Source organism: Microtus oregoni, unplaced genomic scaffold (genome assembly GCF_018167655.1).
Source record: "Microtus oregoni isolate MIOR12 unplaced genomic scaffold, Mior012 000050F_020, whole genome shotgun sequence".
NCBI classification, from domain to species: Eukaryota; Metazoa; Chordata; class Mammalia; order Rodentia; family Cricetidae; genus Microtus; species Microtus oregoni.
In genome coordinates, this window is record NW_024543244.1 from 1 (window position 1) to 62,105 (window position 62,105).

General features: G+C 42.4%; 3 long non-coding RNA genes and 1 other non-coding gene across 4 annotated transcripts; all 4 read right to left on the reverse strand.

Annotated features, from left to right (window-relative positions):
- Positions 1-40,800: 40,800 nt before the first annotated feature.
- On the reverse strand, positions 40,801-42,388 carry LOC121437005. The gene is made up of 3 exons (XR_005972910.1): positions 42,245-42,388; positions 41,353-41,489; positions 40,801-40,860 (listed from the first exon to the last, which is right to left on the reverse strand). It is a non-coding gene; the product is annotated as an uncharacterized LOC121437005 (long non-coding RNA).
- Positions 42,389-42,713: 325 nt separating this feature from the next.
- On the reverse strand, positions 42,714-44,427 carry LOC121437006. The gene is made up of 3 exons (XR_005972911.1): positions 44,368-44,427; positions 43,690-43,784; positions 42,714-42,774 (listed from the first exon to the last, which is right to left on the reverse strand). It is a non-coding gene; the product is annotated as an uncharacterized LOC121437006 (long non-coding RNA).
- Positions 44,428-44,433: 6 nt separating this feature from the next.
- Positions 44,434-51,108, reverse strand: LOC121437007. Its single transcript, XR_005972912.1, has 3 exons — positions 51,059-51,108; positions 47,178-47,284; positions 44,434-44,492 (listed from the first exon to the last, which is right to left on the reverse strand). It is a non-coding gene; the product is annotated as an uncharacterized LOC121437007 (long non-coding RNA).
- A 468-nt stretch (positions 51,109-51,576) lies between these two features.
- Trnaa-ugc lies at positions 51,577-51,648 on the reverse strand. Its single transcript has one exon. It is a non-coding gene; the product is annotated as a tRNA-Ala (tRNA).
- Between the last annotated feature and the right edge of the window lie 10,457 nt (positions 51,649-62,105).

The window sequence follows — 62,105 nt, forward strand, 5'->3', positions numbered from 1 at the left end:
GACCTTCCTCCATCATTTCCCCTTTTTCTGTTTAAACAAAAAAAAGGCTTTAACTTTAACATAGCAAAATTACATATAACAAAACAGTTATCAAGTAAAAGTTACAATAATCTTTATCATAACTAAGGAAAACTATAACTATAACTAACTATTCTTAACTCCATCAAAGACTCCAGAAAGATACAATACTACCTAAGCAAACAAGAAAAAAAGCAACTTTTAAAACTCTAGAAATGACAGAGACATCTTGCTGCCTGGATAGTCACCCAAGGTTCCTCTGTACCGTTGGGGCATCCATCTTCAGCCTTCAGGCCCATGGTATTCAGCAGACATTTCCATAAAGCAGGAAAATTCAAAGTCAGTTCAGTCACTATCTGTTTGTGTCCTGCAGAATGTCTCGCAGACTCTTTCATGAATCAGGAACCCCAAAAGATCATCTCACCTTAGGCAAGTTCAGTAGTCCTCTCTCTGTGGGTTCTCTGTGTCCAGTTTATGCAATAGTCCAGGCAAGAGCAGTTTCTTGCCCAAATGGCTATCAAACTCCATAAGGTGCCTCTTCGATGCCCATCTTCCTTTTAAAGTAGATTGGTGCTGCCAGGCGCAGAGTGTCTCATTGTCATAAAATGTCCTAAGTTATTAAAACATTTAAAATGCCATATTCTATAATCTTTGAAAGATATGAAGAATGCCTATCTAAAATATATCTATGTACATCTAGAAAATCTTAACTAACATGACTACAAACTTGACTATTATGATTATCAATTAACAATCTATATTTCTAATTATACATTATATTTTTAAATGAACTACACAATCACAATACCTTAATCAAGATCAAGAAATACATATACATATAACCAAATTGACCTTAAAATCCATACCAATGCAAATTATTCATACCTATATCATTTGCCCCTTTAAATGTAAAAGAACATTTATAAACAATATTTGGGAACATGGGCGCAGTTTTTTCTCTCCAAACTGCTTCCTGCTGAATGGGGGCGTCATTAATTAGGTCTTTCATGGTATAACCTGTGTGCTAGTTTCATCTCAGTTGGCAGTTGAGCGAAGCAATTTTCTGAAGATGTTCACAACAACCCTTCAGGAGGGCGTGGTCCATCATACCATATCGGGATAAATGCAATCCACAAGGTCTGATCCTCTGTGAAAACAAAAGAAGAATCTCTTTTCCAAAGTATCATATCCTTAGATCCAAATTCTAAATATCTATGTTGGATTAGTTCAGCAGCATTTATAAATAAATATCTTTTAGCAGCTGTTGCTCCTTCCTCAGCATTCAAATAATTCAAAGAGAGCATAATAGCATACAGTATCAAAATTCTCTGTGTATTTTCCATCTTTGTGCAGCTTTGTTTTAACCTCTATTTTGTTTATTTTTACTTTTTAACTCTTTGCTTTTTGAGACAGGTTCTCTGTATCTTTGACCTGTAGTAACTCTGTAGACCAGGCTGTCTTTGAACTCTCAGAGATCCGCCTGTCTCTGCCTCCCAGGCATTCGGGATTAAAGGTGTACACTACTACACCTTGAACTCACAGAGATCTGTTTGTCTCTGCCTTCTAGGCACTGGGATTAAAGGCGTGTGCTACCACACACAACAACTCTCTTCCTTTTTTTGTTTTTTACTTTAAGAACTTCAACTTTTAGTCTGCATATATTTTTAACACACTTTAAACCATTTAAAAATTTTCTTTGTCTTTTAATCTCTCTTTACTGTATATCTCTCTTTTTCTGACCACATGAGTCTTTAATTTACCAAGCAATATCAGTAGGATTAAAGGTGTGGCTTTGCCCACTGGATCCAGCCCATTCCTTAGCTTTCCAGCCTCATGGCTGAGGTACTGGCTGTAGCCATGTTTACTGCCACAACTCTATGGCATTTCAAGGTCCCTGCCAGCAAGCGAACTTCAGCAGCCTGTGCTTGCAAACCGCACGAACCGCCTGCGTAAAAGAGTCAGAGTTTGCCCTGGCAGGACAGCCCAGAAAGCGGCATTTTTATTTTATTTATTTATTTTTTTTCTTTTTTTTTTTTATTGAGAAAAGGAGAAAAAAAACAAGTTTCCACCTCCTCCCAGCCTCCCATTTCCCTCCCCCTCCTCCCACCCTATGCCCCCCTCCTCCCACCCTTCTCCCCCTCCCCCCACTCCTTTCCCCCCTCCCTCTCCAGTCCAAAGAGCAGTCAGAGTTTACTGCCCAGTGGAAAGTCCTAGGACCTCCCCCCTCCGTCCATATCTAGGAAGGTGAACATTTAAACTGGCTAGGCTCCCACAAAGCCATCACATTACGTAGGATCAAAACCCCGGTTGCCATTGTCCTTTGCATCTCATCAGCCCTCATTTTTCGCCATGTTCAGAGAGTCCAGTTTTATCCCATGCTTTTTCAGTCACAGTCCAGCTGGTCTAGGTGAGCTCCTAATAGATCAGCTCCACTGTCTCAGTGGGTGGGTGCATCCCTCGTGGTCCCGACTTCTTTGCTCATGTTCTCCCTCCTTCTGCTCCTCATTGGGACCTTGGGAGCTCAGTCCAGTGCTCCAGTGTGGGTCTCTGTCTCTATCTCCATCCATCACCAGATGAAGGTTCTATGATGATATGCAAGATATTCGTCAGTATTGCTCTAGGATAGGGTCATTTCAGGTTCCCTATCCTCAACTGCCCAAGGAACTAACTGGGGACCTCGGCTTGGGCACCTGGGGGCCCCTATAGAGTCAGGTCTCTTGCCAACCCTAAAGTGGCTCCTTTAACTAAGAATTGTGGTTCCGTGCTCCCCTGTCCAACCTTCCTTTATCCCAATCCTCCTGTTTTCCCAAGGCCCGACCTCCTTCCCTTCTAACTTTTCTCTCCCATCTCCCCTTACCCCCATCCCACCCCACCCCCAAGATCCCAATTTTTTCCCCGGCAATTTTGTCTACTTCCCTTAGCCAAGAGGATAACTATATGTTTTTCCTTGGGTTCCCCTTCTTACTTAGCTTCTTTAGATTCACCTATTGTAGACTCCGTGACCCCTTATTTATGGCTAGAAACCAATTATGAGTGAGTATATCCCATGTTCATCTTTTTGGGTCTGGGATACCTCACTCAGGATAGTGTTTTCTATTTCCATCCATTTGCATGCAAAATTAGAGAAGTCATTGTTTTTTTACCGCAGCGTAGTACTCTAATGTGTAGATATTCCATACTTTCTTCATCCATTCTTCCATTGAAGGGCATCTAGGTTGTTTCCAGGTTCTGGCTATTACAAATAAATACTGCTATGAACATAGTTGAACAAATGCTTTTGTCATATGATAGGGCATCTCTTGGGTATATTCCCAAGAGTGGTATTGCTGGGTCCAGGGGTAGGTTGATCCCGAATTTCCTGAGAAACCGAAACACTGACTTCCATAGTGGTTTGCACAAGATTGCATTCCCCGCATTTTTAAATGGCGCAGCTTTTTTTCTGGTACGGCTGAAAACTGAAAAGCATGCGTTCAGCTTTTCGTCAACACCATTTAAGTGTTTCGTGGCAGGACCTCTTAAGAGCTGCAGGGTTTTGCAGCTGAAGCTGAGTCAGGAAGCCTCTCTTAGATGAGGCGCTTGCTTGCCTCTAGCAAGCAGAGCAGACCCGAGAACACAGCGAGTCTAGTTGCCATCAAACAAATCGTAGCACTTTACTCCAAATGCTCTATTCAAAAGCTCTGTCTCCCTCAGGAGCCAGAAAGAGATCGCAATGGCGGCACAGCCCCAGGAAGTCGCACTTTAAAATGACACAGCGTTTTTTCTGCTACTGTTGCCGAATCAGGAAATCTCTCTACAGCATGCCACCAACGAACAGCAAAAATCTGTGTTAAACTCTCTCTCCCTTATTTGTAAGCCTTCTCAGGTTTTTTAAGTGGGTTTAGTCCATCACATCGGGCGCCAATCTGTAACGGCGTAAACAAATGCAGACAGATTGTAAAAAAATATATATCTATAGCTTTAATGTAGAAATAGACTTACAGAAGCACCGTTCCGTGGAGACCAGGAAAGCAGAAGTGATGGCTGGGAGCATGCTCGCCAAATTTATAGGCAGACATTAGCCCGAGGCGAACACGCCCCCCAAGGGGCGGACCTATCCCTACATATAGAGGAAACATAGAAATATCTGGAAGAAGGAAAAATAAAATCAATGCAGAAAATGATTAAACAAAACACAAATTTCATTTTCCTCTTAATATCTCTCAGTTCTGTGTGATGTTTTAAGCAGGAAGCATAGTGATGTGATGTGGTCCTCTATAGACATAGAGTAAATGTATTGTAGATTTTGTTCTTACAAGGGGTGATTGTGAAGGAGCTATAATTACAATAATATCAAATAGGGTTAGACTCGCAGGCAATCACAATGTTTGAGTTCCACTCTCTAGCTCTTATCAGGGAGATCTTGGATAGCTGCTGTAACATACTTACTCCAAAGTGCTTTGGTCTTTCTATCCAGCTGAGATGAGAAGGCATTTATGCACACAGGATCATGTTTAACCTCAGGATTGCTAATGAACAGAAGATGAGGTATTGTTATTATATTGAATGGATAAGGATGGGGGGAAGGGATCTAACTCACCCTTTTTGTCCCAATGTTTCTGTCCGGTCTGGCAGACATCACAGCACACTGGGTTCTTCCATACAAACTCCTGCTTCTGGGTTGCAGATATTTCCCTTTATGTTTACACTAGAAGGGTAGCAGAAGGGAAAAGGAAAACTCATGAAATAGAGGAAACCAGGATGAGGAAGCACATAAATCCCAGGGGATGGAATGATGGTGCCTTGTCTGTGCAGACGACATCAATGGAAGGTACACAATGATGTTTTTCCTCCTCCCAGGTCATCTCACCACCCTGGGCATATACAGTGATAACTGTGACTGCAGACACATACTGGGAATGTGAGCTTGTGCATTTCCCATTCCCATGGCAAGAACTCCCCTTCTCTGTGTGCACTCAGGCCCCTACTTTCATGCCACAGCCTTCCATGGGCAGCACAAAGGGGGCAAGGGAAATCGGCCAACCACAAAAATACACAGGTTTTGTTTCCTCTCCATTCAGGCCCTGAAAATGATTCTTTGAGGTAGGCATCATTACTTCCTTTCCATACAGGGGCTCAGAGAGTACAATGCGTAGACCCAGGAAATTCTCCAGAGGCACCAGATGAACACAGATGCCATCTTAAAAGGATTCCTCTAGCCATACTGGGACAAAGGGAGCATGGAAATAGAGAACAGCAATAGAGGAAAACAGTTTGGGAAAATGGGTGTTGAGCCATACTGATATAAGTCAGCACATGAGTAAAGAAATATGGAGATAAGTAAGCAGTATACTACACACCAGGTCATCATTGAAGAGGACCAGGAGAATTATAACACATAGCCTATCACAGCAGTAAGTGATTAACTAACTTTCACACATATATATCCAGGGACATATTTGCACAAGCATGAGTATATACACAACACACACTAACAAATGTCAATGTAAACACACAGCTCTCACCTCGAAGGAAGAAGAGAGTTCATTCTGGAGTCAAATATATGTGAGTAAACATGAGTGAGACAGGTTTATGTTAGTACAAATTGCAAGTTACAATGTGGAAACAGTTTCATGAAGTTTTTATAATCACAGAATGAAGAAACTATAGTCTCTCCTTAAGTACATGGGTGATAATATTAAGTAGACTGTTATGGTAAAGCAGAGAAACCTCAGCTACAGGCACTAGCTGCTATGTGATGAAAAGCAGTCCTTTGACTGGTAGAAACTTAAAGCTTTGATAAGGAGACATATTCTGATATTTTAAATGTCAGGTCCAACGTCATCTGTTAGTGACAAGGTGTTAAGTAAGTCCAACACAGGGGGCCCAAGGAGTGGCTACTCATGGGCTCAAGAGAACACAAAGGAAATTGTAATTAGGCCCTGGGGACTGCGACTTCCACCATCTCCATATCACTGCAGGTCTAAGAGTCAATCAACCAGGCTTTGCAGACCAGCCTCTGCCAAGGAATTCTTGTACACACACACACACACACACACACACACACACACACACACACACACACACACACGACACCTCTCATTCTCACTCTCCTAGCTCCCTGGTGTTTACTGAGAGCTCAAGGGGTACAACCACGTTAAAACAGATTCATCTCTGACCACACACAGGATAGTGAGAGCTACAAAATTATGTATGTCTTTTGCGTGTGATATCTGTGACGATGGCCATGGACTTGTCTCTGGGACATTTCTCTCATTTGTTTCTGACTGTCAATAATAACCTGTAAATGCTGATAAGGAAAGGGGGAGAAACTGCATTACACATCAAATGAAGTTCCCATCACGGAATAATCCATGCTTTCAACAAAAAAGATTATATCAGACTTAAGAGTTCCATATGTCTTCCCAGGGCATATGCCTTTGAGGTTAGGTTATGCAGGGCCTCTCATTTAATAAATTATTTTCCTATGATTGTGGTCACATTGAGAAAACTACTTTGCATTCATCTGCAATTATTAATCGGCTTTTATACTTTCTTGTAATTCTCCTTCAATCCATATTTTGCTGTGTGACTGAAATATAAGTATGAAAGATTTGCATTCTCCTAATGAATTTTACACATAACATTACTGCATGTTTTAAAATTGTTTTATTCCACTTTAGTTTTAGTTCTTTCTTAAACGTTAAGATTATAACTCTAGATTTCTAATAACTCGTTCCTGGATGGTATGTGTTTACTTCTTTTTAAGTGTTCAAGTTAACATTTTAATGCCTTTGTTTCAGATATATGTCTTGAAAAAAGCAATCATTTTAGAGTCTATTTCAGTCAGCAATAAGAACATCGGTTATTTTTGGCTTTTTGTTTTGTGTTTGGTAAGTTATGTCCATTTACATTTTTTACATTTATTTGTTTGCCTATTTTGTGTGTCTGGCAAGGCCATACATGATCTACAGTGTACTTGTAGAGGTCAGAGGACAACTTGCAGGAGTCATTTCTCTGCTTCCACAATGTGAGTCCTGGGGATCCAACTGAAGTCATCAGAAGCAGTACTCGGGCTTCTATTACACTTTAATACGATCTACATATAAGGTGAGTCACACAGTATACCTTTTTGTCCAACATATTTACTTGTAAACTTTCATTGCAATGAGTCATTGAACTTGTTCATGGCCTCTAGTTTCTGGTACACTATCATCATGGGACCCTCAACAAAACTCCTCTAGGATATCCTGCAGTCACCCCACGTAACAGAGATTCTGCAGGTATTGTTCCCCAGGACCAGTCAATTCCAGCATTCCAGTAGGCCTTAGATGGTGTAGATGTTAGGATGGGCCAAGCCAAGAACCCCAATATGGACCTGGGTGGTAGCTGAGCTGATCAGCTGCCTGCCTAAGGATAGGGCCGAAGCCAGCTCACCTATGCCCATGGCACCAGGCCCAGTTTTCCAATGCCCATGGTGAGGTGTGGGACTAGCTCTCCTGTGAAAGTCAGGGCCAGCTCTTGACACAATATCCACCAAAGGGCAGAACCAGCTCACTCTGGCCCTTGGATATCATCATTCATGGCTCTTAAGGCCCCCTGTAGTAACATGGGCCACAAACATCAGCACATACCCTAGCTCTGGTAGGACCATAGACCCAACATGATCCTGGCAGCAACTCGTCCTTGATGTCACCATTTCCCGGGTGGTTTCACAGACCACACAGATCAGGATGGCACCAGCTGCAGCAAAGCCTTTGGACACCAACGTGGCCTCAGGTGGTGGCCCACACCTCAGGCATCCGCATGGCCTTCATTGGTAACAGGAGTCAGGAAGACAAAGACCCTGGCTACTGCTGGGTCACAGATATGGCCCTGGTCAGCAGCTCAGGCATGGACAACACCATGGCCCAGGTTGGCAGCTCGGGTCTCTCAGATCATTGTCACTCCAATGGCAACACAGCGCTCAGATCCCAACAAGGCCAGAGGACACAGCCCAGACTCCAGGCTCCTGTGTGCCCTTTGGTGGCAGCGTGGACCATGGATGTTAACATAGACCCAAGCTGCAATAAGAACAGAGACCCAGAAATGACCTTTGGTAGCAACCTCGGTCCTGATGACCCCATGACCATGAATGACAAGAAGACCACCCCCTCAGCCTGTTCCTTACCACCTTCTATTCCCCCTCTTTTCACAGCACATGAACCATCCCGCTACTCTTTCTCTCCTGTTTCTCCACCACACATTTTGCTCATTGTAATGGAAGCCTTGTAGCTCTGGGCAGGCCTCTGGTTGTCTACCAGCCAGACCAGGCTTTGAGGACTCTGGCTGGACTGTGATTGGCTAGTACCTTCTGGACCTGGATGCCATAAGGCAGAGTGGAGATGTCTTTCTGCCAGACAATGAGTACAATTAAAAACATATATGTGTAGTGTAAACATTTCAGCTCAAATGTAAAGGGATCCTGGCCGTCCAGATGCAAGGAATACCACAAAGTCAGTATAAGCTTAGCAGCTTACAGATCTGCTTCAGGGAAAGCTTTCCTCAAAGTAACAGCTCTGCTCCATCAGGAAAGTTGTTACAGCTTTGGTCAAATGACAATTAACATATCAAGAAACTGAGAAATATTTTTCCAAGTTATTGTCCTATTTCCCATGGCTACCAGCAGTCAGTATGATAGTTTCATCCCCCACAACCTTGCCAGGTCTTCATATTATTATTTCTGAATATTTTGTGGGGGTGTCAAGAGTCCCCTAGAATCACCTGTCTCTCTTCCCTAAGTGTTAAGGATGTTGATGCTGTATGTTCCGCTTAGTGGAGCATCTACTCACCCTTCTGGACAACTTTTATTTCATGAATTGTGTATTTTCTTAGTGACTCTTTTTTAGGCTTTCTGTATTCTGGAAACAATAAGGCTGTCATCTAATACACAATTTCCTACATTCATTTTTTCCCAGGCAGGGAAAATATCTTTTATATCACAGTGTACATTTTTCACTTTATGGAAGTCCTAACAGTCCAGTTCTTCTTTTCATAAAAGGGGTTTGTTATATCTATGAATTTTGTCTATAATTCTTTCAATTGCTTTCTGTTACAAGATTCATGCTTAGGTTGTATTTTGGATTAATTACCTTTTAGATTTGCTTTCACTATTTACTGGGTATCTGCCTATATGTTTGTGTGTGCCGTATGCACATTTGAATGCAGATGCTTGCTGAGACCAGAAAAGACTGTCAGCTCCCCTGGATCTGGAGTTATAGGTATCTCTGGGCCACCATATGGGGACTGTAAGCTGAAGTCAGGTCCTCTGCAATAGCCAAAGGCACTCTTAACCTCGGAGATGTCTCTCTAGTCCTATGTAGATCATTTGTTAATTTTGGTTGACTTTTGTATCCGGTGATAAACAACTTGTCTATATTTATATTTGTCCATGAGGATGCCCACTTGTCCCATAATAAGACAGAAAAACAGGGCATTGAAGGGGATATGAGAGGGGAATACACAGCCCCTCACCCTGTGATCATTTTTTTTTTTTTTTTTTTTTGGATTTTCGAGACAGGGTTTCTTCATAGCTTTTTAGTTCCTGTTCTGGAACTAGCTCTTGTAGACCAGGCTGGCTTCGAACTCACAGAGATCTGCCAGCCTCTGCCTGCCAAGTGTTGGGATTAAAGGCGTGAGCCAACACCACCCGGCCCTGTGATCATTTTTACATTTTTCTAACTGACATTCAAGAAGCCTCCACCCAACTGATAGAGTCGAAATTACCCACAGATATAATGCAAGTAGTACTAAAGACATCCCAAATAGTGTTTAAAAATTACAGCAAATAAACTAGGGTCCGAGGATAGGGTTCATTCTTTAATATCACTGGATGTCTTCCAGAGGATCCAGGGCTGATACCCAGCACCTACCTGATGATTCACAACTGTCTGTACTCCAGTTCTGAGAGATCTCAAACTCTGGTGTCCTCTGTGAGCAATAGGTATTCACTCAGATGGTGCACAGACTTCCTTGTGAAAAACATTAAAAAAATTAATTAATTATGCTTACTTAGGACCAGAATGTTTGCAGAATCACATATTCACCTTACAATTTAATTTACTAAAATTTTTTTAAAAGGGATAAGAACATTTAAAAGCATTTTTATTTTTTACTTTTAATAACCTATTGTATATTTTCTTCAAGTGGAAAAACAGAACCATTTCAAAGTCTCAAAGCATGTAATTTTCAAACAATGTAATAATGTAACAATGTAACTCTGAGAACCATAAAAATCTTCACATTTCTCACTCTCCTGCCCTCCTCACACACCCTAATCTCAAGTCTCTCTAGTCCTCACTCAGGCCTTCATTCCTGAGCCATCCCTATACTATGTGAGCTTCTTCCATAGCATGAATAAGCTCACAAGCTTTGCTTCATTCTGGCTTTTCCTGAAATTCTTTTCTGCATCCTAATCATAGATCCAGCTTTACCAAGGTCATGGTCATCAAAGGAACAGGGTTATCCTTAGGCAGCTGATCACGATGCTGGGCTGTACCTCCTATAACCACCAACAGTCCCAGAAAAACTCGGTGACCAGCATATGCCTGCTTCACTGAAGTGTCTTTGTGTCTTTGCTAAAGGTGTCCCCTCACACGTGTGTGACTCTTCTGTCCCCTTCATATTCTTTTCTGTCTTCTTGTAATTACCAATGAGGCACACTGTCTTCATTTCTCTATGTTTATAAGGAGTTTGGGAGTCAGGTGTTCATCCTCCAAGTTTGTTCCTTTTCAAGGTTGTCAATGTCAGGTCTCTTCTATGAGAAGTACAACAAGACTGTAGAGAGTACACACAGAAGGTTGACAAGAAGCTGACATGAGCCCTTGTTTCCAGTATGTGAGTCATCAGTGTCACCAGTGTGTGAGTGTGTGTGTGTGTGTGTGTGTGTGTGTGTGTGTGTGTCTGTATAAGAAGGGTCTGTGAGATCAACAAAGAAGAGGAAGATGTCACTGCACATCTTTGACTTGACTGGATGCAGACAGACTACTCCATCCCTATATTCAGTACAGTAGAGTGCATGAGCGTTCTCATCTGCCTTCCTCCCCTCTCCATGAGATTTCTCTCCTCCTTCTCTGCCTTCTAGTAGAACAGGGGAGAAAACAGTGAACTTTCCATGCAGAACCAACTCCTGGAGAAGAACCAAGTGTGGTGTGGTCTGGTCAGCCTGTTACCTGAGCAAGAGTGACAAGATCATGTGGGACTCACCAGGTCAGTCATTTCCTTTTCTCTTCCCATCCGTGTGACCAGCAGCTGGTCTGTGATGCCTTGTAGGAACACATCCTGTTGAGCAGGTAGCAGCAAGAGCAGCACACTGTAGAACAATGACTTTCATAGACTCCCCAGATGACAGAAGTCTGCATGGGTTCCTTTAAATGACCAGGACTGAAATGGACGCCATCCCCATCAGACCATTTCCCCGAAAGGGCCATGCATTACTGCATCACATTTGCAGGGAGTGCTTATTAAAATGGTAGATATCTGTGTCCACGACAGACACTAAATCATGCTTATTAAAATGTTAGATATCTGGGTCCACAACAGACACTGAATCAATACCTGAGAAGTGGGGTGTGGCATAGCCACTTCTTTCTGATGGCTGTCCAGACTGAGAAGCTTCTGTAAAGCAAAGGACACTGTCGCTAAGACACAAAGGCAACCCACTAACTGGGAGAAGATCTTCACCAACCCCGCAACTGACAAAGGTCTGATCTCCAAAATATATAAAGATCTCAAGAAACTAGACCGTAAAAGGCTAACCAACCCAATTATAAAATGGGGCATTGAGCTGAACAGAGAATTCTCAACAGAAGAACTTCAAATGGCCAAAAGACACTTAAGGTCATGCTCAACTTCCTTAGTGATCAGGGAAATGCAAATCAAGACAACTTTAAGATACCATCTTACACCTGTCAGAATGGCTAAAATAAAAAACACCAATGATAGCCTTTGTTGGAGAGGTTGTGGAGAAAGGGGTACACTCATCCATTGCTGGTGGGAATGCAAACTTGTGCAACCACTATGGAAGTCAGTGTTTCGGTTTCTCAGGAAATTCGGGATCAACTTACCCCTGGACCCAGCAATACCACTCTTGGGAATATACCCAAGAGAGGCCTTATCATACAACAAAAGTATATGCTCTATGATGTTCATAGCAGCATTGTTTGTGATAGCCAGAACCTGGAAACAACCTAGATGCCCTTCAATGGAAGAATGGATGAAGAAAGTATGGAATATATACATATTAGAGTACTACTCAGCAGTAAGAACCAAGGACTTCTTGAATTTTGCATACAAATGGATGGAAATAGAAAACACTATCCTGAGTGGGGTAAGCCAGACCCAAAAAGAGGAACATGGGATGTACTCACTCATATTTGGTTTCTAGCCTTAAACCAAGGACATTGAGCCTATAATGGGTGATACTAGAGAAGCTAAATAAGGAGAACCCAAAGAAAAACATATAGGCATCCTCCTGAATATTAACCTTCAGCAGGCGATGAAAGGAGACAGAGACAGAGACCCACATTGGAGCACCGGACATAAATCTCAAGGTCCAAATCAGGAGCAGAAGGAGAGAGAGCACGAGCAAGGAACTCAGGACCGCAAGGGGTGCACCCATACACTGAGACAAAGGGGATGTTCTACTGAGAACTCACCAAGGCCAGCTGGCCTGGGTCTGGAAAAGCCTGGGATAAAACCGGACTCTCTGAACATAGCAGACAATGAGGACTACTGAGAACTCAAGAACAATGGCAATGGGTTTCTGATCCTACTGCACATGCTGACTTTGTGGGAGCCTAGGCAGTTTGGATGCTCAACTTACTAGACCTGGATGGAGGTGGGGTTCCTTGGACTTCCCACAGGACAGGGAACCCTGATTGCTTTTCGGGCTGAGGGGGGGACTTAATTGGGGGAGGGGGAGGGATATGGGAGGCGGGTGGCGGGGAAGAGACAGAAATCTTTAATAAATAAATAAATTAAAAAATTAAAAAAAAGTATTGCTAGTGGGTTTTACATTCTGTCTTTCAGGATATGGATCACAGACTGCTTAATTCCATACAATGTCCTCTTGTTAATCCCATAAATACCAGTGTGTTACATGGCATAGCAAATAGATAAATCAATTCCTTCATGTATGTTTATCCAGATATTCACATAGTGGCCTCTTTTGTGAGCACCGGATTCCTGCACTGAGAAGACTAGCAGAGTTAGATGGCTAAATTGTCAGTAAGTAGAGGATAGCAGTAATTGCAGCAACTCCATATGTTATTTGTGCTTTAAAGAACTCAAGGTGGACATAAAATGGCTGTGATGGGGATTGTTGTAGGTGGGGTTTCCCCCAAAGGTCGGTTTCATCAGGTAGCATTTGACTCGAGTCCTGATTGACAAGAAGAAGAAGGGATATACAAGCCTTGTTGGTGGGCTTGTCCACATGGACCTCATTTGGTCTACGAGCAGAGGACAAGCCTAGAGGCTGGCGGACAGTGTAGTCATGTCGGTGTGAGGTGGAAAGGGTAGATGACTCTCATAGTCTTTCAGTTGTATTATGACTATGAAAGGAAGATTTGGAGAGAGTCACAATTTCACTCTTGTTGTTGTTATGTTATTGTGTGTAGAATGAACTGAGTAGAAACTGTTGCGAGAGTGGGTTGGAACAGCCATTATGGTCAACGGGAGCCATGCAGCTGCAGTGTGTAGAGAGTAGAACATTTGGCCATGGCTGCTGTTGGCAGGGCAGTGACTGTGCATGGGGCTTATGGGGAAGAGGCGGGGCAAAAATTCCTGGGCTTTTCTGGCTCCATGTCCACATAGTGGTGCTGTTTTCTGATATCAGTTGTTTCTTGTGTTTTTGAGACATTCCCTGGATGGTTTGGAAACCCAATGACCCTTATCGTGAAACTTGGTGATTTAATGACACACATCAGTTGATGAAGAAGCTTCTCTCATCTCTGCAGCAATACTTGCTCACCTTAGTGACACCTGGAAGTGTCATACAATGTTCACCTCCCAGAGGAGTAGTAGTAATGGCACTAGTGGTAAAGGTAGTAGTAGTGATAGTGGTGGTGGTATTGGTGGTGGTGGTGATGGTGGTGGTGATGGTGGTGATGGTGGTGGTGGTGGTGGTGATGGTGGTGGTGGTGGTGGTGGTGATGGTGGTGATGATGGTGGTGGTGGTGATGGTGGTGATGGTGGTGGTGATGGTGGTGGTGGTGGTGATGGTGGTGGTGGTGATGGTGGTGGTGGTGGTGGTGGTGGTGGTGGTGGTGATGGTGTTGATGATTGTGGTGGTGGTGGTGATGGTGGTGATGGTGGTGATGATGGTGGTGGTGGTGGTGGTGGTGGTGATGGTGGTGGTAATGGTGGTGGTGGTGGTAATGGTGGTAGTGTTAGTGGTGGTGGTAGTGGTGATTTTGGTGGTGGTGTTAGTGGTGGTGGTGGTGGTGATTTTGGTGGTGGTGTTAGTGGTGGTGGTGGTGATGATGGTGGTGGTGGTTGTGGTGGTAGTGATGGTGGTGGTAATGGTGGTGGTGGTGATGGTGGTGGTGGTAATGGTGGTGTTGGTAATGGTGGTGGTGTTAGTGGTAATGGTGGTGGTGGTGATGGTGGTGGTGGTGGTGGTGGTGTTAGTGGTGGTGATGGTGTTAGTTGTGGTGGTGGTGGTGGTAGTGGTGGTGGTGGTGGTGGTGGTTGTAGTTTCACCTCTGGGACCTCTGAACTCGCCAACCATGGGATCATGATGACATTTATAGTACTAGGCAAGTGTTTCCTCCTGTGGAGTGGGCCTTAAATTGAAACATAAAGTTACTTGGTTAACTCTGTGATATTCATGCCACTGTTGACCCATGGGTATATCTTGCCATGTTGGCCATTATTGTAGTTCACAGAGGAATAAGAACATTGACAACTTTCCCCCACTCAATAGCCTGGTAGTATCTTCTGGTAATAGGAAAACTAGGTAATAGGAAGGAAGGTTTCTGGTCAGTGTCAACTTGATTTCTCCATACCCTGTGGCCAACGTGTGTGGTGTCTTAAGCAATAGGAATCAAGAGCAATGACAATAGGAATCAAGATCAAAACAATAACTGCATTGTTTTGGGGGATCACTGGAACAGCCCTGACCAACAGCTGGAGGGGGTGTTCCACACTTGGCACTGGGCTTTTTAATAATCCATGGCTTCTGGGAGGAGTATCATCCCTTTCGTCAGGTAACTCCAATTAAATTCATATATATTATAAAATAGTAGGTTTGGCTACTACTATCACGTCTGGTCTTTAATTCAATCTGTAAGAGAAAATATTTCACATCTCCCTGATAAGTCTGACTTGCTGCACTCAAGTGAAGATCTCCATTTTAACACGGACTTTTTAGTCTTTTCCAAATTCTTCCTGATGCGATAGGTCACTGTGCACTTTTCTGTTGCATTCCTGGCCCCAAATCTGGAATCAGCCATTTTCCCCAGGCATCTTTGAGGGGGCAGTGTTTTTAGTGTACTCAATCTGAGCAATGGAGTTGTTGGTGATAAGTAGTTGATTGGAATCAGTGCATGGAATGAGTACTTCTGCATCTTCGAGAGCATAAATGTCAGCCTCTGTCCTGGTTTCTTCCAGGGCACTCTATAGGAGATCATTTTCTTTTCTTGGGGGGCGCTCAACTATCCAGTGTTTCAAAGCACAAGCATACATATTTTATCAATTCTCCCACTCACAAGAAAGGTGTGCACTCTCTGTTCCCAATGCACCTTTCTGAATTGATGAAAATGCTCTGCATCTGCACTGCCCAGCCCAGGAAGCTCTAGCTGTCTGTGGCTGTTGGCCACTGGAAATCTGAGCAGTGCTGAAGGTGACACTTATAATTATGATTAAATTTTGTTTGTTAAAGCTGACTTTATTTATTTTAAATAGGGTTATATAATTTATTAACCTCCATGTGCCGCATGTAACTGAGGAAAACATTAGGCAGATAACCCTGGCCTCATTTCTTCACCTTGTGTTGTGTATTCACAATATATCCTGGAGATCACTCTATAATTATAATCATGGACTTCATGTTGCCTTCTTAAAAATTATTTTGTTTGTTTTGAGATAGAATCTCAGTATATAAGTCAGGTAAAACTTGAGCTCACTATGTAGCTCAGGATAGCCTCAAAACGACTATTCTCTTGTCTTTACCATCAGCCTGTTGGCATCACAGATGCATACCATCATACCTGGCTAAGCACATGCGTACCTAGTCATTTGAGTGGTAGATACACCTGAGATCATGCTGTCCCTCTTTCCTTCCCACAGATGTTTTTCATAGTTCTGCTCTTGGAGTTCTACATTGTTGCTCTTTCAGATTCTTTGTGTCCCCTTCCGTGTTCTTTGGGATGGATCCTTAGAAGAAAGACCCCTGGTCCCAGAATGCACGCTTGTGGTTTTCACTAGCATAAGATCCATCCATAGGCTTGGAGAACAGTTGCATTCTCTCCAGCAATGGAGAAGAGTGTCTTTTTGCTCACAGACTACCCACGTGGAGAGCTGAGAGGAGGTGACTGCTATGTGAGAAACCTGTGGTGAGCATTTCCTGAAATCAGGAGAGTGACATGCTCAGACTGGACCCTCTGCCTGTCTTTGTCTTTGAAGATGTGGTTCCTCTTCCTCTCTGAGTCCTGTGGCTCTGGTTCTAGGCCCACAGTGTGGGAATGGGAAGTCACGTGCTTGGTGTAACCTCAATGACCTCCTTAAACAAATTGCTTTCTTATAGATCATCCATACATGTTAACTGCACTATCAAATGGAAGCAGAATCAGAAAAAAATCTACTCCGCACCCAGGATAACTTCCAAGACCGACACCACACAAGGTTTATCCTCCCTCCCCTCTGTAAGGGAGATATAGCCAGGAGAAGAGTGGGGCCTGATAGCGAACACTGTGGGAAGGATGGGCCAAATTTTCCTTGGTTTCCAAGGCAGCATTTGTTTTTCTTTGTGGACCAGACAGTTTAAGGCAGTCTCTTTGAATGGTTTCCATGGGAATCCACTTGAGCAGATCAAAAGAGGGAAAAAGGAATTGTGTGAGACATGTAGGTGTGGGGTTAGAATGATGATGCCTGGCACACAATAAACTACTAATTCACAGAAATAAATTGATGACATGGCTGAAGGAAATGTATGTGTGTGTGTATATGTGTGTGTGTGTGTTTGTGTGTGTACCTTCACTCAATATTGTAGAATTCACAATACACAAAGACAATCATGGCATATTGGTACTTATTATTTTGTTACCTATTTTGAGAAGTATTTTTTTCTTTCATTAAAATATTAATTTATTCAGGGAAAACTAGCCTTTAGTAAATAGAGCCAGGCGCGCCATCTGGTGATCAAAATGTGAGTTGCAGGACTTCAAGGCAACTATGGAGTTTCCCTATAGGCAAGGTTGGGGCATCAGAGGGCAGTGTGGGGGACCACTCACTCAGAGAACTCAGGGAGTTCAGTGCCCTTAGGATCCCGACATCTGGGGATGGTTAGACAATTATGCAATACATCCGAGTGTTAACGTGTACGTAGCTGCCAAAGAACCCGTAGATTAATATACAGACTGCAACTTTCCATTCCAGAGAGGATTTCTGAGGTTTCTGGGGTCAGGTCATCTGGGACCACTTGGACATGTGTAGCTTTGCTGTGGGACCATTCTTGTGCGTGTTCTCTCGTGTGTACATCATGTCTGAGTCTCTCCCCTTAGTACCTGGGACTGCGGTAGCTGTGGAAAATTCACATCTGACTGTTGGTCAACACTGCCTAGTTTTTCTACATAGGGAGTACATGGAATTTCTCCTCCAGCAAAGTATGGGCTTTTCTTCTGTCACATTTTCCATTTAAATGGGTGTAGCATAGAGACATCTCAGTCATTAAGCTTTCCCTTCTAGAGTATGAAGTCCAGAATTAGCCCAAGACATATGTTGGGGCATCAATGTAAACTATGGAACACACATGGAAATTAGAGAAAATAAAAAGCAATTCTACTTTCTAACACTAGAAGAATATAGACAACATCTACTAAAATTGTGTGACTTGCATATTTTGGCCAATTGGAAACATACATGCATTCTTTTATGGCAGGGTTGGTACATGCACACGGAAGAACCAAGACTGTGGAATTCTTGGCCCATCTGTTGGCTCACCAGGCAAAGGTGCTTACAGCCCAGCCCAACGAGTTTGAGGCCTGGAACCTACTTGGTGGAAGAAAAGAGCCAACTCCTGTAAATTGTCCTCTGATCTTGAACACACTACATCCCACCACAATAAATATATACAATAAATTCTTGTTAAAGCTATGAATTTTTCTACTGCTTAAGGAAGCAGTCCCTCTTCTCCCACTGTCCACACTGCTCAGGGCAGAGGTGACCATGTCCACAGTTTCCCTAGAGCCTTTCCTTCGGGAACTCTGACCCTGAGGCGGTGTTTCACAATGTTCCTTCCATCCCTGCTCTTGCAGGGTGAGGTAAGTGTCCAGGTGGCTGCAGAAATGGGAAGAGTCTGGTCCTCCCAGTGGCTGAGATGAGCAGCCTCTCTTGCCTCACAACCTCCACAAGAGAAAGGATCAGACCAGATTAAGAAAAAGCAGGGGGAAAACGAGGCAGGAGCCTTCAGTATTCCTTCCACACCAGGTGACAGGCGGGCTTGGAGTCCAGCCCTCTAAAAAATGTCAGAAAGCTCTGGAATTCATGGACTTCCCTGAGCTATGTGGTAGCAGGCCTCACTATGTTTACAGTGGAAAAACCCCGCCAGTAGTTTGGGAGCATAATAGAGACACTGAGTTTGTATGTGCAGGGGCTCTGGATTGGGGTATGCTGTGAAAGGGGATCCTGAGCCAGTTTTCTTATCTTGGAATTAGTTGAGTCTAGGACAAGCCTCTCTTTAAGAAATTGTTTGTCCTCTCCCTAGGTACTCAGCTACCCTTCATTTTCCATGTACAGTTAGCATCATTCCATAAGCTCATTGCAGCCAAGGCACAGTTCTTGTGTCTGGGTCTATCAATTATCTAGATGCTTCTGCGCACACTGTGGAAGGCAGATATCCTTTATTCAATTGTCTACTGAGTCAAATCCTAATCTTTTCCAGAAAAATCTTCCCAGGCATCCTTAGAAGCAGTGCATTACTTTATTCTATCAGTTAACATACAACATTGAATGTTACCATGATGGACGTCAATATTTTGTCTATGTTGTTAATCTGAGCTATCAGTTTTCCATCGACCTGCCATTGGAACATTTCTCTTTGTCTCTTTTCTTGAGAGTCCCTAAATTGACTAAATGTAACATTAAATACTTTATATCCCATAGAATTCAAATTTCAGATAAGTAAAATAACATGACATGCTCCAACCAATGAAAGTAATTGTTTTGTAGAACTGAAATTGTATGGAGTTGGTTCAATCTGACAACTATGAACACAATAGACAATGTGGAGTAGAAGCAGAATGTTCTAAGGCTCATAAGGACCTAGGAATTTCTAAATGGGGTTTGCTAAGACTCAGGAAATTCTGAAGACAGACTCCTTGAGACTCAGAAGTTAACAATTCAGGAGTCTCTGGAAGTCTTTAAACTGGCCAGATGCGCAGGGCACTTTCCTTAACAAGTTTATATAAGCAACTTGTTCACTGAGGGCCACGTTTCCAGATTTTGTTGTCACTGCCCACGCTGGGGCTTTCAGGCATAAGGCTGTCCCTGAGTGGTTCTTCCACCTGTAAGTAACCCCTACCCATGCTCCCATATGGAACTCTTATAAACTCCTTGTTTCACCAAGTTAGACTTGGGTGATGTCGTGTCTTTTACTTTGGTCGGTCGTTGGTTTCCTCTCTGGGGTTAGTAGACCCTTGTCCCTGTCTTCCTAGCAATAGTGACATACAAGTGTTCTCCTAAGGGGCATCTCTTCAGATTGCTGAAAACCTCTACTGACAGATCCCAATGGAGCGCACAACACCCAGCTGTGCCTGCTTAATGTACAGAAGAAGCCTGGGAAATATTCAATAGCCATTGTTTTGCCTAGCACAAGTGAATATTGGAACTGTGGCCTCTATGAACTTCCTATCTACCTTTTCACCATGATCTCTTACTATAGGATAATATGTAGCTCTTTTCTCCAGGATTGGTGTTTGGGGCATTGTGATATTTTGACTGTAGCTTGTGTGTTAGTGTATGCGGTGGGGTGTAGACTTTCATTTACTTGATTGCTTACTAAAGTGAAAATCTCACCTTAGTACCTCTATGGGTGAAGGAGACAACCTGGGCAGTTTCTCCTTTTATACTCTGAGGTAACCTAAGTTGTTATTGTCGTGGTGACGAGATGAGTGCATAGTGAGACTAGGGAAACGCACCTTCCCATGTAAGAGAATATTTGGAATGGAAAATAAGGATTTCTTGGGATCAATCAATGCATTGTTGAAATGACTGTGCTTTCTCTATTATCCAAGGCCTGTCACTCCAACACAACAGTGAAGCTCTGCTGCTCCTGAATCAGCAAAGTGTGTTACTATGGCCAGTCTATTAGTTCTTTTGCAAGAGATGGCAAAGTGTGTCTTCTTTCCTTTACAGGGCTAGCTCACCTAGAAATCCACTAGGAGATCTCCTCAGGTCTCTCTGATAGTATTCCTCAAAAGTCACACTTTAAGGCAGCACTCCCCCCCTGACAATGGGAAATTTCTGTGGTCCTTAACGTGGGACAACTTTGCCAATTGCCTGCCTCCTGGCCTCCTCTTTCCTAGTGAGTATGGTTTTCTTTGGGTGACCTGAAGGGTGAAGAAGTTTTGCTTTCAGGGAATGAGAGGTCACAGAAGGGTGAGCTGGGTGAAGACACCTTCAGTGTGTAGAACATCATGTGCATCATAGGTACCACTGAAACCTGATGCCATTTTTACATTTTAATGCCTTTTTATTGGAGGCTGGTGTGAAGAGCAAGGCAGAGTCCCACCTCCAGGACTTGGACTCCGGTAGAGGTGTGGGTTACCACACTAAAAACTGAACACCTTTCATGGTGGGGAGACCCAACTATCCCAGAAGGTTGGAAGGTCTTTCTTAGTAAATTTAAATTATTGTTCCATGTCTTATGAATTAGATACCGGCGTGCTGCTGAGGAGGTTCCCGTGATTCCAGGCCTCGGGTGTAATCCCAAATCTTTGGATCCACGGATAACATTCTCGACTGTTCTGAGAAGATTCTTATGTGTAAACTGAGTCTTTAGAGTTCACCGTGCTTATCCAGGCATTTTAACAATCACAGCACCTCCACACCTATTTTTCAGTCTTCCTTTCTAAGATTTAATTTTATTTTTAATTTTGTGTATGCCCCTATAGATGCTCATGGAGGGGAGAAGAGGGTGTCAGTGTCCTTGGATTTAGAGTGACAGGCAATTGTCAGCTACCCAGTTTGGGTACTGGGAAGCCAACTGAAAGAACAGCAAGTGCTTGTAGCTGCCGAGCCGCCGCTCTAGCTGTTTTTCACCATTGTTGTTTTTTGGAGACAAGGTTTCACTATTCAGCCCTGGGTAACTTGGAACTCACTCTGTAGACCAAGCTGGCTTTGAACTCACAGAGATGTGCCCGTCTCTGCCTCCTGAGTGATGTAATTACAGACCTGAACCACAACATTGAGCTTCTACCATTCATTCTTAAACCACAGTTTCCAGTGATGTATGATAAAATTCCCAGTCACGCATCTGGTCAACCCAGAGCCATCTACTTCCTTCCTGATTTCGACCCTCACAAGCCAACATTGCTCCCATTTGCCACCCTGGAAATTTCTACAAGCAGAGCTATTAACTTTATAGACAGGTTCCATGATATCATGGATGACAACAGGGGTGATAAAGGACAAGGCTGTTGTGTTGTAGCTCTCTTATGAAGTACAGTAGCATACCATGGTCAAGACTGATATAAAGAGTTTGTTGCTGGCATTCTCCCCTGGTGTCCAACTAAAGAGACTTCCAAAACCCATCTATGGTTTAGATTTGTTTCTTTACTTTTTATTTTATTTTATTTTTTGAGACAGGGTTTCTCTGTGTCATAGCCCTTGCTGTCCTGGAACTAGCTCTTGTAGACCAGGCTGGCCTTGAATTCACAGGCATCCACCTACCTCTGCCTCCCGAATGCGGTTTAAAGGCATGCACTACCACCGCCCTGCTAGATTTGCTTCTTTTTTTTTTAATATTTATTTATTTATTATGTATACAGTATTCTATCTGTGTGTATGCCTGCAGGCCAGAAGAGGGCACCAGACCTCATTACAGATGGTTGTGAGCCACCATGTGGTTGCTGGGAATTGAACTCAGGACCTTTGGAAGAGCAGGCAATGCTCTTAACCACTGAGCCATCTCTCCAGCCCTAGATTTGCTTCTTAAGTGGCATTTCTGATTCATATAACTTATATCTACTTGCATCAGTAGATACTGCCAAGCACGATTTAAAAACAATTGTTCCAGTCTAAATTTCCAGGCAAGAACTCAATGTATTCCACATGCTTGCCAACACTTGGTGACATCCAACTGGTTCTTCTATTTGTGTGGATATTTTGGTATCTCATAGTCTTAGAGATGGTGTGCCTCATGTATCTCAGGCAGATCTTCAATTCCAGCTTCTCCTGCCACAGCTTAAGTGCTAGGATTACAGGCATGCACCAGACAGTCTGGTTTTATATAGTGGTGAAGATTGAATCCAGGGTGCCACAGATTCTAGCCAAGTACTCTACCACCTGAGCTACAACTCCAGTCCTTATTTTGAGAGGGGGTTTGAGGATGACCTTGGATTTCTGGTCATCCTGGATCAGCCTCCCAAGTGCTGGGATTAAACACGTGTCATTGGGCTCAGCTGACATTAGTTTTAGTAGGTAAATCTCTAGTGCTATGTCTCTTTTAAGTATAAGAATGTGTGTCCTCTCTCTTTGCATTAGTCCATGTTCTCAAGAGAAATATATCCAAAGAGGACCAAATGGATATGATACCATGTAGATTAATACCATGTAGATGTAGTGGCTTACACAATCATTAGGTAGTCATGTTATAAATAATGGATAACCTATGAAATAGTTACAGCTTAATATCAAGGGCAAAGAACTGGGAGAACCAATGCTAGAATTTCCAGTTGAAATGTCACTTTTGCATTCAGTTCTGAAGCCAGTGAAAGAAGATAGCTCAGTTCAAGCAGTCAATTCAGTCTGTCGAGTTTAGTCTGGCCATCGGATGTTTGGGTAATGTGAATCTAAAAAGGCAAGCTGTTTTGCTCAGCTCACAAATTCAAGTTTAATCTCATCCCCAAAGATGCACCCCAAACAACATTAGCTCAAAGTCTTTAATTTTTCAGACTCCATTAAGAGTTTGTCTTCTGCCCTATGAAGATTGCTGATTTAACCCTTAGTATGCCATACATTATTTGGGTCACTTCTCTACCTTTTAAATTCATATTGAAATTAGAGACTAAACTAAACTCAGAGTTTGGTAAAAATAGGTCAGCTCTGGTGATGCTTATTCCTACAGTCTCATTAAGAACTCACTGTTCTAGTTGTCTTTCTTCTGGTAACATCAAAGCTGATCATCTGGTGATTGGTGAAGTAATCATACAATTTCTAATATGTATTGCACACCAAAGTTTTTGCAAACAAGGAAGAATGTTGGGTAGATCTTCACTGTTAAAAGGATGATATCATAATTTTATAACTATGTATGTATTATTTATGATTTTCTATTACAGGAACTTCTTATCAACTTTGCTAAACTCTGGTATGCAAAGAAGGTTCACATAAATATTTAATTCTTTTGCAGTGGTTTTCCTAATGTTTTGTTACTCAAGTAACATAAATCTTATTTGTTTTGCTTTCCATTAAATTTCTTTACATTTGGGACACTGAATTTGGGAACACATGAAATATGAGTATTACAGGAACATGAAATTTTAATTATGAATTTAATCTTAAATTTGAATGGCTTTTATAGCTAGCCAGTGCCACAGTGTTATATAGTAAGTACTCTAGATGTTTTTCCATATCTTAATTTCTTCACTTAGTAATATACATTGAATATCCCTTACACAGTAGAGAAAGGGAATCTTGCTATATTATTCCTGCATTATATATAGTATAGTATGTGGTTGTACCTTGTATTATTCAGTGACTCCCCCATTAGTGAACATCTATATTATTTTTCATCTTCTTTTTTTTTTACAAGGAAAGACCTTATGCTTATATTCATGTCTTTTGATATTTGTGCAGTGTGATTTATTATAACTTTGAGATAGAACCTTAGAAGAAGTGTGGTGGGTTCAGAAAGAAAACATACTATAACTCTTTTTTTTTATTTTTTTATTTTTTTTTAATTTATTTATTTATTAATATGAGAAGATTTTGCCTAGGTGGTGGCGGTGGCATATGCCTTTAATCCCAGCACTTTGGAAGCAAAGGCAGAGACTGGAGGATCTCTGTATCTCTGTGAGTTCAATCCCAGCCTGGTCTAAAGAGTGAGTTCCAGGACAGCCAGGGCTACACAAAGAAACCCTGTCTCAAGAAAACAACAACAGCAACAAAACTACCTCCAAGAAAGAGGGAGGGAGGAAAGGAGGGAGGGAGGGAGGGAGGGAGAGAGAGAGAGAGAGAGAGAGAGAGAGAGAGAGAGAGAGAGAGAGAGAGAGATTGAGTCACAGACTTCAGAATATAGCAGGGAGAAGTAAATGTGAGTGAGAGAAGACGGCTCCAAGGGTAAGATGCTTGCCACAAGAGCATGAAGACCAGAGTTCAGATACCCAGAACTCAGATAAAGGTGAGAGATTACTTGCGTGTCATTTTAGCACTCTTGGAGTGAGACAAGAGATGATAACAAAACAGTTCCCAGACACTCACGAGACAACTAGCTCAGCAGACACAAAGGCACACACACGGGAGTCAGTCACAAATATTTCCTTGCTAGCATGCTATGGATGAAGATGTTTTTTTCACAAAGGGGTGACCAACACATCAGGTAAAGCTTCCAGAAAGAAAGGTTTAATCCTGGTTCAGTCCACTACAGAGAAGACAAATGATCAGCCACGTGATAACATGAGAACAGGAGTGTGTGGCAGAATAAAGGTACTCATCACTTGCCTGACAGGAATTCGAGAGCTCAGTAGGGTAACATATTCCCAAAGAAGCATCCGAAGTGAACTAGTTTCTCCAACTAGGCTCCATCTCCTTCAGAAGCTACAACTTTCCTAAATGGAGCCATTAGCCTGGACCAAGCGTTCAAAACAAGAGCATGGCAGGGGTGGGAGGTGGGGGAAGGTTCCTTTTCAAACCTAGTACTCTGCTCAGTAGGTACCCAGAGGTGTCTTCTGCCAATTCAAGTGGCTGTTTTTGGGAAAGTTCAGAGGAAACATAATGGGAAACTATGATATTTTGTCGCCATACGCATACATCAATAAATGTAATTTTAAGTCTTTAAAAAAGGAAGCATAAGCTATCATTTACAATAGCACAGGACACCAAGAAAATCAGCAATACAGCCCAGGCGTGGAGGTCAGAGGGCAATTCTTGGGAGTTGTTTCTCTACTTTCACCATGGCAGTAAGTGCTTTACCCGTTAAACCATGATGTCAGCCCAGTAACTCATACTTTCTGAGGAACGCAAATGGCATGGCGTTACCATCTTTGATGAAAGCCATATCTGTATATTAATCCATACCTATCTTTATGAATCAACATAATAATAGCACTGGTGAAAGAAATCTTTTTTATTTTTAATTTATTAGATTTCTAAAAATACCAATCCAAGTTCCGACTCCATCCCCTCCTCCCATTCCCTCCCCCCACCCCCACCCAGTCCTCAGAGAGGGTAAGGCACATTGCTTTGTGAAAGGAATCGTAATAATATGCAATAATAACTTCCTTCTTATCTGACGCTAAATGGTAAGTTATACTTTAAAAAAATTCTCACAACCTATGAGACGGAGCTATTGCCTGACTTTAAATATATGGGAATTGATGCAGGCAAATGGAGTGTAAAGGCTAGATTTGAACACAGGCTATGCAGTTTCATAATAAGTACATGTGGGTCTCTCTGATGATAAAAGTCCCCTATATTCACAATTATAGCAAACAAAACTCCTGCAAACAGACACGCGTTTGTTGTCCAGAAACTGAGAAGAATTTTGCCAATTGTCTACATCCCCCTTTAAGATGGTAGCCTGCAAAAGAGCAAGCGTTTTGCCTTCAGAGAAAGATAAGGGAAAGGAAGGTTGTGTGTAAACAGTGCTGGAGTGGAGGATAAGACTGCAGGTCGCTGTTGCCACAGTAACCTGACGTCATCAAGGCGATCCATAAGTTTTTAGTTAGATGTACTTCATCTACCGAAAACAGGGTTTCACTGCCGCTAATGTGATTTGCTTCCAAAACTTGCACAGGGTTCTGCTAACAGAAAGCAACCTGGCACACTTTTTCAAAAGACTGTGATTAGTTTGGTTATCTTAAAAGAGTTTTCTTTCAGGGACAGGCAAGGGCATGGAAAAGAAGTCCATGTGGAGACATTTTAAGATTTTCTAACAATCCTAGCATCGCGATTGCTTTAGAAACATGACGTCATTATGGTGACCAAAATGTCTTTTAAAGCACATTCTGCAGCTAAAATCGTACTTTTAAAATCTGTCAATGGTCTTCATCCTAATCTAATGAACGTTTTTTCTCAGGTGGCCTCAAGGGTGAAAGGTGCTTTGTTCTCAGAAATGGGAGTGGGGGCGGGGGAACTTGAAGAAGGGGTGGGTACACAGTCATTTCCGGTTTGGGGGAAGACTGAGTGCGTCCCAGTTGCTATAGAAACCCGACACCTCTTTTTGACAACATGGGCAGGTTTTGATCAAGAACAAGGGGTTGTGATTAAGAGAACGGTGTCCCTCTTTCCTTCTCTTGTGGTTACCCTGAGGTGGGCATCCTTGCACGGTTGAGAGAGGCAGGGATCACTGATCTAAAAGGACTGGTTACTGCTTTGAAACTTGGGGGCAAGGAGGCTCAAGGGCAGCAGAGATATGGGATCCTCTCCTTAAGGGAGTGTGCTACCCTTGACTCTTTCCAAGTAGCCCATCTTCTCCTTGAAAAAATTGGGGCAGAACGCAAGAGGTCACCCCACTGGATCACTGGTATCTTCTGGTTAACTCCAGCTTAAACAGCAGTTGTACTCAGTGCAGCTCGGTTGGAAAGCAATCCCGACCACAAAGTCACCATAAGCATAACAAACAGCCTATAGCTAGCCTTGTTCCAGGGAAAGGCTTCCCCGACTTAACAGATCTGTTCCTGCAGGGGAGGGGTTCCCCTACAAAATTGTTACAGGAGAGTTTTTGTTAAGTTCAATTTTGGCTTTTTAAAAGTTCATTTTTATTTTATTTATGTTGGAGTGTTGTCTGCAGGTATGTCTGTATGAGAGCAACAGATCCTCTGGAATGGCCAGCTGTGAGGTGCCATGTGGGCGCTGGGAATTGAACCCAGGGCCTCTGGAAGAGCAGTCAGTGCTCTTAACCACTGAGCCATCTCTCCAGTCCCTGATTTGGGCTTTTTGATTCGTATTGTATCATCCACAAATTTTATGTTTAATTTTCCCATATCGTTGCACATATGGATGAATCGTATTGACTTGTTTGGCAGCAGTGTTGAGGATTGAACCAAAGCCCTTCAGCTTGTTGGCAGACATTCTACCACGGAGAGCTCTCTTTACTTTTTCTCCTTCCCCTTCAAATAGGAGCTCCCGAGTGGAACCCCTGCTTCAGTTTACCAAATGCTGGGATGACAGGCTTTGGACAGCACACTTGCTTTATCTCTTCACCCCTTGATGGAAACATTGTGTTTCTGTTCGTAAAGCTACTATGAGCATCTGGGAATTGTGGTGACACTGTCTAGTATGTTCAATAAAAGAGAAAAATCCTTTTTATAGGGACACACACACACATACACACACACACACGAGGGGGAGGGAGGGCAAGAGGGAGGGAGGGAGGGAGGGAGGGAAAGAGAGAGAGAGAAACACACACACACACACACACACACAGAGAGAGAGAGAGAGAGAGAGAGAGAGAGAGAGAGAGAGAGAGAGAGAGAGAGAGAGAGAGAGCATAATAGCTACTCATATGAAAGTAGTCCCAGATGAAACAACTACAGGAATTTCAGGAACATTCTCCAGAGGAAAGAAAAGGTGGAATCGGGATCTTTGTCTACAGTTTCATTGACAACTGCACACATCTCAGCCATCATATGTTTAACATTACTCACTCCTAACCATTCTAGGAGGAAGGCATCATTATTCCCAACTTACACAGTCGGAACAAGGCTAATGAGGAATCACACAAACCCATTCCTTTTCCTTTTAACTGTGTGCTTGTGACAGCTCAGTCTGCAACCCTATGTCTATGGTGAAGCTAATGGAGCAGAGGACTTCACAGTGCAGGAATCTCGATGCTACAACGAATCGGCTGAAGAGTCAGGGGCTTATGATCTCTCTGCCTCTCTCTCTCTCTCTTTCTCTCTCTCGTGTGTGCATGATCCTGTCAACTATAAGTCAGCGGAAATCTGATACTGAATATCAGTATTACCAGTACCAATATCAATGTTCTGATGCTGAACTATACATCAAGCAGACAGAAGTTAAAAAGAAACAGTCTAAAATCCATCACCATCATCACCTTACATCACAGTAATGGCTCCAAAGCCTGAAGCTCAATGCAAGCATGAGTGTGGGCTGCTTTTTATGGCTACCATTCCAGGTGGCCTCCATGTGAGTCATACTGTTTGATTCTAGCCACTCTCCTTGCTTCCATGGTAGGAAGGAGAAAGTTGGGCCAGGGTGGAATCTATTGAGGTCCTTCTATGTACCATATAGTATGTGAAGTATTTCAATTCTGTAAAAATCCATTGGCTCATTTCAGAGATAATCACTGGAAATGTAATTTCTCAAAAGCTTTCTTATTGTGGCCAGAAGATGCCACAAAACAGAGTGTACTGATTTCTCTATTGCCCTGAATGCATGGATCCTTGAATCCCCATCAGCCGCCCCAGTTCTCATGGTTATAGACCCTGGCTAGATGCCTTGCGGTCCTGCCATTCTGACATAAATCATCAGATGTTACCTGCCTCCACTGGGAGGTGGGGTTGAGACAGGGTTCTCTGTAGCTTTGGAGCCTATCCTGGAACAAGCTCTTGTAGACCAGGCTGGCCTCAAACTCACAGAGATGCACCTGCCTCTGTCTCCCGAGTGCTAGGATTAAAGGCGTGCGCACCTAGCCACCTGCCTCCAATTTTAACAGATTATTTTTCTTTTCATGAACCATCTATCTTTCCAGCTCCCCAAGGGTGGCATACATAGTTAACTTACTTCAGTGTGTTAGGAATTTAATATGGTAGTACCCTGCCTGCATGTTCCACCATCTCATTCTATAGCTGCTTCTTACAAAAGGAAATTCCCCTGTGGATATTTGTGCCCATTCACAAGGAATGACTCAAGGACACTTTCTTTCACCAGTGGGCCTGCTTCTTCAAGCAGCGGGACAATTCAAATCTCTGAGTTTCCCGTTTTAGTAAGTTGCACAATGTTTTCATTTGCCCAAAGTCAGCTAAGAACCTGAAGAGAACACCTGTCTGTGCATGTCTGAGAAATTGATGAGTTCCACAAAACTCTGGCTATGTGCACATCTGATATCCTGCTATAATGGCTCAGACTGTATCTTAGAAGCAACTGCAGAATTGGAAGGGAAACCTTACTGGCCAAATTGTGTTTATGCTACCCCTATAAGAGCATAAAGTGGGGAGAAAGTCACCTTATGCTACAAAAGAGAGAAATTTCACAATCCTCTTTGCAGAAAAATGGGGGAGCATTAATATGTGGGACAAAAGGGAAGCTTTTGTCTGCTAATGTTCTCATAGTTACAGCGTAGACCCTCCCAGGGATATGCGCCTGGCAAACACAGAGCTCAAATCTCTTGGAGTCTGGAGGTGGTGTGGAGGTTTGAATAAGAATGGTCCCCATAGGCTCATGCATCTGAATGCTTAGTCTCCAGGGAGGGGCACTCTTTGAGAAGGCTTAGATGATGTGGTGTCCTTGTTGGAGTAGAAGTGGCATCATTGGAGGAAGTGTGCCACTGGGGGTGGGCTTTGAATTTCAAAATCCCATGTCAGGCCCAGTGTCAGCCTCTCTCTCCCTGTGGATCAGGTAATAGAACTCTCAGCTACTTCTCCAACACCATGTCTGCCTGTGTGCCACCATGCTCCCTGCCGTGATGGTAACAGACCAACCTCAGAAACTATAAGCAAGGCACGTGAATGCTTTCTTTGATAAGAGTGGCCTTGCTCATGGTTTCTCTTCACGGCGATAGAACAGTGACCAAGACAGATGGTGTTTCATAAATTCCTGTGTGCTCAAGGTCTTTACAGTTTTAGTATACGCAGGTTTGTCCATGAAGAGGGCCAAAAGGGGATTACTGTCTTCTGAAGAGCACATTATTTTAGACAAGTAACTGGAATGGCCTCCTGCTTGCCCCAAATGTCACACAGTAGTCTCTTGTATTAATGACTGACATCTTGGAACAGATTCTAGTCAATGCACTTATGAGTATTCAACCAGCCCCAATTCTCCCTCTGTAGCTGCTAATGGGGCAGAGGAAATCCCTTACATGACAGTGGTAGTTTGAATGAGGATGGTCCCCGTAAGCTCCTATGGTTAATGTTTCAATGGTGAATAATTTAAGAAAGATTAGGATGTGTGGCCCTATTGGACGAGGCGTGTCACTGGGTGAGTTCTGATGTCTCAAAAGCCCTCTGCCTCCTGCCTGTGATCAGGATGTAAACTCTCAGTTTCTGCTACAGTGCCCTGCCAGGCTGCCTGCTGCCATGCTGCCCACAGTGATGGTACTGGACTAACCCTCTGACACTGAAAGTAAGCTCCCCATTTAATGCTTTGTTCTGTAAATTCTCTTCAGCACAGCGCCTCTTCCCAGCAACAGAACAGTAGCTCAGACAATGTCCTGTGGCTGTCAATGGACTTGGGGTTCCTGCCTCTTTTCTTCTGTGTTATCTCTTCTTGTAGGGCACAGGGGATAATTTCTCTTTCAATATCAAATTAGTGGCTCCAAAATGATGGTGAGGTAAAGGAAATACTTTGGAGATCTTCCTGCAATAGAGAAGGGGCCCCAATCTTGTTCTACATCGTAAGGGTGAATACATATTACATCTGAGCCATATGCAGAGCATATTCATCGAAAAGTACATGGCAAACACACCACAAACACCATGGAAGCGTACTTGGCAACCACACCACAAACACCAGGTTGCTCTTGGAAGTCCCCAGCAGGCATGGTGCAACACAATTGCAGTGACTGACCAGGATACAACTTGCCTGGGAGGCAGCGATCTGGGGACTGTACCACAGCCTCCTGGAGAGGGGATATAAAATCTAGGAAATCCATTTATCCCAGAGTCAGGGGATTCAAGGTGCCCACCACATTCATATTCTCTACAGAGCACCACTCTGTATCCCGTGTGCACTGCCCACTTTACACTCAGGGAGGATGAAGTGAGTTGTGGAGCACTACAGTTGCTGCAATCCATAAATGGAACTGCTCTATATGTGTGCCAGCTTTCCAAACACACTAAAAACGCATTGCTATTCCATAAAACTTCAGCCCTTTTAAAGAAAATAAATGTAGGCATGTAGTTTGAATGCCACCTCCTGGCCATAATGGGGACTACATCAGTGAGAGTCTTGGGCCCAGTGGCGTCTATATTTGGGTGGGAGGGAACATTGGCTGTAACCTGGACTTGAAGGGACCTTAGATAAGATAAGGCAGTGTTTTTTCACTTCATTATACTTTCCTGGCACATAAAACTGGACATCTTAGGTATATCAAATGTAAACCCGAGATTGGAGACCAATCCCAGTCTAAGGCTAACATAAAGCAGCCTCATTAGATAGAGATGGTGGAGCTCTGTGTGTAAACACACACACACACACACACACACACACACACACACACACACACACACACACACACACACACACACACACACACACACACACACACACACACACCACACACACACACAGAGGCATGCACACAGCATCAGAATAGATTACATTCGTCTTTACTACTCCAGAAACTCAACAAAATGACTACTTCTCCTGAAGTATGGAAGGTGTATAATCATTTATCCAAAGCGCGATTGTGGGTTCGAGCATGCCTGTGAGTGCGTGAGCAATTGTGTGTGTGTGTGTTTGTGTGTGTGCGCGCGCGTGAGGTCAGGGGACAGAAGACAGCCTCCGGTGCTGTAACTCAGGCGCCATCCCCCTGATGTTTTTCTTAGACAAGGTTTCCAACTGGCCTGGAACACGCAAGGCAGGATGGGTTAGCTCGTCAGCACACTCCAGGGATGGGCTCGCCTCCACCTTCACACATAAGCATGTCCCGCCACACCTGCTACTTTTCCTCCTGTAGTTTATCTTCATTTTCTGGATGATGCTCTCTGGGAATGACACTCAAGGCCTCATGCCCACAAGGCCAGCACTTTACTGATTTAGCTGTCTCCCCAGCCCTACTTTTACCACCCAAGCACAAGTATTTTCTCAGATTACACTTTAAAGTACTTTCCTTCCTGGATATGAAATTTCAAACACCACAGGAAAGCACATGTACTACCATAAGGAAATCTGTGTTTGTTGCTGGGCTTATTCCTACCCCTAAGGCACAGGGCTGTCTGCAGGGAAATCTCCTGAGAGTGAGCTATCTGAGTAGAGTCCCAGCCGCCATTTTCTGTGCGCCTTGCTGTATGTGGTGGTGAGGAAGTCACTTCCCCATTTAGGGGATGGTAATCTTTAATGTGTCTGCCAGGGACACACAGGGCTCTGCCTAACATCCAGTGAAAAGAGGATGTTTTCCCATGACAGAACTAAGTTGAAACTTTCCCACAGTGAATGGAATGATAATAGTCCTGATATCTACTTTGTGTGTTTAGTGCAGAGTCTCAGAGCAGCCCAGCCCAGCCTGGGACTCTTCCCCTTCCTCCCTCAGCCTTCAGAGTGCTGCTGGTCTTCCCAGCTTAGCACACTGCTCCAGCTCAAGTATTCATTTTAATGTAAACACATTCTTAATGCTACTGTTTTCTTCTCGGCCCAGTAACATTTTCATTCCATTTCTACATGTATATGGTTGAATTCCCACGAAATAAGTAATTTTATCATTGATTTCCCTGCAAAAAATTATTTTATAATGATCCACATCTCTTGAAAAACCATGTACTCTAAGATTGTTTTCCTAAGAAATTTCACATTTTCTGAGATATTATTGGTTTTTGTTTGGTTTTCATTTTGAGGCAGGGCCTCTCTATGCTATTCAGGCTGTTCTGAAACTTCTTTGCAGTCATGATCCTGTAACCCCAGTGTTCAAATAGCTGGAAGTGCACGCATTTGCCACATAATGCGAATGAAAACTGTTCTCATTATTGCCTGGCATTTGAGCATTTTTCTTTAATGTTTCACAGCAATTATTTTAATTTGTAAATGATTTTAAGGCAAAGAATGTGCATAACTTAATAATAATTATGTTGTGTATATTTGTGTGTGTATTTACACATTAATGCACATGCCTACAAAGGTCAGGAGAGGTCATACCTTCCTGGAGCTGAGGTACGGTCCATCACGGATTTTGGAAATGGATGCTGGAAACAGACCTTGCGTCCTCAGCAAGAATAGAATGCACTCTTAACCACTGAACATCTCTCCAGCAAGACTGTAGACTGTTAAAGTCCATTAGCCATTATAATGTTCATATTTTAAATTCCACTGTGTTTTCCCCTTGGTTCAATGACCTGGAGCTGATTCTTCTTTTTTCTTGTTTAGATTTATTTTTACTTTTAATTATGTCTGTCTGTCTGTCTGTCTGTCTGTCTGTCGTATGCACATGATGGGCAGAGGCATTGACTCCTGATGGAGCTGGAGTTAAAGGCAGTTGTGAGCTATCTGCCATGGGTGCTGGGACCCATACGCTCATAAACAGTAATGACTCTCACATCTCTTTCCTCCTGCCTCTACGTCTTGAGTGCTGGTATTACAGGTGAGGGTGAACATGCCCAGAGGGTCAAAGAACACAGAGCAATTTCCATTCTAGGCAATCATTCTGCCTCGAGAGCTATGTCGCCAGTCCCCATACTGTGGCTTTTTAAATTCACCAGTGATTTCTTTTCATGGTATAGCATTCTCATTGAACAGCTACCAGAAAAATCAAGAATATAGCTGGGAATGTCCTGCACTGCCAGGGGAGCCATACCAGTGTCTAGGGACCACTTTTAAAAATCCCCACATGTGCTCCCACCACAGTTTTGAAGAGCTTCGGACAGGGCCACAGATGCTGGGCAGATCTATGTGCTGCAGCATCCTCGAGTCCAGCCTCTGGCAAGGACATCCTGTTCCCGAGAGCAAGTCTCCTGAGAGCAAACCTACCTTACATGCCCAGCTTCCTCAAAGGTCAGCAACAAGGGACTGGAGGCTGCTGTTGTACTCTCTGTGGTTGTGTGTGCAGAACAATGACCCAGACCCTGCAGAAGAATCACAAAACAGGAAAAAGGTTGGTCAAAGAATCAGACACATCCTTAAGCTCAGTGCTGAAGACATAAAAAAAGAAAATTTGGAAATATAGCATAGTGTGTGGATATAGAAATGACGGAGAAAGAAGAACAGGATTTCCCTTGCACGGAGATGTGAGTGTGGGTGTCCTGATGTGGGGCTGTGCCTCCCTAGGAGTATGGGGACAATGATGAAGGGATCCCAGACATATCTGAGAAGCCGGATTCTGTGTTTGGATATCTGTACAGCAGTGGTTCTCAGCCTTCCTAATGCTGTGACATGACTCTTAATACAGTCCCTCATGTGTGGTGATCCCAACCAGAAAATTATTGCTGTTGCTACTTCATCGCTGTAAAGTTGTTACAGGTAAGAATCATAATGGAAATAGTTTGGGGGATAGACGTTTGGGGGGGGATAGATAGTTTGGGGGATAGAGGTCACAAGTCACAGGCTGAGAACCACTGTTCTAGAGTCAGAGAGATGTGGAACCTTCCTAGGCCCAGCAACTTTGCTTCCCTGAGCCTGGATGTGCTGGACCCATTTTCCAAACACAGGCTGGGCATATCTGTGAGGCACGAAACAGAGTGAGCTGTGATCTCTGAGCTGTGCTTACCACTCTGAATTGAGAGCATTAGAATGCTCACTCATTGATTTTATGGGCCTTTAGTTACAACATCTGCTCTAAATGCCAGTCAGAAGTTCCTGCATATGTGACAGACTAATGTTGATGTATGCAATTGGAATTACAGGCTGGCCTTGCACTCAGACATCATACTGCTCTGTCTCGTGAGTCCTGGGATTAAATGTGTGTGCCACGCCCACCTGTCAAAAATACGCATTTCTAAAGGCAGTAGTCTCCTGGAGAAAGAATAGGGACAAGCAGGAGCTGCAGCACCTAGAGACTGATTTCACTTTGACTCTGCCTAAAGCCTACTCGCTTCATCCGTAAAACTGCCAAGAGCAGTACATGCTGTAGAACAACCACTTTCAAAAATACTTTAAACGTTAGGTTTGCTTTTCGTTAGACAAATGTTAGATTCTTATTCTTTTGGAAATTCTTCTACAGTTAGTTTTACTTAGAAAAGTTTACATCTGAAAATTATTCATCAGCTGACACGTTGTTAAATTACTAAGTTTTACAACAACTAGTTTGGGTATTCAAACTACCCTGTGTCAAATACACGTGGAACAACTGATGTCAGTAAACGGAAGCACTGTGTCTCCAAGTGGTCAGACAAATCCAGAGATGTTAGAGCAACGTCTCCACAAGGAAAATGCACAGCGCATACAGGTGCTATCTGCCTTCTCCCAGACAAGGCTGCACAGGGCAGCTCTCACGCTGATCACTGCAGCATGGCTTCATCCCTCTTTCAATCCACTTCCATCCCTCCCCTGTCTTCTGAACCATCTCCACTGTCTCCACACACTCCCTCATCCCGCCCTCCCCAGGCCTTTCTCTGTGCAGTGCCAAGTCACCTTCCACCAAAAGGAATCAAATCATGTCAATTCCATAACTCACCTTCCACACTGATCATATAATCCAAATGTCATAGTCAGCTGAAAACGACACACATCTTCCTTTCTACCCTATCCCCAAGCAGTGTCCACATTGTCTTCAAGGCTCTGGCCACTGGCCTTGTCCCCTGCTCTTAGATCCACTGTTCTCCATGGGGGCAAGCACGCCCATAACATGGCTTATGCATGGCCTTGCTTCTTTTTGCCATTCAGGACTCAGATCACATGCTAACTTCTGAAAACTTTAGGGGGTAACATCACGTACCACAATCTCCATCACAACTATTTCCTGTCCCCTTTATGATCTTTAAAGCGCCAATAATAAATGGAATTGCTCTGATTACTGATTTCTTCTGCTTACTGACAGTTTGCCTATCTAACACAAAATACAGGAACCCGTGCTAGTCTTCACAGTGCAGGAACAAGGTGCTCACAAAAGAGGCCAGTATGTGAATATCTGGATAAATATATATGAAGGAATTGATGCGTATTTGACATGCCATGTAACACACTGGTATTTACGGGAGTAGCAAGAGAACACGGTATGGAATTAAGCAGTCTGTGACTCCATATCCTAGAAGACAGAATAACAAACACAGTAGCAATACTTTTTAACGTGGACAGCCATCAGAAAGAAGTGGCTATGCCACACCACACTTCACAGGGTTTGATTCGGTGTCTAGTGTGGACCCAGATTTCTACCATTTTAATAAGCACTCCCTGCAAATGTGATGCAGAAATGCATGACCCATTCAGGAAATGGTCTGAAGGGATGGCTTCCATTTCAGTCCTGGTCATTTAAAGGAACCCATGCAGACTTCTGTCATCTGGGGAGTCTATGAATGCCATTGTTCCACAGTGTGCTGCTCTTGCTGCTACCCTGCTGCAACAGGATGTGTTCCTACAAGGCATCGCAGATCCGCTGCAGGTCACATGGATGGGAAGAGAAAAGGAAATGACTCACCTGGTGAGTCCCACATGATCTTGTCACTCTTGCTCAGGTAACAGGCTGACAAGACCACACCACACTTGGTTCTTCTCCAGGAGCTGGATTTGCATGGAGAGTTCACTGTTTTCTCCCCTGTTCTACTAGAAGGCAGAGTAAGGGGAGAGAAATCTCATGGGGAGGGGAAGAAGGCGATGAGAACGCTCATGCACTCTACTGTACTGAATATAGGGATGGAGTAGTCTGTCTGCATCCAGTCAAGTCAAAGATGTGCAGTGACATCTTCCTCTTCTTTGTTCATCTCACAGACCCTTCCTATACACACCCATGTACACATCACACACACACACACACACACACACACACACACACACACACTCACACTGGTGGCACTGATGACTCACATACTGGAAACAAGGGCTCATGTCAGCTTCTTGTCAACCTTCTGCGTGTTCTCTCTGCCTTCCTGTTGTTCTTATCATAGAAGAGACCTGATATTGACAGAAAGAGGAGACAAAGTGTCACTGACAGCTAGCATTTGGTGATTACTGTCTTCTGGGGGTGGTCAGATAATCCAGAATTCTAGACAGATAACAAGTGAAGAGCAGGTCCACTTGAATGTGTGTCCTTGCACGGGCATGTTATGGGATAATTTAAGCATCACAGTATATAATGATGACAAAGTGGTACTCCTTTAAAAAATGGGTGTTTCTGAGTGGACACAAACGCATGAGTAAATCCATTAATAAACAAAAGATAAAAGGGAAACTTTACTCAAAGACAAGCAATGCTTGTATACTAGTAACTGCACAGGGAAGTAGGTATCAGAGCAACACTTAGCAGGCGTCATGGTAATAATCCATATGGCAAGACCCATCCATAAAACACCCCCTCTGTAAACAGTCTACAGCAGACACTGCTAAAATCTGCATGACTGGATGGGAAAACAAGAGGGAAAACACACGAGTACTAACCTTGACCCTTTTGTGTTGGCAAAAATATTATTAGATATTTTGAAAAAAGTTACCTACTTATTCTACATAATACAAATCTTTCTGGAGTTACACATACATACCTAACTCTTCACATGTATCCCCTTCTTTCTCTCCACTGTGATCTCAACACCTACCTGATGGAGCTGGCTGGGAGGTGAAGGAGTATCTCTATGATTCCAAAGATTCCATTTGGGCAAACATTAGACCTGTGGCTGCCTTAGAAAATTTCCCCCAAACTGGGTGTTGGACATTTGTTTCTTTTCTCATAATTAACTTGCAACTTCAAAATACTGAAATTGAAACATAAGCAAATATATGTTTTCAAAGACATTTTCATCATAGAGAAAGAAACCTGACATTTCAACCTAAAAGAGAGCTTTTGTTAAAATCTACCCACAGACATTTGACCACAGTGAAATGTGTGGAAGCTGTAATTTAAAATCCCTGTCACTGGAGATAGCATCAGGAAATATGAAATAATTAGAAAAACTCTGCCCGCTTCTCTGTTGTGCCTAGACACTGAATGGGACAAATCATTGCTGAGAGTAAAGATGTATAGATTCGTCGACTGTGGTGATATTTTGTTTGTCCTATGACAATAAAGCTTGCCTGAGAATCAGTGTGTGCAGATAGCCACTAGTTAGCCAGAGAGGACAGGCAGTGTTGGAACTCACCTTTCCCAACACTCAGGAGGTACAGGCAAATGGATCTCTGCGAGTTCAAGGCCACCCTGGGATACACTAGATTGATCCAGTCTAAAACAGAAAGAGAGTCAGGCACTGGTGGCTCACACTTTTCTTCCCAGGGTTTGTTGAAGAGAGGAATATAAGGTGGGAGGAGATAGGAGATCCAGGCATTCAGTCTGAGGTCTTGTAGAGACAGGATGCTCCATTTGGTCTGAGGATTTCATAGAGGAAAGAACTGGAAGCTGGCTGCTTTGCTGTTCTGATCTTATAGATTCAACCTCGTAATATCTGACTCCAGATTTTATTATTAAGACCAATTAGAATTCACTCTGCAATCACCTTCATGCAATGGAAGATACAGGTGTCTGTTCTCCTCAAAAAGACCTATAGATCCAGTGCAATACCAACAGAAATCTAACAGACTTTTCATAAACTAATGGGCTTATCCTGAAACTCATAGTGAATATGAAAAACCAGAGCATGAAAACACCTTCAAAAGGAAAAATCTTGGAGGATGAACACATGACTTCCAGACTCCTTATAAACCTAGAGAAATGAAGACAGCGTGCCTGATTGGTAATGACAATAAGACAGAAAAGAATATGAAGGGGACAGAAGAGTCACACACGTGTGAGGGGACACCTTTAGCAAAGACACAAAGACACTTCAATGAAGCAGGAATATGCTGGTCACCGAGGTTTTTTGGGACTCCCTGTAGTGGTAGGGAGGAGCAGCCCAGCATCGTGACCTTCAGCCTGAGGATCACCCTGTCCTTTGATGACCTTGACCCTGGTAAACTGGGTCTAGGCTGCAGAAAAAACTTTCAGAAAAAGCCAGGATGAAGCAAAGGTTGTGAGCTTATTAATCCTGTGGATAGAAGCTCACACAGAATAAGGATGGCTCATGCATGACGGCCTCAGTGAGGACTAGAGAGAGACACTTGAGATTAGGTGTCAGTACAAAGGGTGTGTGAGGAGGGCAGAAGAGTGAGAAATGTGAAGATTTTTATGGCTCTCAGAGTTACATTGTTTTAAAATTACATGTAAGAATACTTTGAGTCTTTAAATGGGTTCTGTTTTCCCATTAGGAAAAATATACAATATGTTATTAAAAAGTCAAAAATAAAAAAATAATCTTTTGAAATGTTCTTATCGCTTTTAAAATTTCTTTTAGTAAATTAAATTTAAGGTTAATATGTGATTTTACAAGTATTCTTGTCCTAAGTAAGCACAATTAATTAATTTATTTATATTTGTTGAATGTTTTTCCATAGGGAAGTTTGTGCACCACATGAGTGAGTACCTACTGCTCACAGAGGGAACCAGAGTTTGAGATGTCTTGGAACTGGAGTTACAAACAGTGTCAACCATTGGGTAGGTGCTGGGTATCAACTCTGGATCCTCTGGAAGACATTCAGAAATATAAAAGAATGAACCCTATCTTCAGACTCCAGTTTGTTTGTTTTTATTTTTAAACTTACTTTGAGATGTTTTTAGGAATAGTTGCATCATATCTGCAGGTAATTTTGGCTCTATCAGTTGGGCTGAGGCTTCTTGAATGTCCTAAAAATGTAAAAATGATCACAGGATGAGGGGCTATGTATTCCCTCTCATATCCCCTTCAATGCCCTGTCTTCTGTCTTATTTTGGGACAAGCAGACCTCCCCATGCACAAATATAAATATAGACAAGTTGTTTATCTCAGGATACAAAAGTCAACCCAAAACAAACAAAGGATCTACACAGGACTAGAGACATCTCCGAGGTTAAGAGTGCCTTTGGCTATTGCAGATGACCTGACTTCAGTTTCCAGCACCCATATGGTGGCCGACAGATGCCTATAACTCCAGAGCCAGGGGAACTGACAGTCTTTTCTAGTCTCTGTGGACATCGGCACTCAAATGCGCATATCGTACACACAGACATACAGGCAGACACTCAGTACATAGTGAAAAGAAATCTAAAAGATAATTGATCAAGAATACAACCTAGAGCCTGGAGAGATGGCTCAGTGGTCAAGAGCTCTTCCAAAGGTCCTGAGTTCAATTCCTGGCAACCACATGGTGGCTCACAACCATCTGTAAAGAGGTCTGGTGCCCTCTTCTGGCCTGCAGACATGCACAAAGAATATTGTATACATAATAAATAAATAAATAAATATTTTTTTGAAAAGAATACAACCTAAACATGAATCGTGTAGGAGAAAACGAATGAATTACAGACTAACTTCTTAGATATAACAAACCTCCTTTCATTAAATGAACAACTGGATTGTTAAGAACTCCATAAAGTGAGAAAATGTCCACTCTTCCAAATATATGTTAGTAACATATTTTTCCTGCCTGGGAAAATGAATGTGGGAACTTGTGTATCAGGTGACAGTCTTACTGTTTCCAGATTTCCCAAACCTCAAAAAGAGCCAGTAAGAAAATAGACATTTCAGAAAATAAAAGTTGGCCAGAAGGGTGAGTAGATGCTCCACTAAGAGAAACATACAGCCGCAACATGCTTAACACTTAGGGAAGAGAGACAGGTGACTCTGAGGGGACTCTTGACACACCCATAAAATACTCAGAAATAAAGACTTGTCATACAAAGACCTGGCAGGTTGTGGAGGATGAAACTCTCGTACCCACTGCTGGTGGCCATGGAAAACAGGACAGAGACTTGGAAAAGTATTTCCCAATGTCTTCATATGTTAATTGTCATCTGACCATCACATTCCCAAATATATAACCTGGAGGAAGAGGACATATTTTCTTTTAATGACTTATTTATTTCAGTTCACACCAGCTTTATATAAAAGACACTGAAATTGAAAACAACCAAAACAACAGGCTACAGGTAAATGACTCATTTCCCAAGACTGTCATGGCAGCTCCCAACTGTAACTCCAGTGCCAAGGGATCCAATACCCTCTCTTTGCATCCATGGGCACCAGGCATGCATGTGCTCTTCATACCTATATGTAGGCAAACATATATACATATAAAATAAAAATAAATTATAAAATTTTCTGTGTAGCTATACATTGCTACACCATTTAATATTAAGAATGAACAATTATCATAGGCAACAAAATAGATAAATTTAAACATATATTCAAGATGAATGAAGGCCAGATGTCTCTAAACTCTGGTTCTATTCTAATACATTCCAGCATATATATTAATTTGTCTATAATATCAGATTGGTTTTTTTTTTGAGACAGGGTTTCTCTGTGGTTTTGGAGCCTGTCCTGGAACCAGCTCTGTAGACCAGGCTGGTCTCGAACTCACAGAGATCCGCCTGCCTCTGCCTCCCGAGTGCTGGTATAATATCAGATTGTTGTAATTTCCTGCAGACAGGGTAGGGCAGTGGTTGGGAGTGAAAACCTAACTAACATAGAAATGAAACTTTATGGATTGGTAAATAATAATGAAACTTTTACCTACCTGAGTATAAGAAGATGTCTATTGTCATTATGGGGAAAAGTAGAAAAATAGTAATTACGTTTAATATTTGATGACTTGGACTGCAGAGATGGCCCCATGGTTAAGAGGACTTGCTGCTCTTACAGAAGACCCGGACTGGGTTCTCAGCACTCACTTGCTGGCCCACAATGGACTGCATATCTGTTTCTAGGGGAGCAACACCCGTTTCTGTCCAAAGCAGCACACCCTAATCCTGAAACCAGAGCAAAAGAAACATACACTGACCCTGAGACTAGAATCAGTTCACTGGCCCTGAAACCAGAGTCCAACGTTTAAAAAAGGCCAGTGAAATAAACACATTTGCCCCTGAAACCAAAGCTACAGAAACACACTCTTCCACTTACCAATTCCGCAAAACAAACTAACCAATATCTCAGCATAAAAGGAACCAATCCCAGAGCAGGAAAACCAGCAGATCATTGAGCATGAAACCACCCTGTACCTGTTCAGTTGGGAGCTGCCTTTCCCACTTTTGCAGGGTCAGCCACCTCCTGGACTCTTCCCTCCCAGTGAATCTCTTGAATGAGGCTTGGGTGAGACCTTCTTTGCCTAAGAAGAACAGAGAAGCAATGACTTCAACTGGAGACGAGTGGAGGAGAGGGGAGCAGAACTGGAAAAGCTTCTCCTAGCAGAGTAGAGTTGTTACTCTTCTGAGGATCTGAGCAGAGCTGTAACAACTTGGCTAGGGAAACCCTCCCCTACCAGAGCAGAGCTGTTAATTTGGGAAAAGCTTTCCCTGAAGCAGGGCTGTGAGCTTCTAAGTTTAAGGTGAATTTGTGGTATTCCTTGGCTCCTGACTGCCAGGATCCCTTTCCATCTGAGCAGCAATGCTTACAATATACACACAATTTTTAAAACATTGCAGTCATTGGGTGCCGGGAAGATATCCCCAGGCTGCCTGACACCATTCTGTTCAGGCAGGTGCCACACACCCACAGGCAAGCCTGCATTGTCAAAGCCTGGGCTGGGGAAGACATTCACAGGTCGACCCGCTACTTCCAGGAAGCCATTATGGTGAGCAAAATGTGTGGTGGAGAAATGGGAGAGAAAGAGCAACAGAACTAGCTATGATAAACGGTGCAATGAAGGATGTGAAGGCAGTGAGGAACAGACTGAGGAACAACCTAAATACCTTCAAGCTCAGGAACATGGATTCAAAACAAACTTCTTACCCAGACCCAGAAAAACAAATGTAATATGTACTCTCTCATGAGTGACTTTTGGATAAAAAGCAAAGAAAAACCAGCCTACTTTCCACAACCCCAGACAACCTAGACAAGAAAGAGAGACATTGCTGGTCTACATAGGAAGGAGAAAAAGACAAGAATTCCTGAGAAAACTGGCCATGGGGGGGGGGGGGTCAAAGGAGAGGAGGAAGGGGAGGGTATAGGAAGGTAGGAAAGCAGAGCTAAATGTATAGCTCAATAAAAGCAATAAAAACCAAACTTCTTAGATATAACAAACCTCTTTTTATAAGTTGAGAAGCTTGTTGTTAGGACGTCCATCAAGTGTCAGCTGTATGCTCTTCCACGTAATGGTTGATAAATGAAGACAATGCCCTGATGGGGAATACAAGTTTGAAAACCATGCACCAGATTAATGAATCCTTGTATCTAGGATACAGAACATCTCACAGACATCATTAAGGTAAGTGCTACCTATGGCTTTTCATGTAATAGAATAGAGATGATTCTAAGTGACCAAGAGTATTGATTTCATAATAAATGTAAATGTATATGAATACATCAAGCAAAGAAAAATACTCTTCAGGTTACCTGTTAAGATAAAATCTTAACACCAAAACATGGACGCCTGGTAGTCCAATGACCCGCGGACAAAAGGGGGGTCTTGGGGGGCAGGGCGGGGACAAGTAGAACACAGGACACCATGCCAACAAGCTGAAGGTGCACGTGCTCCCTTTCGGGGGGTCCTTGAGGCCTGCCCGGTTGGCAGACACTCACCTCTCTGGGTGGGTAGCCTTAATGTAGGAGCAGAAAACTGTTCCTGAGCAAAGAACCTTTCAGAAAACGCAGGCTTTGGGGGGAGGCCGTGTGTAAGAAAGACAGCCCTGCAGAAGGAGCTGGGGGAGGGGGGTTTGTGCTCTTTTCCTGGACAATCTGCCCCTGGATAGCACACACTCACCCGTCCAGATGGAACTCCTCAGCACATAAACAGGGTCGCCTGGTAGCCCAATGATCCTAGACCAGGATGGAGGGGGGAGGACTTTGGACTTTCCACAGGGCAGGGAACACTGACTGCTCTTCAGACTGGAGAGGGAGGGGGAGAGGAGTGGGTGGAGGGGGAGAGGAGTGGGAGGAGGTAGAGGGAAATGGGAGGCAGGGAGGAGGCGGAAATTTTTTTCAATAAAAAATAAAAAATAAAATAAAATAAAACATAATTGACAGAAAAAAAGATAAAATCTTAAAATACTGACTTTTAAGCACATATCCCTTAAATGTTACACTGAACACTTAGAAATGAACAAAAAATAATAGCCAATTACAAATAAAAGGTAACCTGAGATAAAAATTCTGATATTTGAGAAATGCTTAAAAGAATATGCAATTAAGAGATATTTTTGAAACCCACAATAATTCTATGGGATCAACTTTAGTGGCAAAATGTTACTTTTTCAAGAAATATACCAATAATGTGGCATTTTTTTGAGGAATGTGATGGCTAATCTTGGTTGTCACTAAGACTACATCTGAAATCAACTAAAACTCAAGTATCTGGACTCTCCTGTGAGAGATTTTCTTGATTGGATCATGTGAGGTGAGAATATTCACCCTAATCATCATCTCTGTTGGAAGTCCACATCAAAGGACGTGGAAGAGGAAAGCTTTTATTTTTGCTTGCTCTCATTCTTATCAGCAATGTCATCTACCCTGCTTCTGAGGCATCCCTTTGTTGGAGTTAGAACCTACATTTTTGGGACTCCAATAGTGACTGAAGAAAAGTAGCAGGTCCCTAAGAATCCTCTAGATCTCCAGTGCCAAACTGGGACTGCTGAGACATCCAGTCTTGTTGACTGAACAACTACCATTTATGGCTTTTCTGCCAGACAGAGCCATTGTTGGTTTTGGGAGGCACATTCTACCAATTATATTCCTTTAGATCAGTGGTTCTCAACCTTTGAGTTTGACCCCTTTCACAGGGATCAGATAAGACTATAAATAAACACAGATATTTACATTGTGGTCCATAAAAATAGCAAAATTACAGTTATGAGTAGCAATTAAATAATTTTGTAGTCGTAGGTCACCACAATATGACAAACCGGATTAAAGGATCACAACATTGGGAAGACTGAGAACCACTGCTTTAGTGAGATCTGAGTAATGCAATGGATAAGGAAAAGCTCAGGAACAATAGTAGATTGGAACACACTGTTTTCGATGCAACAATAATCATATGGGAAATAATACATTGAAAAGATTTATGAAAGCTAATTTTCCTGTAGCTCTATGGACTTCTGAAACTTGATAGAAGACAACCTACCCACTCTCCAGACGAATATGGAACATTCGCCAACACTAACTCCACATGAGACTGTTAAATTTGTACACAAATGCATGTATGGATTAAAATGTTGCAATTTGCAGGTAGTTCAATTGGTAAAAGAAAGGCACATATACTTATGCCTGCCTGCTGAGTTCAATTCCCAAGACCCATGAGGTGGAAGGAGAGAACCAATCATCACAAACTGGTTTTGGGAGGCACATATGTATCTAGGCACTGATGCACTGAAAGGCCTCTTTCACAGCAATAGAAACCACGGCTTAGCAGAAAAGACAAAAATATTCCAAGAATGGTGACCTCTATGCATCCATTAATGTAGGAGAAGACCCAAGTTTTCCAGAAGGTCTGTAAAACAATGCAGACTAAGTAAGGATAAAAGACCCAAGTTTTCTCTCAGATATCGAATCTAGAGTTGAATTCGTTTGTGAGTGTGGCTGTGTGTGGTCATGCTTGCAGGTCATAAAACTAGAAAACAGACCATGAGGAGACGAACAGGAGCTTAAAAGAGGAAGGAAAAGAGAGGGCAGTGAAATATGTGGGCCATGAAAACAGAAGATGCAACAACTTGTAGATGAAAGCACAAAGGAAAAAATCTATTTCTAAAACAATGTTGAGTAAACCAGGAAGCATATGAACCCAAGATACATGAAATGATTGATATAGTCAAACTTCAGAAAAGAAAAAAGAAAAAACCTTGAGATCATGTTGAAGGAATTCTGTTTCTGGTAGACAAAAAGAGAGCCACGTAATTATAATGAGGCATGCAGTCCAAGGGATAAAGCACACTATTTATTATAGTGCTGAATAAAAGCAATTATCAAACCTGAATCTCTATGTCTACATAAATTATTCTGCTGGATTATCTTGGGGATAAAAAACCATCATCAAAAGTAAACGTAATTGTTTATCAATATGAGACATGCTGCTAAAAAGGGCTAAAGGAAATTTCTAAAACAAACAAATATTAGAGGAATCAGAAATATCTGGAAGAAAGAAGAAGAATATCAATGCAGAATATGATTAAAATATATACGTTTCCTTTTCCTTTTAATATCTCTCAGTTCTGTGTGATGTTTGAAGCAAAAAGTATAAGTGATGTGATGTGGTCCTCTATAGACACAGAGTAAATGTATTGTAGATTCTGTTCTTACAATGGTGATTGTGAAGGAACTATAATTGCAGTAACATCAAATAGGGTTAGACTTGAAGGCAATCACGATATCTGAGTAGCACTAACACCGACCAGAGAGATCTGGGATAGCTGATGTAACATACTCACTTCACAGTGCCTTGATCCTTCCATCCAACTGAGATGACAAGGCATTTAGGCACATGGGATCACATTTAACCTCAAAGAGCTGCTAATGAACAGAACATGAGGTATTGTTATCATATTGAATGGTTAAGGATGGGTAAGGGAACTAACTCACCCTTAATGTCCCAACGTTCTGCTCAGTCTGGCAGACATCACAGCACACTGGGTTCTTCCTTAAAACTCCTGCTTCTGGGTTGCAAAGATTAAACCCTTTACTTTACACTAGAAGGTAGCAGAAGGGAAAAGAAAACTCATGAAGTAGAGGAAACCAGGATGAGGAAGCACATAAATCCCAGGGGATGGAATGATGGTGCCTTGTCTGTGCAGACGACATCAATGGAAGGTACACAATGATGTTTTTCCTCCTCCCAGGTCATCTCACCACCCTGGGCATATACAGTGATAACTGTGACTGCAGACACATACTGGGAATGTGAGCTTGTGCATTTCCCATTCCCGTGGCAAGAACTCCCCCTCTCTGTGTGCACTCAGGCCCCTACTTTCATGCCACAGCCTTCCATGGGCAGCACAAAGGGGGCAAGGGAAATCCGCCAACCACATAAATACACAGGTTTTGTTTTCTCTCCATTCAGGCCCTGAAAATTATTCTTTGAGGTGGGCATCATTACTTCCTTTCCACACAGGGGCTCAGAGAGCGCAATGCTTAGACCCAGGAAATTCTCCAGAGGCACCAGATGAACACTGATGCCATCTTAAATGGATTCCTCTGGCCAATATTGGGACAAATGGAGCATGGAAATAGAGAACGGCAATAGAGAGGAGAACAGTTTGGGAAAATGGGTGTTGAGCCATACTGATATAGGTCAGCACATGAGTAAAGAAATATGGAGATAAGTAAGCAGTATACTACACACCAGGTCATCATTGAAGAGGACCAGGAGAATCATAACACATAACCTATCACAGCAGTAAGTGATTAACTAACTTTCACAATATATATCCAGGGACATATCTGCACAAGCATGAGCATATACACAACACACACTAACAAATGTCAATGTAAACACACAGCTCTCACCTCGAAGGAAGAAGAGAGTTCATTCTGGAGTCAAATATATGTGAGTAAACATGAGTGAGACAGGTTTATGTTAGTACAAATTGCAAGTTACAATGTGGAAACAGTTTCATGAAGTTTTTATAATAATAGAATGAAGAAACTATAGACTCTCTTTAAGTACATGGGTGATAATATTAAGTAGACTATTATGGTAAAGCAGAGAAACCACAGCTACAGGCACTAGCTGCTATGTGATGACACGCAGTCGTTTGACTGGTAGAAACTTAAAGCTTTGATAAGGAGACATATTCTGATATTTTAAATGTCAGGTCCAACGTCATCACTTAGTAACAAGGTGTTAGGTAAGTCCAACACAGGGGGCCCAAGGAGTGGCTACTCATGGGCTCAAGAGAACACAAAGGAAATTGTAATTAGGCCCTGGGACTGCGACTTCCACCATCTCCATATCACTGCAGGTCTAAGAGTCAATCAACCAGGCTTTGCAGACCAGCCTCTGCCAAGGAATTCCTGTACACACACACACACACACACACACACACACACACACACACGACACCTCATTCTCACTCTCCTAGCTCCCTGGTGTTTACTGAGAGCTCAAGGGGTACAACCACATTACAACAGATTCATCTCTGACCACACACAGGATGGTGAGAGCTACTAAATTATGTGGTCTGAATGAGATTCCTGTGACGATGGCCATGGACTTCTCTCTGGGACATTTCTCTCATTTGTTTCAGACTGTCAATAATAACCTGTAAATGCCGATACGAAAATAGGGACATGCTGCATTACACATCAAATATAGTTTGCATCATGAAATAATCCATGCTTGCAACAAAAAATATCCTTTGTAAGTTTCATTGACACTTGTTTCCTGACAGTTTACAGAAGATTTAATAATTTGTTCACAGAAAAAACAATACGTATCAATTTGTTTAAAAAATAATAGCAGTTATAGATGAATCAAAAAGTACAAATATTTGTGCATTATCCCGACAGATAGATCCATAGTGCTGATAGGCCGAGAGATTTCCAAACATTGCTGAATTGGAGACAACCTGTCTTAATAAAGGACAACTATGTTCACGGCTCAAACAATTCATTATTAGTAAGATGTCTGTTGATTCAAAACTGAGCTACAGATTCGATGCACTAACAATAAAATAGCACTTATTCTTTTTAAAAATTGAGTGGATAACTCTAAACATTGTAGACTAAATATATAGCTTGTGTAAACCTTAGAAACAGACAAATGTTAGAGAACAGCATTGCCTGATAGGAGACCTCTGTGTGAACCTACAGTAATTGGACCAGCATGCTATTGAATCAAAGTTGGCAAGAAAAAGTCCAAAACCAACATTCCACGCTCACATCCACACATTTACAGACCACTGCCTATATCGAGTCAACATTTTTCCTGTGTCTGATGCTGGCATCAAGCTTGTGTGTAGTGCGTGTAGTGTGTGCTGAGAAGAACTGACCATACTCCTGCTGCAGCCTCCCAGGCACTGGGATTACTGGCATATGTACCATGATTGGATTATTGGAGAACTGATGTTTCACAAATAAACAAGGCAATTTGATGCATAAAGATGGCCTTTCAGGAAGCAATGCTGAGGTAAGTGTATATCCAAACCCACAAATATAAACTAGGACCTACATCGTATCATATGTGAAGACCATTCAAAATAAATTACAGATGTAAAAATATAAAAATCAGCCTATAAATGTCCAACAGAAAACAAGAAGAAAATCCCTGTCACTGGGTTCCAGGAAAAGATTTCGCAGACAAGACACCGAATAAAAACCGTAATTGAAGAACTAGAGAAGGTGGGATCTTACAATTGAAAATCTCCTGCTCTTCCAAAGACATGGATGAGAATTGAGATGATAAGTCTGAGGCTAGGAGAAAAGTTAGAAATACATATATCTGATAAAGCATTTCTATGAAACATACGGAAAACCTCATATGTCAGTCAGAAAGTAGTCATCGAGACCCGTGAAATATTTCAGGTGTGCTTTTCAAGGGGGTGTTGATAGGATTGCCCCCTTTATTGAGATTCATTAGAGATATTAAGGCCATAAGCAGTGTCTTAGGGATTCTGAGGAGAGATCAGGGCCACCTGGCAGGGCGGGCCCAAGGAAATGGAAATTAAAATGCCAGACCGGTGCCAAGCACAAAGTGTCCCACACCTGCAACCCCTTCACGAGGCAGCCAAGGCAGGAGAAACACTGAGAGTTCTGAGCCAGGGTAGGGCACAGTGAAATGCTGTCTCAAATCCAAACAAAACCGCAGATTACTAAAAAGAAAATCCTCTAACCAAGTGAGTCTTTTACCACTCATCTGAGACATGTAGGGTAATTATTGACTAGCATTTAGGCTTTCCCTCTTAAATCTCACCGGTCCTATGGGCTAGCAATCTCATGGCCTTTTCACAGAGAGGGACATGTACAGACAGGTCTGGGGAAGAAGGGGGTAGTGGAGAGGAAGGTGCTCGCTGGTCATCCAGTGGTAAATAAAGCTGGGAATAAATAGCTGAATATTAACTCATTCAAATAATATTAAAACTGTTCAAAGAGAAAACAATTGCTTTCTTTTCTGTTTGCCCAGAGATCTGACTGACTGCAACTTGGAAAGACAGCCCTGCTATCTCACTTATCTCTTACATCTCACCGATCCATGGGCGAACAATCTCAAGCACAGAGTAGGAAGTCGGGATCACAGAGTGCTCATTTGGCCTCATCTCCCTCCTGTTCACTCTCCCACAATTCCCCTCCTGGACAATGGCTCCAGCACAGCCCTGTACAGAACAGCACAGGAGGAGGCAGAATGGTCCCAAGTCTCTCTCCTTCCGGAGAAACACAGGCTGCAAACCCCGAGGTAGGAGTGGTCCTACTTGGGTCTGGAATCCCTGCATCTGCCTCCCAACCCTCAGAAAGATTCTGGTGCTCACCTCCGGGAATCCATAAGCTCAACTCAGTCCAAACACCAGGAACTGAATGCTCCTTTCCAGGACATCGTCCGGTCGCCATTTGAAAAGAGTCGCCATAATGACCCCGGTTTCTATGACAACCGCAATGCTGCCTCCCCCTTAGTAACCAGGAATGGCTCCGCCCAGCCCTCCCTTACTTCCTCTCAAAGGAAGAACTCTTCACCCTTGTTTTCACTCAAGAAAGCATACCCATTAGAGAAACTGTCCCCACTACGAATGCAGAGCTTTTCTTTTTTTTTTTTCCGCTCTGTGAACAAAGCATATCCCTAAAAGCCCGACCACATTGTACTCACCAGACCATGGTGGTATCTATGGAAATGTCGTCACAAAGATGAACATTGCTGTCACGGTGACAAACGAGCAATTTCATTCCAATAATTAACTATGCATATATGACCTCATCACGGGAATTTAAAGTCTGGGACATCTTGTACAGAAACATCCTGAAAAAGAACAGTCAAAGGTTAAAAGAACTGCTTTGGAGATGCCGGGGATCGAACCCGGGGCCTCACATATGCAAAACATGTGCTCTACCTCTGAGCTACATCCCCAAACCTGGTAACAGCTTCATCAAAGCCTATGTGAATTCAGAGCGACCGAGCCAACGTTCAGAGTCTCTGCAAGGGTCTGCATCAGGTCCTTTGAGCATATTGGATTCCAGGTTTAGTGTTTTGATAGGATTCATGGGACTTTTGTTGCATGAGAAAACAATCTATTTTCAGTCAAAGGAAAAATAATAACAATAAAAATAATAACAACAACAAAAATAACAACAAACCTTATGCTCTTTAAAGCAAAGTAACCTAACAATGAATGATACTTTGAAGTACTCAGTCCCATCAATTTTACTTCAACTTTACCTTGCAGGTGGTTCAACATGCCAGTATCATGCGGAATTAATAATTATATGTTGCTGATATGCGGTCATATCTGAGAGTATGAGTAGCTTCCTGAAACCCTCTCTAGCATACCTTCTTCCTCTTTTAAAGCACTAATTAGGTTCAGGGCTTGAAAGGCAGTTTTTATAATCTTGGTCAGGCTGCTCATTTTGTTTCTTAACGTTGCCAATACTGTCCATCACTCCATTTATGGCAATAACTAAATGTGCGGTAGCTATTGGTTCATAAAACCCTAAGGTACTGTCACTTTCTGCACGTTTATGTATCTCACCGCACGCTTTGTAAGTTTCAAAAATGAGAGGTTTTCTGAAATATGTCCTCCTTTTCACACATCATCTAGTATATGTCTCAATATACAAAATCATTAAATAAATATTGTATGTATGTTCAGATGAGTGAGAAAAGTGAGTATTTTTTAGAAAGAAAGCAATCTATCTTTTTTCTCATTTACATGCTTATCCAAGTTTCTATTCCCTCTCCTCAGCCCATTCCCTCCACTTACCCCCCCTCCCAGCCCACCTTCATCCACTCCTCAGAGAGGGTAAGGCACATTGCCCAGAGGAAGAAGCAAGGCCTCCCCCACTATATCCAGGCTGAGCAAGGTATCCATCCAAAGACAATGGTTTCCAAAAAGTCAGCACCAGCAGCAGGGATAAATCCTGGTGTCACAACCAGTGGCCCTGCAGTCTGCCCCAGCCATAAACTGTCACCCACATTCAGAAGGTCCAGCTTGGTCCTATGCTGGTTCCTTCCTTGTCTGGCCAGAGTTGGTGAGCTCACAACTATTTCAGTGTGTGTCTTCATCATGGTCTTGACCTCTGCTCATATTCTCACTCCTCCCAAGGTTCAACTGGAAAAAATTAATAAAGAGTACCTGAGAAGATGCCAGACTATAGAAGACTGAGTCCACATAAGACATTGCTTAACCTCAACAATTATTGGAATACTACAAAGAATGATATTAAAACAGGCCTTTAATATATAACTTCTAGATAAAGACAAGGAGTAATGGCAAACAGGTGAGCGAGTGTGGTAGACCGAGAGCTACCTAAATTAAGTGAAGACAAAAGCAAAAAGAGAGGGATGGAGGGATGGAAACAAAAGGTAAATGAGGGCAACGGAAGAAGCAATAACATCTCAGTACTGACTGTGGTCTAGGTTTGAGATGTTGGTGGATAAGTACTGATACCCAAATGACCTAGAAGTAATAAAATATGAGTCAGTGTATCTCTGTGAGCCATGACCCTTTTGTGTTATCTTTCTTTCTGGGAATCATCCTTTCAATTTCATTCATAATAGATTTTCCCCGTAATCTATCCTGATTATAATTTTCCTTCCCTCTACTCCTCCCAGTTCTGCTCTACCTTCCCTTCTTTCAGGATCCATTCTGTTTCTATCTCTCAGTAGATAATAATATGCTTCTAAGAGATAACAGCAAAGTGCAACAAAATAAATTAGAATAAGACTTTAAATCACAATTATCAAATTGAAATTGGATGAGACAAATGAACAGGAGTAAAAGAGCCCACAAGAAGACCCAAGAATCAGAGACGCACTTCTTCACACACTCAACAGCCCCACAAAAATACAAATAAAAGTTCTCCTAAAATACTGAAAGAGATAATATACACATTGAAGACCTGGTGCAGACCCATGCCTGCCTCATGCTTGCTGCTTTGGTCTCTTTGAGTTTCTGTGAGTTGATTTAGATGGATTTGTACTCCATATGGTAATCAATCTACCTTAAATTCCAAATAAAGCACACTCGTTATATACTCCAAGGACACTTTACCCTACCACAAGGACACTTCTATGTGATAGTTGCATTTTATCTTATTCTAATTAATTTTGTTATTTTTTATCTCTTAGGAACTTATTGTTTTCTAATAAGAATCAGAAAGGTGGTGGATCTGGATGTTATGGGAGGAGGGGAGAAACTGGGGAGGTTAAAGGGAGAGGAAACTCTAATCAGAATATATTTAAAGAAAAATGTGTCTTTTAAACACAGGGCGAAAATAAGAAAAGTATCAGGATAACTATCATGATTTCATGCTTCTAACATAACCTTGCTGTACAACTGTCCCTGCACACAGGAAAGGCCTCCCTTCTCTCCTCGCTTTCACTCAAAGCAAAAGTCCTTCCTTCGAAGGCTACCAACTGAGAAGCAGAACTAAGATGACCTAGGTGGGGACTCAGACAATTGGCAGAACTCACTTTTGGAAATAAACTATCTCCTCTCAGGAATTTTTGCATTATAGCAGTGAGTGTAGGATCTACCATGAAGACATAGCTAGGGATAAACAGTAGGACTGTGGAATATAAGGTAAGTCTTTTCAGAGGAATGTCTAAGATAGGCCATCCACCTATGACAGAAAACTGCAAGATTTTTCTCCAAAACATTGACTAAGCAGTCAAGCAACATTTGAAAACCGAACAACAACAAAAACAAACAAACAAAAAATGCCCAAAAGTTGTATAGCTGGGTCTTGAGGTAGACTGAGTCCCAATCTGAGAAACCACCATACTGATTTCCAAAGTGGCTGTATAGGTTTTCACTCCCACCAGCAGTGGAGGAGTGTTCCCCTAACTCCATATCCTCTTCAACATAAGCTGTCCTCATAATTTTATCTTAGTCATTCTGACAGGTGTAAGATGGTATCCTAGAGTCATTTTAATTTATGTTTCCTTGTTGATTAAGGATGTTCAGCAATTCCTTAAATTTCTTTTGGCAATTTGAGATTGTCCTGTTGAGAATTATCTGTTTAGCTCTATACCCCATTTTTAAATTGGGGTATTTTGAGCCTCGTTTCTTCAGTTCTTTATATATTTTGGGGATCAGTCCTCTGTCAGATGTGGGATTGGTAAAGACCTTTTTCCATTCTGAAGGATGTCATTTAGTCTTATTGACTATGTCCTTTGCCTTACAGAAGCTTTTCAGTTTCAGGAGGTCTCTTTTATTGGTTGTTGTTCTCAGTGTCTGTGCTACTCCTGTTATATTTATGAAGCGGTCTCCTGTGCCAATGTGTTCAAGGATACTTCCCACCTTCTCCTCTATCAGGTTCAGAGCAACTGGATTTATGTTGAGGTCATTGATACATTGGGACTTGAGTTTTGTGTATGGCTGAAGATTTAGATCTATTTGTAATCTTTTACATGTTGACACCATTTATCCAGCACCATTTGTTAAAGATACTTCCATTTTCCATTGTATATTTTGACTTCCTTGTCAAAAATCAGGTGTTCACAGGTGTGTGAATTAATGACAGCATCTTTATTTGATTCCATTGGTCCATGTGTCTGATTTTATGCCTACCAAATTGTCTTTTATTACTTTAGCTCTATGGTGAAGTTTTATGTCAGGGATGGTGATGCCTCTGGAAGTTCTTTTATTGTACAGGATTGTTTTAATTATTCTGAGGATTTTTTGTTTTTCCATATGAAGTTGAATATTTTTCTATAAGTCTGTGAGCAATTGTGTTTGGATTTTGATGGGTATTTCTTTGAATCTCTAGAATGTTTTTGGTAAGATTGCCATTTATATTATGTTGGTCCTACCTATGCAAGAGCATCCATGAGCGTGGGAGATCTTTCCATTTTCTGATATCTTCTTCAGTTTCTTTCTTTAATGTTGTAGGGCACCACTCTGTAATATGGAGTGAGCGGTGGGCTGCCTCCCCAGCACCCGGCTGCCCACATGGCTAGATTTACACCCCAAATAATTACACGGAAATTGTATTCTTTTAAATACTGCTTGGCCCATTAGCTCTAGGCTCTTATTGGCTAACTCTCACATCTAGATTAATCCATTTCTAATAATCTGTGTACCACCACAAGGTGGTACCTTACCGGTAAGATCTTAACCTGCATCCATGTTGGAGAGCACAGCTATGGCAACTGCCTGACTTGGCTTCTTTCTCCCAGCATTCTGTTCTGTTACTCCGCCTACCTAATTTCCTGTCCTATTAAAGGGCCAGGGCAGTTTCTTTCTTTAACCAATGAAATCAAGACAAAACAGAAGACTCTCCCACATCACTTTAGAGACTTAAAGTTCTTCTCATACAGGTGTTTCAATTGTTTAGTTATAGTTACCCCAAGAGAATTTATATTTGTGGCTTTTGCAAAAAGTGATGTCTCTGATTTCTTTTTTTTAATTAATTAATTTATTTATTAAAGATTTCTGCCTCCTCCCCGCCACAGCTTCCCATTTCTCTCCCCCTCAACCAATCAAGTCACTTGTATATAGGATGGCTACTGATTGTTTTGAGTTGATCTTGCATCCTGCCACATTACTGAAGATGTGTATCACCTGTAGGAGTTCTCTGGTAGAGTTTTTGTGATCACTTATATTTCATCTCCAAATAATAAGTTTAACTTTTCTCCCTTTCCAATTTGTATCCCTTGAACTCCTTTTGTTGTCTTATTGCTCTAGCTAGGTCTTCAAATCCTATATTGAAAAGATATGGAGAGAGTGGACATCCTTGTCTTCTTCCTAATTTTAGTGGAATCACTTTGAGTTTCTCTCCGTGTAATTTGATGCTGGCTGTTGGCTTGCTGTAAATTGTTTTTATTGTGTTTAGATAGGTTCCTTGTATCCTGATCTCTTCAATACTTGTACTACAGATGGGACTCAAACTACCTCATATTCCACATATAGCACTTGGGGAATATACCCCAAGGACACTTCAACCTACCAGAAGGATAATAGCTATTCCATGTTCATTGCCACTCTATTCCCAATAGCCCAAAATTAGAAACAACCTAGATGTCTCACAATAGAATAAGGGATAAAGAAAATGCTGTACACTTATATAATAAAGTATTATTCTTATTTTAGAAAAACGACATCATGAAATTAGCAGGTTATTGGATGGTACTGGAAAAAAAATTCTGAGTGAGGTAACCTCGATTCAGAAAGACAAACATGGTATGTACTCACTTCTAAGTGGATATTAGATGTAAAGCAAAGGGTAACCAGGCTGAGATCCAGAGCTCCAGAGAAGCTATGTAACAAGGAAGCCCCAAGGAGGGATGCATGGATCGCCTTGGGAAGGGGAATTAGATGAAATCCCCTGGGTAAACTGGGGGTGAGGAGGTGGTGAAGGAGAGGCAATGGGGAAGGAGAACATGAGGGAACAGGATGGTCATAGAGAATGGAGTGGGAAAGCAATGAAAGAGGGAACTTGATAGAGAGAGTCACTATGGTTTTAGGGAGAAACCTGGTGCTAGGGAAATTCCCATGAATCCACAAGGATGAGCCCAGCTAAGATTCCTAGCAGTAGTGAAGAGGGTTCCTGAACCGGCCTTCCCCTATTATCAGATTGGTGACTACCCCAACTATCATTATAGAGGCTTCTCCAGTAATTGATGGACTCAGATGGGCCTTCTGTATGTGGAGAGATAGTTGTGAAGTTTGGACTATCTGAGGTAATACTGGCAGTGGGATCAGGATCTATCCTTGGTACTCAGCCTTGTTTGTTGGTGCCCATTCTCTGTGTTGAGATGTGATGCTATCCTTAATGCAGGGAAGAGGGACTTGGTCCCGTCCCAAATTAATGTGCCCTTACCCTTAGGAGGAGTAGAAGAGATGTGCGCTGCTGTGGGGAGGCATGGGGAGTGTGAGCAGAGGTGGGAGGGAGAACTGTGGTTGGAATGTAAAATGAAATTTTAAAAAACAAATTGATCAATTTAAAAAGCAATAGAACCCACCCCCCAAATCCTCTTAGTCAAGGCTGGTGGGCCATGCCTACAATCTCAGCACTTAGCACGTGGAGAAAATAGAATGCAAGACAAAATAATAAACATTATTCTTTTTATATGATAAATGAAATTCAAATATACAAGAATATTCCTTACATAAATATGATAATAATTCACCACTGTTGCAACACTCCATTTTATTGTTTTTATTGAGCTATACATTTTCTCTGCTCCATCTCTTCCTCATCTCTCCCCTTCTACCTTCTCCTATGAACCCCACACTCCCAATTTACTCAGGAGATCTTATCTCTTTCACCTTCCTGTGTAGATTCATGTATGTTTCTTTAGGGTCCTTTGATTTATGTCTAAAAGCCACATATAAGTGAATACATATTATATTTTACTCACTGAGTCTGGGTGACCTCAATATGTTTTTTCTAGATCCATCCATTTTCCTACAAATTTCAAGATTCCATCATTTTGTACCAGATTTTCTTTATCCATTCTTCAATCTAGGTTGCATCTAGGTTGTTTCCACGTTCTGACTATGACAAATAATGCTTCTATGAACATAGTTGAGCACATGTCCTTGAGGAATGATTGAGCATTCTTTTGGTATATTCCCCAAAGTGGTATTGCTGGGTCTTGTGGTAGGTTGTTTCCTAATTTTCTGAAAAATCACCATACGGATTTCCAAAGCAGCTATATCAGTTTGCACTCCCACCAGCAATGGAGGAGTGTTCATTTTACCCCACATCTTCTCCAGCATAAGTTGTCATCAGTGTTTTTTATCTTGGCCATTCTTACAGGCATAAGATGGAATCTCAGAGTTGTTTTGATTTGCATTTCTCTGATGACTAAAGATATTGAACATTTCCTTAAATGTCTTTCAGTCATTTTAGATTCCCCTGTTGACAGTTCTCTGTTTAGTGGATTATTGTTCTTTTGATGACCAATTTCTTGAGTTCTTTGTATATTTTGGATATCAGCCCTCTGTCTGATGAAATATCAGAAGAATCAGCCACATAATTGTTGGGGGGGAGTGAGCTGCTTGTTGTTTAACGGCTGCTTAGCCCCGAAATAATCACTCAGAAACTGTATTATTTAAATCGCTGCTTGGCCCATTAGCTCTAGCTTCTTATTGGCTAACTCTTACATCTTAATTTAACCCATCTTCATTAATCTGTGCATTACCACGAGGTCGTGGCGCCTACCAGCAAAGTTTCAGCACATCTGTCTCTAGCACCGGCTCCATGGCTTCTCCCTGACTTTCTATTTTCAGCATTCAGTCTAGCTTTCCCTGCCTTCCTAGGTTCTGTCTTGGTATAGCTCCAAAGTACTTTCTTTTTTCATTAATGGTTATCACAGCACACAGAGGGGACTCCCACATCACATAGTCAGACAATGGATAATTTTCTATAGATGCAAAATAGTCTTGCAGCATGTGGCAGAGATTTCACAAATTTCACAAAATCATGACTTCACTAGGTCTTCAAGTACTATATTCAACAGATACAGAGATTGTGGAAACCTTTTCTTATTTCTGATGTCATTGGAATCGCTTTGTGGTTCTCTTAATTTGATGTTGGCTGTTTCCTTGCTGTATATTGCTTTTCTTATGTTTAGATATGGCCCTTGTATCCTTGATCCTGCCATTCCCAGGGTCTCTATCTTCCTTCTGTTTGTGGGCCAAGATGTTAACTGCTTTTAGCTGTTCCTAGTGCCAAGCCTTTTCCCAGATATCATGGACTGTAACCCCTCTGAATGTGTGAGTCCAACACATTGTAAAAACTGTCTTTTTTAATTTGCTTTGTTTGTGGTGTTTTATCTCAGCAGAAAAAGAGTAACTAAGACACCCAGGTCCTTCCTGACAGAAAAATGATGCTCGTTCACCAATACTCTCTAGTCTTAAGTCACTCTGCCTTGTCAGGAACTTCCTGACTAGGAGAAGGAACTAGGAGATGCAAAAGGCCTGTCTGACAAAGCTTCCCTTGATTGAGATGAGAGAGGCCTATCCTCATTGAGGTCAGTTTTGTTTTTTATTAAATCACCTGTTGGTGTTCATTGAGTTATGATTGTAAAAATACTTACTACTGTTTATTTCCTATAAGCAAAGATGATAAAGCATGTGCTAACTTAATTGGTAACTGTTGAACTCTCCTTGGTGCCCTGCCTGCCTTGAGGACTGTCAATCAAACAGCTAGGCAGACTACTCAAGTCATCACTAACAGTCTTGAACTCTCCACAGATACCTTGAGAAAACTCCCCCAAGTCCACAATTGATTTGTGCTAGTCAGAGGGTATGACCCTAGCCTGGATGATTTGAAACTGTTTGCATCAGATATACTGTTATCACAGGCCTCAGTACAACTGAGAAGGGTCTGGAATAGTTTACCATAAGCCAGAGGGGAGCCCATTTCGTGATGGCCTAAGGTAGTTGCTGTAGTGTCTGTTGCTAAGATACAAGGCTGTGACTGCTTTCAAAGCAAAGTCTCAGTGACTGCGATTGGTTTTAAGAGGCAAGGCTGCCCTGGGACACAGCACAAACCTGAGTGATACTGGTTGATGCTAAGAGGCAAGATTGTGATTGTTTTCTGCCAGATGGTTGGAATTGGTCCCCACATCCATTTTATACTGTATAATCAGGTTGTTCAGGCTTGGCTGGAAGAAGCTCTCCTGTGCTGTGTGATCTGGTGTTGCAGCCTTAGACACCAGACAAGGCTTCTCTTGCTTTGTCTTTCCTTACCAGCTTTCAGTAGTGTTGCTGATGGGATGGAGAAAACACCAGCAGAACCAAGTAAGGTGAGTCTCACTTGGAATCACAGCTCTCAGCAAGGGAAGCAGCATGGTCGTGTTTAAATGCTCACCTGGGCTATGTGAGGTTGTGTCTCAAAGAAGGAGCATGAGACAGATGTGGGCAAGGGACAGGGAGACAGGGACAGGCAGACAGAGGACACTGGATTGGCAGTGACAGTGGGGAAGGAAGGCCAAGTAGAAGAAGCATCAAATCAACCAGCTGTCTCACAGCTGAAGAGCAACAGCTGAAAAATCTGAAGGGGCCAGGAAAGAAATAAGGGCAGGGGAAGTAGAAAGGAGTCAAGAGAGCAAGGAGGGTCGATACTGAAAGAGAAGAGCTGTAAGGTGACAGGAAAGATAACATGAAAGTCCTAGTGGGTGGAGGGTTCCACTGGGCTATCTATATATTTCAGGGTCAAGGATATTTCTATTATTTATTCATTCATTTATTTTACATCCCAACCACAGTGTTCCCCTCCCTCCTCTCCTCTTTTTTCTTCCACCCTATCTACTCCCCTCACCCATTTTTCCTCCTTGTCTGTTAAGAAAGGGGCAGGCCTCCAAAGGGAGTCAACAAAGCCTGACACATCAACTTGAAGGGGGACCAAGCTCCTCCCCCTGCCTCAAGGCTGGTTAGGGCAACCAGCATGGGGATAGGTTCTGAGTATCAGAGTCTGCATCAGGTATAGGTCCTGATCCCATTGCTAGGGGTCCCGCAAATAGACCAGGCTACACTCTCACACACAAGAGGGGGCCTAGGTCAGTCACATGTGGGCTCCCTAGCTACAGGTCCAGAGTCCTTGAGCTCCCACCAGCTCAGCTGTGCTGTCTCTGTGAGTGACCTTGACCAAAGTGGCTTGAGCAATCCCTCCTCTCTCTCTCTTCAACAGGACTCCTGGGGCTCGGTCCAGTTCTTGGTTGTGGAGAGGGTCAAGAGTCTTAGAAGCTGGGGCTCAGACTTGCCAATGCCATCTTGTATTAAGGGTTAAGTAGCACTGAGCCCTGGACCTACAGAAGAGCTGTACCAATGGTTACTATTAGGGATGGAGGAGCCATGGTACTTGGACTGCCCTGAAGCTGTGGTGCAAGTTGGAACAAAGAACTGGGCAATGTGAACGTTCTAGGACCAAAAGTTCCGTACTACTTAAAGGGCCGAGGGACCCTGTTTCCATACTAATGTGCATACAGTCATGGCTGGCAGCTGTCAAGTGCAGTGGGAAGGAAAATCTGACATCTATCAGAACTTGAAGGCCTTCCCATCTACCCACAGGGATTTCTATGCAGGTGAAGCAAATGGCATCCAGCCAGCTGATTGGTAGCATCACCACTGTTTGATCAGTGCGCAATCTCTGAACACAAACACTACAAGGGATTTACTTACATGTGAAAATGCATAAGAATAAAAGGTTTACAACTGTGTTCTTTAACGGGGATAGTAACCCAAAAGAAAAGAGTGACATGTGTGTGTATTTGTGGGGAATATAAATGAGAGAAATTAAACCCACACACATTCATAAAGAGACTTAAGAACTAAGAAGAGAAGAGAGATTGACCTCATTACTGATACTCAGATCCCATTACTAAATTACCAGACTTCCTTAACTTTTCTGTGTCAG